General features: G+C 39.8%; 3 protein-coding genes and 1 pseudogene across 4 annotated transcripts; 2 read left to right on the plus strand and 2 right to left on the minus strand.

The window, feature by feature from the left end:
• Positions 1-11,611: 11,611 nt before the first annotated feature.
• On the minus strand, positions 11,612-18,400 carry Oosp3 (oocyte secreted protein family member 3). Its single transcript, XM_059280742.1, has 4 exons — positions 18,328-18,400; positions 15,784-15,962; positions 13,332-13,429; positions 11,612-11,669 (listed from the first exon to the last, which is right to left on the minus strand). Exons 1-4 carry the CDS (start codon positions 18,398-18,400, stop codon positions 11,612-11,614), a joined length of 408 nt encoding a protein of 135 aa, XP_059136725.1.
• Positions 18,401-24,097: 5,697 nt separating this feature from the next.
• Positions 24,098-29,529, plus strand: LOC131897372 (oocyte-secreted protein 1-like). Its single transcript, XM_059248268.1, has 5 exons — positions 24,098-24,194; positions 25,514-25,695; positions 26,749-26,846; positions 28,774-28,893; positions 29,354-29,529. Exons 2-5 carry the CDS (start codon positions 25,585-25,587, stop codon positions 29,475-29,477), a joined length of 453 nt encoding a protein of 150 aa, XP_059104251.1. The 5' UTR covers positions 24,098-24,194; positions 25,514-25,584; the 3' UTR covers positions 29,478-29,529.
• Positions 29,530-48,162: 18,633 nt separating this feature from the next.
• On the minus strand, positions 48,163-48,788 carry LOC131926069 (high mobility group protein B1-like; annotated as a pseudogene).
• A 6,247-nt stretch (positions 48,789-55,035) lies between these two features.
• LOC131897381 (oocyte-secreted protein 4B-like) lies at positions 55,036-67,408 on the plus strand. Of its 2 annotated transcripts, none has more exons than XM_059248278.1 (5): positions 55,036-55,184; positions 58,329-58,510; positions 59,409-59,503; positions 66,304-66,447; positions 67,046-67,408. In XM_059248278.1, the coding sequence occupies exons 1-5, from the start codon at positions 55,109-55,111 to the stop codon at positions 67,059-67,061; spliced, it is 513 nt and encodes a 170-aa protein (XP_059104261.1). In that variant the 5' UTR covers positions 55,036-55,108; the 3' UTR covers positions 67,062-67,408. The 2 variants fall into 2 exon arrangements, with proteins under 2 accessions (XP_059104261.1, XP_059104270.1); XM_059248287.1 differs by lacking the exon at positions 55,036-55,184 and adding an exon at positions 57,908-58,006.
• The last annotated feature ends 4,681 nt before the right edge of the window (positions 67,409-72,089 follow it).

A 72,089-nucleotide genomic window follows, 5' to 3' on the forward strand; every position in this document is an offset into this window, starting at 1 on the left:
CTCTATGTCTCAGAAAACATGGAAGAAGAGTCAGAAGGACTGTGAAATGAATGTGCAGAGAAGAGGAGACCATGGAGTGCTGTGCTCTCAATGGGACACCTACATCCCACCCCTCTCCCGAGAATCAGAGATAAGTGTGGAAGATGGGTGGAAAGATTGTAAGAACTAGAGGTAGTGGATATCTAGCATCGAAACAGTGTTGGTCAAACTGATGGGGCCACTTCCCAAATGGACTCCTAGCAATCATGACTGCATGCACAGGACCAAGCCGGTCCAAATCCCAGCATATAGAAGGGAAGGGCTCATGAAGTCCCATACCTAAGTGAGGACTTATTGAAAAAGGATCATCACTTTTAAGAAGACCAGAGTCTAAAAAGTCTGTATTTATCTTGTCTTGGTATTTCTTAGCTTCCATTTTACATTCATTGACTTTATTGAAAATTAGCCTTTTAAATCCATGCTTCCATCTTTGCCAATTTAATATGCATGTGACCACAGATAAGTCTCTTAACTTCTTTGAGTCTTGGTCTTCTTAACAGTAAAATGTAAAAGTTAACAGTACTTTTAACTCTTGGGGGTTTTATGAAGATTAAATGAGTTCCTACATAGAGGATGCTCAGAATAGTACCTGGTACACAGTAAATAGTAAGAAATTAACAGCCATTTTTTATCTCACTAAGAGCTGCTAACTGTTGTCTTTGCCTGGAGTCTGGTGATTATATTGGTGGACACTGTCTTTTCCTCCTGTAGCCAGCTACCTAATAGTCGCCAGGGTCTCCCTTCTGGAACAGTCTCTTGCTTTACTCCCTTACTAGTTCATCTCAGGTTGACATCACCACAGTTTGCTTCAACACCGACTACTTTGAAATCTGTGTCTGAGCATTTACCGGTGTCCCTCTCTGAGTCATTCTTTACCCTAGCCCTACAGGAGTATTTTAAAACAGGACCATATTGAAATAACATAAATGATCAGGGAACACAGTTTGCACCTACATCCTTTAACTTGTGTAATCTGTGAAAATAAGAATTTTGAATGTTTTGTTCAACTGCACTGTTTAAAATTTTTTTAAAAAATTTTTTGATTTTTATTTTGCAATACAATTCAGTTCTACATATCAGCCACGGATTCCCTTGTTCTCCCCCCTCCGGCCCCCCTCACCTTCCCTCCAGCCCACCCCCCATTCCCACCTCCTCCAGGGAAAAGCCTCCCCCGAGGACTGAGATCAACCTGGTAGACTCAGTCCAGGTAGGTCCAGTCCCCTCCTCCCAAGCAACTCTGCATAGGCCCCAGGTTACAAACAGCCAACTCATGCAATGAGCACAGGACCCGGTCCTACTGCTTGGATGCCTCCCAAACAGATCAAGCCAATCAACTGTCTCACCCATTCAGAGGGCCTGATCCAGTTGGTGACCCCTCAGCCATTGGTTCATAGTTCATGTGTTTCCATTCGTTTGGCTATTTGTCCCTGTGCTTTATCCAACCTTGGTCTCAACAATTCTCGCTCATATAAACCCTCCTCATTCTCGATAATTGGACTCCACCCAGGGCCTAGCCATGGATCTCTGCATCCAGATCCCTCAGTAGTTGGATGGGGTTTCTAGCACGACAATTAGGATGTTTGGCCATCCCATCACCAGATGTACTCACTCATAGGAGGATACTAGATGTGGAACAAGGATGACTGGACTGCTACTCACATCACCAAGGAGGCTACCTGGAAAACAGGACCCCAAGAAAGACATGGGGATAGCCCAGTGATGGAGAAATGGGAGAGATCATGAACAGCTTGGACATGAGTGGGGGTAATGAAGGGCGAGGGTGGAGGGAAAGAGAGCTTGGGGGAGCGGGAGATCCCAGCTGGATCAACAACAGAGAGGGAGAACAAGGAATAGGAGACCATGGTAAATGAAGACCACATGAGAATAGGAAGAAGCAAAGTGCTAGAGAGGCCCACAGAAATCCACAAAGATACCCCCACAACAGACTGCTGGCAATGGTCGAGAGACAGCCCGAACTGACCTACTCTGTTTAAAAAATTTTAAATACCCTCATTCGTGCTCAACTCACTTTGGATAAAAGTCAAGACTTTAAATATGATCTCTAGATGTATTTACCTTCCAGACTCTTTCTGACACTCTACTGGCTGGTACATTGTGCTCAAACCACAGTTTGCAGAGCCCTCCCCTGTTCCAAGTGCCTCCCGTAGGCCTTTGCCCACATGCTCTCAGCTGCCATTGCTTTCTGCTTTGTCAAACGGCCAGCTCACCCAGCTGTGCAAACACCGCTTCTTCGGGGCCACGACGTTCTTTCTCAACTCTAAGACCTGGGTTTTGACCACTCTGTTGACACTCAGTGCTTTCTTCCTTCACAGCACATACGAGAATGGCAATTAAATATTTGCAGAATTGTTTCTTAACTGAGTTTAGCATTTGTCTCCCTGCCAGACTCAAGGCAGGTGTGTCTTTCACGGTCACTACTGTGTTTCTATTACACAATGCAAAAAGTCTGTGATCTAAAAGTTTGCCAAATATTTGCTGAAAAAAACCCGAGACCATTAAGCCAAATGACAATTAGTAACAAAAACTGATAGATAATCTCATTGGAGAAATATTAAAAGTTTTACAGTAATAAGCATGAAAAAATAAATATTTGAAGTGGCTTGGCCTAGGAGAAAGTTGATTTAAGCACAAAGTCTAGTTCAAGTGGCCCAGCATTAAGTATGGTGTGGTCATCCACCTAGCATTTCCATTTCCTTACAATTAAGACAATCCACACTCTTTTTTTTTTTTTTTTTTGGTTTTTCCGAGACAGGGTTTCTCTTCAGCTTAGGAACCTGTCCTAGTACTAGCTCTGTAGACCATGCTGGCCTCGAACTCACAGAGATCTGCCTGTGTCTGTCTCCCTAGTGCTAGGATTAAAGGTGTGTACCACCACCACCCAGTCAATTCACACTCTTTTGTTTCATCTCTCTTCATGCTTCTATGTAAATGTATGGGATTCTGATTTTTGCTTGACTTACTGAAGGTGAGTATTCAGGAGTAATCCAAGCATCAAGATATCTGGTAAAACCCAGTTCCCTAAAGGCTTGGGATCTGGAGCTAAGCTACAATGGAGACATTTATAGGACCTATCTACATAAAAGTTAAAAACTAACTGAAGAAACTGTTAAAGAAAGGGCACACTCTACCCTCCTATTTTGACAAACTAGCTTTGATAATGAGCTAAACAGTAGACTTTAGCTTAGAATTTGAGCTCTTCACCAGGACAGTGCAGGGCAGTGCAGTGAAAATTCACCTCTTCCCTTCCATGCTTATGTTCAATAGACACATCATGCCTTTTAGCCTCCCCCACTTAGAGTGTCATTACAAGGGGCTTCCTGTGCAAATGTTGGAGACTCCAGATAGCACATCTGAGCACCACTGGCCATCATTGAGACCAGGGTCCCATACACATAGATGACTGCCAGTGGGTAGGGCTCAGGATTTGAGTTCAGTGCCATTTGAATAGAGAATTCTAAAACAAAAATGAAGACATCACAAAAAGAAACTATATCCCAATTCACATTATGAATACAAACACATACAAATTTCAGCAGCATATTCTCAAGCCAAACTTAGCAACCCAGAGAAAGGATTAAATGGGAGTGGAGACAATGCTCCTCAGTTAAGAGCTCATGCTGTTCTTTCAGAGGACTAGAGTTTAGTTCCCACCACACAAATTGGGTGGCTCACAACCCCATCATTCCAGCTTCAGGGGAACTAAAAGCTTCTTCTGGCCTCCTCAGACACTCCCAAGCATGCCCACATACACATATATAGGCAACACACACACACACACACACACACACACACACACACACACACACACACACACTAAAAATAAGATACTGGGATCATAAGATCTGATTTAACCTTTTCAGTTGTATTAACTATATATAATCTCTGTAAGCTTGAATGAGAATAACTGCACTGAAAACTAGCTAAAAATAGTAATTTATATGCTTTCTTATTGCAGTTATTTAGATACAAATCTAAATAAACAAAGAAACAAAGCTTAAGAGTTTGGGATGAACATAATAGTATGGGGGATTCAGTATAGATCTGGCTCCACAGACATCAAAAGATCACCAGGTTATTAACTACATCCAACTCCAGCTTCCTGGGTAGAAACAGGTATAAATCTCTGTTGAAGACAAAACCCTACAAATTTAACATTTCTGGCTTCCCTGGTGCTATCTGTAAACTCAAAGACTTCATGCTCTCTACAAAATGGGTCATCCAAAATGCTGATTTTGCTATTGATTTGAACCTATGCTCATGCCAAGGAGACTTAACATGAGTTAGTTATGTGAATCTGAAATGTCTCATGATAACAAGTGTATTAAAGACTTGGTTGCTATTTGTTGAGGCTCCTTGGAAGTAATTGGTTAGCATGGGCTGTGATTTCATCAATAGATTGAGCCATTGATGGAATCCTAATTTGGATGAAGACTAAGGAGGTACAGCTATCAGGGGAGATGTGTCAGTTGGGATCTCTGAAGGACATATCTTTTCCCTCATGCCCTTCTCACTTGGGGTTGGACAACCAATCAGGGTCTTGTCCCTGTAGGAAACTGGTTGTCTACAGCTCTTCATCTAGGGATTGGAGCCTTGTGAGATTTCCCCTACCTGTGTTGACATGTGGTGTGATCATTATGTAGGTTTTATTACACCACTATATTTTTTGGTATTTCATGGGGGTAACATCCCTGTCATGTCTAGAAAGACATGTTTGGCACTGCAAGTTCCTTATCTACTGATCCATTTGTCGAGCCCCTGGGGAAGGATTTCTTTGTTGTTTTTTGTGTTTGTTTTTTGAGACAGGGTTTCTCTGTGTAGCTCTGTGCTGTGGGATGGTCTGTATGTCAAATTGCTCTGATTGGTCAATAAATAAAACACTGATTGGCCAGTGGCCAGGCAGGAAGTATAGGCGGGACTAACAGAGAGGAGAACAGAGAAAACAGGAAGGCGGAGGGAGTCACTGCCAGCCGCCGCCATAAGCAGCATGTGAAGATGCCGGTAAGCCACGAGCCATGTGGCAAGGTATAAATTTATAGAAATGGATTAATTTAATATATAAGAACAGTTAGCAAGAAGCCTGGCACGGCCATACAGTTTGTAAGCAATACAAGTCTCTGTGTTTACTTGGTTGAGTCTGAGCGGCCGTGGGACTGGCAGTTGACAGAGATTTGTCCTGACTGTGAGCCAGGCAGAAAAACTCTAGCTACAGCTCTGGCTGTCCTGGAACTTGCTCTTTAGACCAGGCTGGCCTTGAACTCAAAGATCTGCCTGCCTTTGGGATTAAAAGTGTATACAACCAATGGCTAGCTGTGGGGGAGGATCTTAATAGATGTTCTGTTCACACATCTGAGTTCTCTGATTCTAGTGGGTTTCAGTCTCCATTGACTCTCTTCCAAGCAAGCTCATAGGCCATATTACTGCATAGAATAGGGACTAGTTTTCAATAGTCAAGTATTAAAAAGAAGGTATTGAAAACAAGATTGGCAATTACTTAGCCCTGTTCCCATTTTCCTCCTAATTTATCCTAAAATATAAAAACTCAATTAGCTTGATTTAGAGGCATACCACACACAATAAAATGTTTTATTTGTAGATTGTGGTTACATTAAAGCTTAAAAACACTGATATATTATTTTCAAAGGTATCACAAAGGGTTATCATATATTAAAATAAAATTAAAACATGCAAGTATATAAATATCAAAAGCCATGTCATATTCTTAAACTTAATGTTGCCATGGTGAGTCAACTGTGAAAGGATGGATGAATAGGTCTTTGAAGGGTATAATTCCTCATTCCATAAAAGGGTGTTGACTGTGGAAAAAAAAAGTTCAGCAACTGATATTTACTATATTGAGATACAAAGGCTCAAGAATCTTTCTTTCATTATTAGGTCATTTTTATCTTATTTTTTTATTTTAAATTTTTTTTAAAGATTTATTTATCTATTATATACACAGAAGAGGGTGCCAGATCTCATTACAGATGGTTGTGAGTCACCATGTGGGTGCTGGGAATTGAACTCAGGACCTCTGGAAGAGCAGTTGGTGCTCTTAACCTCCGAGCCACCTCTCCAGCCCAAAAATAGCAATATTGATTCCTCAATATATCTCAATCACTGTTCTAAAAATTCTTTTTTTTTTCTTTTTTTCTTTTTTTTGTTTTTCGAGACAGGGTTTCTCTGTGTAGCTTTGCGCCTTTCCTGGATCTCGCTCTGTAGCTCAGGCTGGCCCCAAACTCACAAACATCTGCCTGGCTCTGTCTCCCGAGTGCTGGGATTAAAGGCGTGCGCCACCACCGCCGGCTCTAAAAATTCTTTACACAACAAACTTATATGTTGGTGATTGTGACCAAAGACTTGGGGGAGGGGGAAATACATGATCAAAATATATTTACATTTAAAAATTGTTTAAAATAATAAAAAACCAAAATATATAAAAATAAAAATTTCAAATGGAGGTAGGCTAACAGCAGATCTTCACATCTCCCTTCTCTCCTCCAAATCCTGTCTCCCAGTCTCACCCCTACCTCTGCAACAGACCTATTGTTGTGGCTTCTCCTCCCTCCCTGCCCCCATCTCCAGTGATTCACACAGATCTCCTCCAGCCTTTCTCCCCACTCATCCCATTATCCCAGCCCTCAACACCATCAGGCATTCCCTGGGAATCTATCAGCCAAGCTTGCCAGATAAGCAAATAGGTCAGCTAAGCAGGTAGGTGAGCTAGAGATCTTTACTCTCCCTCCTCTCCTCCAAGTCCAATCCTCTAGTCTCATCCTCAGCCTGGTAGCAGACCACCTGCTGTGGCCTCTCCTCACTCTCTACCACCATTTCCAGGGGGAAGTAGGCAGATACTAGTGGAGTATTCTGCTTTCATTCCTCCTGTGGACACCCTCAGCCCTCTGCCTCTTCCCATTCCCATTCTAAGTGTCAGCTCCCAGTACTTAGAAATGCATTCTTTTTGGGACACCCAATGGCTGTACCTAGCAGGATCCTAGAATTCCCTACCAAGCAACACACAGCCACCGCAGATGGGGCATTGAGACCATTGATGTTAAGAGTTATCAATGAGCGGTACTTGTTGTTGATTCCTATTATTTTGTTGTTGTGCTATGTGTTTTGGTTTTTTTTTTTTCTGCTCTGGGATTATTTATTCCTTGTTGTTTCTTGGGTGTGGCTAACTGCTTTGAGTTGAAGTTTTCAATGGTAAAAATGGCCATTTTACCAGAAGCAATCTACAGATTTAATGTAATCTGCAATCTCTATCAAAATTCCAACACAACTCTTCCCAGATAAAGAAGCCAGAAATACACATTGGAAAAAATACATTTTAAACAAATGGTGCTGGTCAAACTGGATGTCTGCATGTAGAAGAATGCAAATAGATTCATGCTTATCATTCTGCACAAAACAACCCCAAATAGATCAAAGACCTCAACATAAAACCAGATACACTGAACCTGACAGAAGAGAACATGGGCAAGAGCTTTGTTCTCATAGACACAAGAAAACTTTCTGAACAGAACACTATTAGCACAGGCACTAAGATCAACAATTAATCAATGGGACCTCATGAAACTGAGACACTTCTGCATGGTAAAGGGTACTGGCATTCTGACAAATTGGCAGCCTACAGAATGGCTATAAACTATACATCTGATGGAGGACTAATATCCAAAATATATAAAGAACTCAAAGTAGATATGAAGAAAACTAATAAATCCAATTAAAAATGGGGTACTGATCTAAACAGAGAATTCTCAAGTGAGGAAACTCAAATGGCTGAGAATTTCTTAAAGAAATGTTTAACATCCTTAACCATCAGGGAAATGCAAATAAAATCTAGTTTGAGATTCCATCTTACACCTTTCAGAATGGCTAAGATCAATAAAACAAGCAACAGTTCATGCTAGTGAGAATGTGGAGTAAGGGGAACACTCATCCACTGTTGTTGGGAGTGCAAACTGATATGGCCACTATGGAAATCAGTGTGGTGGTTCCTCAGAAGAGGAGAGTAGATCTACCTCAAGATTCAGCTATACCAAAGGATGCTTCATCTTACCACAGAGTCACTTGCTCAGCTGTGTTCATTGCTGCTGTATTCACAATAGCCAGAAATTGGAAATAGCCAAGATGTCCCTCAACAGAAGAACGAATAAAGAAAACATGATACATTTGCACAGTGGAACATTACTCAGCCATTGAAAAATGAAATCATGAAATTCACAGGTCAGTGAATGGAACTAGAAAAAAAAAATCATATCATCCTGAGTGAGGTACTATGTATTTGCTTGTATGTGGATACTAGCTGTTAATTCAATTGTAAACAAACTACAATCTATAGAATCCACTATGGAGGATAGGTATAAAGTAAGGGACTAGAGGAGCAAAGAGATCTCCTTAGGAAAGGGAAATAGAATAGATATGATGGACAAGGATGAACGACTGGAATGGGAGGATCAAGTGAGGAGCAGGATGAGAGAGGGAACACAGGAAGAGACAGCTAAAATTAAGGGCTGTACAGTAGAAACTTCCTAAAATATGTGTATATGTGAAGGTGATCTAAATGAAATCACCAAATGACAGGGGAGACAGAGCCCTAAATGGACACCTCTTGCACCAAATGAAGCTTCCAGTACTGGGAATGGGTAACAGCTAATTGAGTTGTTGGACAAAAGGGCCTCATGGGAACTCCCAACAATCTAGGTTGTTGCCAAGGCCATTGGTTATTCTCCACACACTGATATCACTGCCCTATTGCTGAAGACAATACTTCTGCAACTCACTGAACACAGAGAAGTTAAGCTGATGCCTACCTAGAGCCTTCACCCTTATGGGATAGTGTCCTTGGTCCTGGAAGGTAGCCTGCACACTACAAAAGAAGAAACATAAACACCAACCTATCTACAATTGTATCCTGTCTGCAAGATATGCTAGTCCAATGTTGGCACAAAGCTTGTGGGAGTCATCTGCCAATATCTGATTTTACTTAAGGCCTCCTCCTACAGATTGAACCCATACCCACCAAAACCATGACCAAAAAACCTGAGAGTAGATAGCCCATGGACCAAGGGTTAAGTCAAATACTACTGTTCTGCTAAAGGAATCTAGCAATAAATGACTCCTAGTAACATTCTGCCATACCCAAAGATCAGTGCCTTGCTCAGCAATTATGAGAGAAGCTTCTCCCTGCATCAGATGGGAACAAATATAGAGACCCACAGACAGTATGCAGAGGGGACACTGATCCTAAAGGAAATGTCGTCATTTAATCCCTCCCTTCAGGGCTCAGAGAGCCCAGAGGAACAGGAGGTGCAAAGAATATAAGAACCAGAGGGTATGCAGGACACCAAGGAAACAAAGCTCTTTAAACACAAGATTGGCATACATATGAATTCATAGAGACTGAGGCAGCATTCACAGGGCCCCTATTAGTCTGCACTTGATGGGGTCTTAGATCTGAAAAGAATTGGACACATGTCCCTATCCTTAACATAGAAGCTAACTCCAACCAATAACCACTTGGAAATGAAAATTTAGTTTTCTCCAATGGAGTCTGGCTGGGGAAACAAATTACTCCTAAGGGTAGGCTGCATGCCCAGAAGTAGATAGGCAACAGAAAATGAACTCAACTGCATCCTTGGAGGTTCCTGACATATAATGTTGTGTCAGGGCACTCTCTTTCTTTTTAAAATTTTATCCTTTTTTATTTTTTAATTTTTATTCCCCTCATCTCTCTTTGTCCTACAGGACCTTTGAGTATATATTATGGCTTCCAGTTTTATGTTCTTATGGGATTCCTGAGTGTGTCAACTAGTTGGTCTCTGTATCTGTTTTTTTGTGCCTTTTCTTGGGCTCTTTTCCTTAAGTTTGTTTTGTCCTATTCTGATGTGTTTGTTTTTTATTTTATTTTATTATTCTTTAGAAGCCTTTTTGTTTTCTAATGGGAGACAGAAAGATGGTGGATCCAGGTGTGAGGGGTGGTGGGGAGGAACTGGGAGGAGTAGAGGGAGGGGAAAACATATCAGGATATACTATGTGAAAAAAAACTTTTAATAAAAAATATTATTCTTTGACAAATATATGCATTTACATAATGTATTTTGTTCTTTTTACTCATTAATCTCTCTCATCCCTTTTTAGTCCTATGGAACCATGCCCTTTTCTGCATGAGTCTCCCTGCTATTTGCATGTCTCTGAAAAAAATTATTGGAATGTTGTATGTTTCTCTCTCTCTCTCTCTCTCTCTCTCTCTGTCTCTATCTGTGTCAGACAAATAGACAGACAGACAGACAGACAGACACACACACACACACACACACACACACACAGAGAGAGAGAGAGAGAGAGAGAGAGAGAGAGAGAGAGAGAGAGAGAGAGAGAGAGAGACAGAGAGAGACAGAGAGAGAGACAGAGAGAGAGACAGAGAGAGAGAGAGAGAGACAGAGAGAGAGACAGAGAGAGAGGTTTAGTTAGGTTTAGTTCACCTGCATGAACACAGGTGGGGGATATTTACTGAAGCATGGGCAACCCACCAGTAGCTTCACCACAGAAGACAATGACTCTCCATCATTAACTGCAAATAGTTCCTCTGGGAGGGGTGGGGCCTCATGACCCTCAAGGCTCCAGAATAGTTTTGAAGTTGAGCACTCTCTGTTCTGGAGCCAGCTAACTTTAGGGCTCTAAAATAGGAGCAGTATGGTACATAATCAATCCATCTTCTACGAGTGGAAGCCACATAGACCTAGTTTTCTAAAGACTTACAGAAAAGGGAAACAGCTCTCAAAGGGACCTTGAATATACTTGACAACAACACAGTGGTAAATCATAAATGTTTTGCTCGTATGTTTTTCTTTTCAGATCCACCTTCAGCTTAAGACATTTGGTCTTTTTATGAAAAGACATGAAGAGAATGTTCCAAATTGGTAAGTTCAGAACTTTTCCATCCCTCCTCCCATTATAGACATTGGTTTTGGATTCAGATGTTCGGTTCCAAATACTGTAAGGTAAAATATTACTGTCAAGGAGAGACACCCAAGGATGAGGAGAGGATGTAAGACTGGAACCTTACTGTAGCCTTTCATCAATTTGTACAGTGACTATGTATGACTCATTTCTACTGAGTACATGGTTGAGAGAAGTATAGGGTCTTTCCCCAGACAAATACTCAATGTAATGGATAACTTTTGCTTTGACCATAAACTGTGAATGTTTGCATATTAAGTTTTGACCCTTGTAGGAGTCCTTACCCAGTTATCTAGTAAGTGGGCATAGCCACAAAAATCGCAGTATCTCAGTTGTAACAGGAACCAGTATTGAGCAGTAGGAAGGAGCATTTCTTGGCTTTTCATGGCACAAGAGCTTCCAAAGGAAAAACAAAACAATAAAAACAGGGATTAGAAAGCAGTGCAGAGGCCCAAAGGTCACTATCCCTGGGGTTTAGTTCCAGCCTCAACACAACAGTTTGTTGAATCGGCAGCCTTGATGTCAAAACCTAGTAGATTTCACAGTCTACTAAAAAGCTATAGCTTTTTATAGCTTTAAGATGGCTGCATTATTCTTGTTCAACAGCGTCAGACCTGCTTAAAATCCTCCATTTAGGGCTAATAAGTCTATGGATACAGAAATTATTCTCAGTTAAGAAAAATCTCTTTCAGAAAATTCTGTGTTTGAGTAATTGCCTGAAGGGAAGATGTTCCTAAAATCTCTCCAAGTTGAACTAACAGGTTACCAGGAGCTAATGAAGTCTGATTACTTTTATTTAAGGATTTTATTTGATTATAAATTATATACATACATACAATATATATATATGTGTGTGTGTGTGTGTGTGTGTGTGTGTGTGTGTGTGTGTGTGTGTTTATGTGTGTACATGAGTACACTACCCATAGAGTTCGTAAGAGGGTGACAGATCCTCCTGGAGCTGGAGCTAAGGATTTGTTGTGAACTGATAGATGTGGGTGCTAAGAACCAAATTCAGGTCTTCTGGAAGAGCAGTCAGTGTTCTTAGCCACTGAGCCATCTCTCCAGCCCCTGACTGCTATCATTTCAGAATATGTCAGTGAGTCATCTTGGAACATGAATTCCACAAACTCACTAACCAGCACAGTGCACTAAAGCATAGTTAAGAAAACAATGTTTTCAGATCATTTTGCCAAATTTAAATCTAGGACTTTCTGACTATATGAATCTGGAAGATCATTTAATGTGTTTGTATCTAATTTTCTGTCACTAAATTGGCATGATATTCGTGCTGTACACACAGAGTTGATGGTGAGGATTCAAGTGCCCCAGGCTCACAAATGCTGTGAGTGGCTCACATCAGAGCTCAGTGGTTATTGTCATTAGCAAGGATAGAGCCATATTCTTACCAAAATGATGATGCCATACACAATCTATGTTTATCAAACTTTCTGATCTTTTTTGACTTATTAAATTCCAAATTACTTCTGGAATTATAAACTTACTGTTTAAACCAGTTGTCTGTTTTTGTTTTTAAAGCTTCATCTTCTGTCATTTGCTACTGATTGTTTCCAAACTTAGAAGGTAGAATTAATTTTTCATTCCACTTTCTGAACTCTAATCTTCTAATAACCTAAAGTTTCAATCTCCTTTCTCTCTCTCTCTCCCTCTGTCCCTCCCTCCCTCCCTCCATCCTTCCACCCCTGTCTTGCAGTACTGGGGATTCATCTCAAAGCCTTTTGATTGCTAGGTAAGTACTCTACCACTGAGCTCTATCCTCAGCCCTCTTTTTGTATTGAGATGGTCTCACCTAGTTTTTATGGCTGGCCTTGAACTCACTGAGTAGTGTTAGGCAGGTCTTGAACCTACAGTCTGTCTTCCTCAGCCTCCTGAGGATTTTATTTGATTATAAATTATATAAGCTGGTTTTACATGACTGCCATTAGACCCAGTTAGGGTCTTAAGGACTGTTCAGAAGGTCAAAGCCAATCTGTGTACTTTAGAAATTTCCATAGGTATTGTGTGCCAGTATTGGTGTGATGCATTTGGCTTGGCAAGATGTCTTTCATCTTGGAGAGTAGATAGGATGAACAGCCAAGACCCATTTATGGCTTTGTAACTGGTGTCACTTTCTTGGCCTAAATTTTCGCCTCTGGTAGGGACTGCGCTAGAGGTTAAGATGGATTGACATACTGTAGACACACAGCTACATAAGAAATCACGAATTTCAAAGTTTGTGGACAAGCAATGGTACATTCTAGCCAAGAGCTGTTGGAATTTAATCAAGGAGCCAATGTGTGTTTTGTACTGACCTGGGAACCACACACTGCAGCTGAAGCTCAGCAGAAAAATATGACTTCTTGGGTTTATAGGTGAGCCAGGTATAAAAGATAGTTCCATCAGCTACTATCTGTTGAGATGAGAGATCTTTGAAGTATACATATGGTTTGTCACAACACATTTTAATATATTCAAATGAGAAATTGAAAGATAAATCATTTGCCACTCTATCATCCCAAGAAATAAAGATATGCAGCTGAATTAATGTGCTTAAAGTTTTCTCTGCAATACAGAAGCACCCAACAAACAGAAAATAATGCAACACATTTGACAAACAATTTCTTTCTTTTTTTTTTTTCTTTTTTTTGGTTTTTCAAGACAGGGTTTCTCTGTGTAGTTTTGGTGCTTGTTCTGGATTTCATTCTGTAGACCAGGCTGGCCTCAAACTCACAGAGATCTGCCTGGCTCTGCCTCCTGAGTGCTGGGATTAAAGATGTGTGCCACCACCGCCCAGCAAATATTTCTTTCTTACTTAGATGGAAACTTGCTCTATGAGGATTTAAAAGATGAATAAACTATTTGAAGGAGTCTGAGATACTCTTTCTGATACTTCTGACTTCAATCTTAGTATTTGGCTTTTACTTTGGATTTCCAAGTTTCTAAAAGCTCATCAGAAGGAAGAGTGTTAACTAGAACAAGATGTATTTGTACTGACCAATTAGATTTCCTGAGCATGAAATGCATTTACATTTCATAAATAAGTTACAAATCCTATGGTTTTACAATACTGGCTTCAAGTTCTATAAAATTTGATCCTCTATTATTTATGCATTTGGGATCATACTAGATATGTAGAGAAGTCCCAAAGTCAGTAACTCATTAAATAAATAGTAGGATTGATGATTCATGTGGTTCCCAAGGTCTGAAAGATTTATTTTATTCAGTTTCAAATCCAGAAGCCAGACAGACAGACACTATTAAAACCATGAAATGGTCTTATGATGATTGGCAGACTTTAGGATGCATCAATGGTAGAGGATCTGCCCAGAGCAAAGGGTAAGGAGAGATGATGGGTGTAGGGATATTCTGACCAGCGTTTCTCAGCTGTGACACTTGCACTTTAGATTAGGTATCTCTCTGTTATGCGTAGAGGGGCCTGTGCCTGCATGTGCTAAACACCTGCTGCTCTTCACCAAATGTCAGTTGTACCCTTCTCTCAGGATGGAGTCATTAACATTGTCTCCTCAAATTGCTCAATGTTCCCTGTTGGAAGGATCTTACCCACTTGATAACTATGATTTTAGACTTCTGTGAAGGGCTCTATATTTGACACTTGCTTTTACCGGCTAAAAATTCCAAAATGCCTTTGGATTTCTTTGGATGGGTGTACGGGAACTAATCTGAGTGTCTGGCATCTTGCTTTGGGTAGGCACAGGCTTGAGAAATAGACTGAGATAGACAATCATTGCATGATACTACAAGGCAGAGAAGATTGAAGGATCTTCATGTCAATCTGTTTAAGTTATTCCATGTCCATGACATGAAGTTTAGGTTTTTAGAAGAACATACTTATGTCGATGACTACAGTAATGCAAATTAAGATAAGATAAATGGAATGTTTTGTATTTACCTTGGATGTGTTCGAAACTTCTTACACTAAAGTGTACTTTCAGGTTTTCTTGTAGATGCTGAAGTACTATTGGTTTCAATGATATATCATATATACACACATATAACACATACATATGTATTAATTAGACATGAACAAATTAAGTCTACTTCTAGTTCAGGACCACTCCAGATCATTCTTGCCTCTTAACTTCCTGGGGGAAAGTTTTAATCAAAAGACTACACCTCTGTGTTTACTCATGGCCTGGGCCCTGAGCACCACGCTAAAAAAGAGGAGCACAGGTTACCTCCAGGAATAAGTTTAGTGATGGAGACAGATCTGTAAGGCAATTACAATAGGATACTTCACTAGGGATATCTTGTGTGGTTTTATTATTATTATTGTTGTTGTTCATTTCAGTGCTCATCCCAGAGTCATCATAGAACTAAAGCAGCAGGCTTAGACTTGGCATCCACAAGCCTTGTCTCTGACCCTTGCTCTGCTATATATGAACTTCAAATGTCTGGTTACATGGCTGGCTTTTATGCCTCAATTCCTCACTCTATATAAGAAGAAGCAGAATTGATCATATCGGATTAGGTGTATAAAATGCCATGTGAAAATAATACGTGTGCCATGTTAATAGAAAATTAATTTTGATAGAAAAGTCTATAGTTTTCTTATTAATGCCAAGTATTTTATACATTGTAACTCTGGTGAATGAGTAGAAATGACAAAATCATTCCTCGTGTTTCTTTTAGGCTAAGGCACTAGGTTGGCAATACTAATGTTACATAGGTATTAAGACAAGAACAGGAAACAACACTTGAAAAGACTTTACAGATGGCACCAGGTAAAACGGTTCCTTCTCTTACCTGTGTAACAATCCCACAGAGATTGATAGGATAATTAAACTCAAGTTCATCTGGTCGCACACGAATCACCACACAGCCTGTCCCTAGGAACAGTTCATCAGGGCCTACACGTTCATCTGGATAAAACAGTGTCCTTTTAGCTATAACACGGAGCTGAAGATAAGAGCATTCCACTGATACTGTTGAAAGAGAAGAAAAGGCAGTCAGCTGCTCCTCCTCAATACATTGGCATGAAAGAAGACCCAAGTTAACCAAAACAAATAGAGCTTAGGGATGTGGGCAAAGATGATTCCTTCATAATATGACTCCACTTCTATTTTCTTCCCATTGACATCCCTCAAATGAATCAACTTGCAAACCCCCCGAAGTTCTGCCTGAGATTAACTGTGGTGGTGATTTGGAATTGAAGCAGAGGTGTGCACTTTTATCAAGGTGCTATATTGGGCACCAAGTTCCCCAATCCTTGGTGTCTCTGTGAAACTTAAACTCTCTCCCTCTCCCTCTCCCCCTCCCCCTCCCCCTCCCCCTCTCCCTCTCTGTGGGTATACTTGCATGCTGGTATATGTACACATGGAGGCCATCAGTAGATGTTGTATCAGCTGCTCCCCCACCCCCCTTATTTTTTGAGACAGGTTTTCCCACTGAACCTGGAGCCTGCCAACTCTGCTAGAGTAGCTGGGCGCAAACCCTGGCACTCTATCTGTCTCTTTCCTCCCCGGCACTGGGATTACAGCTCTTTCCCTGGGTGTTGGAGATCTGAGCTCAGCTCTTCATGCTTGCATGGAAAGCCCTTTACTGACTGAGCCATCTCCATGGCCGCCAGGTTTTAATTTTCAGGCCATGGCGGTGTATCAAATAGTAGCAGACATACAGTTCAGATGGAAAGAAGATGTGAGTCGTTCAAGGTCCCAGAATGAATAAAGAGCTGGGACTGAACATTATGCTCTTTGGATCCACTACACTGCATTACCCTGGAGACCAGAATGTTCCATTAGGCGTCTGCTGGATTCTTCTCCCAAGCTTTAGGATCAGCTCTCCAATTACCCATCAGATATACAGAGGCCATTTGAAGCAGTCCTCCTCACCCATGCACAAGATCTATATGGAACTCACGGTTTTTCCTTCACCTCCATTGGTGTTTCCTAATTGCAGTCAACAGCACCACACCCACCCACCACTGAAGCCCAAAGGCCTTAGGATCTAGTCCCAGTTCCCACTTCCCTTCCTTCCCATAGTCTCCCACGCAGTCTTTTCACTTTGCTTTCAAAACTGATCTCCCATCTACTTCTGCATGGCTGTACCCTGGGCTCCATCACTGTCCCTTCCTTGGGCAACCTCGGCAGCCTCATGGAGGAGCTCATTGCCCCCAGTCTCATGTCTTTCATTGTTCTCAGCTGCCCTTTGTCGATAGAAGGATCCTCTTGCTTACAGTCCTTTCCCACCATCTCAGAAAACTCCACTCCCCTGTCTAACCTTTTAACGTTCAAGTTATATTTTTTCCAATTAAAAAATGTTTCATTTATCTTGGACATAGTTCATCAGCTTGGACTATCGTGTTTGCAATAGGTATTTTGCAGAACTCTCCTTTTGTTTTATCTAAAGGCAAGGAATAGGGAGTGTTTCCTGCTCTCTAACAGCCCACCTTCCTGTAAGCAATGATGATATTATTCCTAAGGTCCCCTGGTAACTATGCTGCCTCCAGGGATTCCCTTTTGTCCTCCAAATACTACACATTATTCTTAGTACCTATATTTACTCACAATCAGCTTTCCTTCTGAGACATTATAACAGTTCGTATGAAAAACTTCTAAGTTAACCTCTGCCTCCTTTCAGCTGAGTCTCTGGTGGTCTGCAGGACTTAAAAGATATTTTAAATGAGTACTGTCCCACTTTGTCTTAGGGAACGTGATACCATGCCAGTGGTGAAACAAGGCTCCTCAGTTGTTTGGGAAACCGTTAGACCTCCTGGGGTCTGAGAGGAGCTTGGAACCAGTCTGTATGGGATGTTGAAGGCTAGTCTTTGTGTCATGAGTTGGCTATCGGGAAACACTGGAATGTTTAAGAAAGTTTTATTCAGAACATCTAAAAAATGATGTAGGGAGGTTAAGAGAGATGATTACGTAAGGGAAGCTAGTTAAGAACGTGTAGTTGAATAATGCAGGTAGGAAACTGAAAAGACAGATAAGGTACAAGCTGAGGAAGAACAGATGGCTCAAGGGTGACCTGGTAGGAAGTTGAAGAGTGTCTATGTGGGAAGAAGTGGGAGGAGGGGGCGGGAATCCAACTCTGAGACCTCAGCCAAAGTAACAACTTGAGTCCAAATACCTTCCCTCACCGGGACAGGGAAGACAAAGTTTGCAACCTGTATGCTGGGACTATAATGTTCTGGTAACCCAGGTAGAGATAACATATAGGGCTGGGAATTATTAAGTTGTTAACTTTTCAGATGGAACAATAAAGCCCTCGAAACCAAGAGCCCCATGACTCATGGTCATTGAGGAATTACCCCTTGAAAACATCACCAGTCAAGGTCCACTCTGATACCTGGCTCTTGCCCAGAACACCTCCACGATGTGAGCAGCAGCAGCAGCAGTCCTGATATAATAAAAGTCTTCATTATGCTAGACCAGGGCTGGGACCTCCTCAGGTATTAGGTAGTGAGAGGAACTGGGAAGCCAGAAGTGTTTTTATGCCTGAGGCCATACTCAGATGTATTCAATGAACCAATTCAGAGAGGAGAAAAAAAACCCTTTAGTACCATCAACTCCAACTGCTGAGTCTTTCTTTATCATATGGGCTAGAGAAATAGAGTGTTGGCTAAGTAAATACAGCCACACATTATGAGGTGCTTTTGAACTGTCTGTGTAGGGCCTCAAAATGCTTGACTATGTGGTCAATTGCTGGCTAGTCTTTGGTATTCTATGAGTTGATTTAGGGATGCCACCGACTCTGACACAATGATGTACTTTGTCATCCGTGGTTGAAGTCATCTGCCCCAAGTTTGTGATACATATTTAGCTTAATTAAATGTTAATTCATTAATTAGTTAATTCCTTGGTGGGATTAGGAGCTGACCTTAGCAGAACTTACCATTAACAACAAGGAAGGAGAGCCTGTCGGAGACCCCAATCTTGACCATTCCTAAACCAACCTTGAGAGAACCCAGCACTCTTCAGTGATTTCCTAGTGCCCTTGCTAGAGGGACATGTCTAAGCCTTTAATTTCTTATTCCCTTGTAACTGAAACTTTCTGGAACACCAGAGGACTGATGTTCCAGGCACCATGGGATGGCCTGGGAGAGTGGCGTGTACTTCCTGCAGAGTCTGTTTAACATGAAGGCTTCAAAAATTCCTACAATCTACATGTCTTACTTTTCTATTGCTGCGATAAAACACCATGACCAAGGCAACTTATGAAATAAAGCATTTATTTAAGGCTTATTGTTTCAGAGGCAAAGAGCCCATGACTATCATGATGGGGAACTTGGTAGCAGGTAGTCAGATATGATGCTGAAGCAGTAGCTTAGAGCTCACATCTTGGGACACAACTATGAGGCAGAGAGAGGGAGAGAGAGAGGGAGAGAGAGAGGGAGAGAGAGAGAGAGAGAGAGAGAGAGAGAGAGAGAGAGAACTCGGAATGGTCTTTTTAAATCTCAGCGCCTGCCCCTAGTGACCATACCTCCTCCAATAAGGCCATACCTCTTAATCCTTCCTAAACAGTTCCACCAACTGGTGACCAAGTATTCAAACATATGAGCTTATGGGGGCCATTCTCATTCAGACCACCAGACCAGGTATGTCAAGAAAGATGTTTGTTAACTTCACCAGTAACATTGCTTTTTTTTTTTTTTTTTTTACACTAGTATTTACTGTACAAGCTCAGGATGCTAGTGTCATATTTTTAATGTAACCAACAATAAAAAGTACATGTGGAAAGTATCCTGGGAAGTCTATTAAGAGAGGTGCTTAGCCGGGCAGTGGTGGCGCATGCCTTTAATCCCAGCACTCGGGAGGCAGAGCCAGGCGGATCTCTGTGAGTTCGAGGCCAGCCTGGGCTACTGAGTTAGTTCCAGGAAAGGCGCAAAGCTACACAGAGAAACCCTGTCTCGAAAAACCAAAAAAAAAAAAAAAAAAAAAAAAAAGAGAGGTGCTTGATGACTTATCTGAAAAACAATTTAATACAATGAAAAGGATACTGTGGTATAAAAGAGAAATTTTGTGTATACCTAGAATAAAACTGTATTTCAAACATGCAACTTCCATCTCAAACCTCCTATACTATGCAGTTCATGCAGTTCAGTTTTTTTTCCACTTCAGATATAGTCTGAAAATATCACTGATTTTTCACAATAACTTAAAAGTTAAACCAGGTATAGCAAACCTAACATCTGAGTGCTAAGTATGTTGAGGCAGAGAGGGCACAGAGTCCTGTTAACCATCTAACTTTAAGAGATCCCATGAGCCAGGTGTAGTGACACATACCTTTAAACCCAGAACTCAGGAAGCAGAAGCAAACTGTGAGTTTGAGGTCAGCCTGATGTACATAATGAGTTCCACCCCAGCCAGACTACATAGTGAGACTACTGTCTCAACCCCTTGACCCCAAACAAAACCAAACCAAAAAGAAAGAAAATCCATAAAATGAAAGAAATTGCAAGTACAAAACTTGTTAAAAACACAAACCTAAGCTGGGCGTGGTGGCGCACACCTTTCACCCCAGCACTCCAGAAGGAAGAGGCAGGCGCATCTCTGAGTTCAAGGCCAACCTGGTCTACAAAGCCAGTTCCATGACAGCCAAGGCTGTTACACAGAGAAACCTTGTTTCAAAAAAAACCCACATAACAAAAAACCATAAACCTAAAGACCTACTTAATATGTTCCTTAGTGATAGATATTGTAATACTTTCTAGAGTTTTCTAGAAGGTATGTATGTGTGTATGAAGTGTCCATGTGTATGTACAGATACATATATGCTGTATAAATATGTACTATGTGTGTCTGCAGAAATACACTGTAGACACAGATTCATTTAGTCAGTTTTATATTATTGGTGTGTCTGTGTGTTCCACTGCATTTTATTAGAGACACCTGCAGAGTATGGGCCTGTAGGTTATTTGTGTGAGGGAGGTACACTATCACGGGCAACATCCCTGAAGATATGGCTTCCCCTCCTCCAGCAACCGTTAATTGCTCCTCAGGAAATGGTGGGACTTGATGAGCTTCTCCTTCATCCATGACGGTAGGTTGGAGGGCCCCGTCTTCAGTTGTACATTTTCCTCTGAGAGTAGACACTCCAACTGTGAGCTCATGGGTACAACAGCCGTGTCATGCCACCCCTCCCTGCCCCCCCAGTCCTTACATTCTTTCAACCCCTCTTATGTGATGTTCCCTGAAAGACTGTACTTACAGGGTTATTTCTAAGGAGATGCTCCTTGAGCCCTGGAGAAGGTGATATTGATGCCCGTTCAGGGCTGAGCTCCCCACAGTCACTTGTTCTCAGCACGTTGATTAGCTGTGACTCTCTGCATTGACCATTGCCTTCTGCAAACAGAGCTTCTCTGCTGAAATCTGGGAGCAGTGCTAAATTATGGGCACAAACATGAACATTTAATGGCAGTTTAACACCATGTACATTTAGTAAAATAAAAATACTCTGATTTTTTTCAAAAGCTACATATATTTTAAAAATACTATTTTATTATTGTGTGTGTATATATATATATATATATATATATATATATATATATATATATATATATATATATATATACTGCATATATGTCTGCATATTATGCTTGTGGCTGGTGTCTGTGGAAGTCACAAGAGAGTGTTGGGTCTCTTGGAGTTAAATATGGTTGAGAGCCACCATGTGGTTGAGAATTGAACACAGGTCCTCTGGAAGAGCAACTAGTGCTCTTAACTATTGAGTCATCTCTCCAGGCCCTCATACCCTAATTTTTAAAAACTAAGAAGTAATATAAATTTAAGCAGAAGGAAAATTAGAGATTGGTTAAATACATCTTTATTGTATTAAGAAATGAAAACAATAGCAGTAATAAGAAAAGGAGAGAAATAGGTCCCAGGGTGCAAACACTCACTTATCTAAGATGATGAAACCTAGATATGTAACATACAGCACGGAGACTGTAGTTGATGGCATTGTATTCCATACTGAACGTTTGTTCACACACACACACACACACACACACACACACACACACGCACACGCACACGCGCACACACACACACGGGCCACTCCCTGTAATTTACAGGAGGAGAGGGATTTGCTCATTAATTTGGCAGCAAGTATCAAAAGCTCTTCAAGTTGAAATATGTGCTGGACTACAAGTAGGGTGAAAATATTTGAGAAGTTATTTTTTTCCAGTGCTGGAGACTGAACCCAAGACCTTGAGATTTCTAGGCAAGTGCTCCACCACTGAGCTAACTCCCCAACCTTAAGGAAAGGGCTGGGGAAAATTAATTAATTAATTTTAAAAAAAGAAATATAAAACTGTACTTTCCCCAGGTTCTTTTTTGTGTAGTGGAAGGGCTATTTGAAGACACTTTTTTGTAATAAAGGAAAAAACCTAAATTAATAAAGAATAATTTAAATTATATAAAAAAGAAATTGTTACATAGTAAGTAAGTAGTTACATTTTTTTCTATTGTTACATCTTAATCTCTCATTTTGCAACAGATTTTCTAAGCCCTGGAGATGAAACTACATGGAATGTAGAGCCTTAAGGAGTTCATAGCATAGTGACCTTGTATTTTAAAAAAAAAATTATTTTGGTGTGTGTATTTTGTTTTGAGATAGCATCTCATGTAGCCCATGCATAATCACTCTTCATTTACGAAGGGCTGAGGTTCAAACTAAGGGTTTTGTGTGTGCTAGGCAGGAGGTCTACCCATTCAGTTACAGCCCCAGCCCTCTATTAGGACAGGTCATTAGTGCAATAATACATTTCAGGGAATACAGTCATGAGCCAGTACATTCCTCTACTCACTTCGCCTTTCAGTAGCTCTGTCTTTCATGCTATATCATCATGGGACGTAGTTCTGAACTCAAGTAACTGATGATCTAGAAAAGCAGGGTGAGCTTGAATCTGGGTTTTTGGGGTGCTGGGAATCCAACTTCTAGGCCCACACAAGGCAGGTAAGTTTCCCACCGTTAAGCTACATTCCCAGCTCTCAATATGCATTTAAGCTGTTTTTTCATAGTGAGATTTTCGACTTCTCATTTTGAAGAAGTGTTGCCTTTTGTTTAGAAGAATTTAAATTCCGTGTAAATTACTTTCAGGCCTTGCTACTCGAAGTGTAGTCATAGAGAATCATTGGCATCACTTGAGAGTTTATCCCAACTGCAGCATCTCTGGGTCTGACCCCCACCTCTGCGGTAGCTTCTGTTTTGTGACAAGGTACTCAGGTGATGTATATATTTAAGTTTGCAAACAAGCCCTTCTCATGAGTATCAAGACAGCGTGCTCTGAAGGCAAATCCTGTGCCCCATCAATTCTGAGGGCATTAGTATCGGTGTCGTTTGGGAACTTAGAAATGTTAGTCTTGCTGAATCAGAAAGAAAGAATGGCTGTAATTCAGTTATCATGTATTAAAGAATACCCTGCAGGTGAATCTGAGGGCCACTGCTCAGAGGTGGATTGGTGGGATGATGTGGAAGTATAGGAGGTCTCAAGGTGTTGAGTCTTTGCACTCTGAGTGACACAGGGCAATCGTATTCTTATACAGTTACTCCTGTAGTGTTCAGATAACGAGACACAGATATTTTGGGATGGCAGGGAGTTTTAACAAAGCATACCTTAGTGTATAAAATCACTCTATACATAATGGTACAGATTCCAATGCAAGTCAGCCTTCTATTTTTTTCTGGACCACCTGCAGAAGTCTCATCTCTCAGCAGCCATGATTGAGAGTAAATTGTAAATAAAGTGTTACATTTTAATGATGAACTGAGGGTGTATTAGTGGCACATGTGTGCTGTAAAAGGCACTAGTTAATTACTCCCAACTGAGGGTCATCTATTCCAGCATATAAGAAGGCCTTTTACTCTCTGTCTCTCAGTTCTTCTGTGGGGTTTGATCTCCAATCTGAGCAATGAAGTCTTTCCTGGGTCTGCGGTGGCTCCTTCTGCTTCTTTTCTTTATGAGAACTTGGGCTGATGATTGGGCAGGTATCACACATAACTTGAAGAATTGGGATGTCTTAACATGTGCTGAGGGGTGGGGCTTTTAGACTGTTTCATAGAGATTGGTCTCTTTCAGATGCATGATCTTAGGATCTCACAATTCTACTGAGACTAGACACTGTCCTAACTTGAGTTCCTTCTTTCTCCAGTTCCCCTTTTCTTTTGACCTTTCCCAGATCACATCACATTCTGGGGATTCGGTGCTTGAGGTGAGTTAGCTCTGAGGAAAGTGGAGTGGCCTGGAAAGCACAGAGGTATTCATGGGCTGTTAAGAACTTGGGACTCACTGGACATGGTGGTGCATGCCTTTATTTCTGAGTTCAAGGCCAGCTTGGTCTACAGACCAAGTTCTAGGACAGCCAGGGCTACATAGAGAAACCCTGTGTTAAAAACCAATAAATACATAAACAAATAAATAAATAAATGATCTCAGGACATCTTGCGGCATGTAGGAAAGGAGCCTTTTCAAGGGTTCAGCATTCTTTCTTGGCCTTATCCTCTACAGAGCCACAGTATCTGAGAGGGAAGGCCAGCTCCTTGTGCTAAGATGACTAACTGATCCAGTTTCCTCAGTTCGAGTGCCAACAAGTCTACTTTAAGCAAACTTGAGTGGTTGGTCACTTAAATATGAGTGCAAACTCTTAGTTTGAAAGTTTAGAATTACAACAAAAAGTTAGGTATTTTTGTCAAATTACTTTCAACAAGATAACCTAGTCTTGACGCTAGGGAAGTTGCAAGACTCTTAGTGTGTTGTTTAATGTATTTTATTTCTTGTTATTAGGAGCTACTTAAAGGAGACTGCTCTAAGCAAGATCCATTCCTCCTCCATTTCCCTTTGGAAAAAAAGAGCAGGCCTTCCAGGGATATCCACCAAACACGGCATAACAAGTTGGTTGTGGTGTTCCTGACTAGTGTTTATTGCTATATCAACTCTCCATGTTTGCTTATATATACCACGAGGCTGTGGATTTAGAAATGAAAACAAGGACTAGTGTGGAGGAGTGTGAGTTGATCACGAGAGCAGCCATGCTTTGCACTTCATGGAGTGTTACACTAGAAATGTGTTCTTGTTTCCCAGCTGGACAAAATGCTGGCTTTGAGACCGGGCATGGTTTTGCACACCTTTATTTTCAGCACTTGGGGGGCAGAGACAGGTGGAGCTCTGTGAGTTCAAGGCCAGCCTGGTCTACATTGAGGGTTCCAGGTCATTCAGAGCTATGTAGTGAGACTTGCCCTAAGAAAAATATTGACTTCTGAGAATGGAATTAAAGGATTAAAAATATTTTAAATTTGTATTGCTTTTCCCCCTGACAGACTTATTAAAAATATCTTTAGTAGATAGGAGTGTATGTGAGTATATTAGGGATGAATTAATAGCAGATGATTATATTTTACAGACTTGCTTCTCTCTACAACATGTTTTATTTTGTTAAGGGATGAACTCTTGCATTAAGTAGTTCTGCTCAAATGTTCTGTGATGATTCCCATACAGCCTGTTAACAGAAATATTCTCTTTTCTACTTCTTAGCCTATCGTCTACAGTGCACCAATCATTGGTTCTATCTCAGGGTTAAGGCCACGCTATTCCCCAATATTTTTATGGAACCTGATGAAGTGTTTTTAGGATTCGGCTGTCCCGTGAACACCGTCTGGCCAAACGATGTCTATGACTTTACCTACCGTACTTATTCCTGCGGCATTGTCAATAAAGTAAGAAGAAATGCTAGTGTCTATGGTCCCTTCCTTGGACCCACAAAATGGAAATCATTGTTTCTATTTGTCATATAGCTGGGTTCATGTCTTTAAAAGTCACATCCAGGAAATATGATGTTAACTTGCTGATGGGAAGAGACCTGTTTTCTGAACATCACAAAGTAGTATCCCAAACTAGTTGGCACATTACAGTCCTTGACATTTGGCTAGCCTCAGGTGAAAGAGAGTAACATTGGCTAAACATCACAAAGGTCCTCGGAGTTCCCTACTGGGAGCATCGACAGGTTAGTTATTCATTGCTGTCTAACATTAAGTGGGATTTTGAGTTGATTAAAAATATAAAAATCAGAAACTTTGCCGTAACATTACTTATTATGAGACATTGCACAACTTTGACAGGTTGAGATGAATGAAAGATCTGGTGACACAGGAATAATATTTTAGATGGAGCTGTGCATGCAGGATACAGGATGTTTATTAAGTGCCCTTGGGAGAATTATTATTGTGTGAAAGGAGCTGGGCTGTGGTGAACTCAGACAGCTGTGGGTGATCCTGTAGGCTGTTTGCAATTCAGCCAGATAACTGATTAGAACTAGAACTTCATCACAGTGGTTTCTTCTTTCTCTCTCAGAGGACAGACTTAGACTATATGAGACCCAGTCTCAAAGCAAGAGTCCAGAGTTAATCATTTAAATGAGTCTCAGAAGTCTGAATTCCAGATGGGTTTCAGCTGATCTGAAAGCTGATGTTCTCCAAAATAAGCACATGTTACCTTCTATTGTGTTTCTGTAAACATGTGATTTTAAAAAATATGAACTGAAGAGCTGATCTCTTTCAATAAACAAGTATTATCTGACTTTTACATCCAAATAATGTACCAGATTGAACCTATCTCTTCATTTAGAAGATGGTTCTTCTCATGAGTAATTGTTTAGGGAAATGGCTGTTTCTTTTGGAGAACTTGAAGTACCTATAAGCTCTTATTCAAATCCCTTGAAGTCTCCTGAGATCTGTGAGATAAACATAGATTTTAAATCTTTGTCTCTGTAGGTTCTTTGTGATGTCACTCTGCTTCAGACTAAACTTACATATATCTCAAAAAACTCTACTACACGAGCTGAGATGCGTTTGTCCTGTGTTATGCACAGGTGAGTATCACAAGTGGGGCACCTGTCCAAGGCCCCAGCTTCACCTCGACCCTCTTGATAAAAGACCCAAGCCCTAAATGTTAAATCATACAACCCAGAGTGTGGGTTGGTGTGGTAGTGGTGGAATCCAACGTCTAAAGGGAATGTAAATCTCTTTATCCTTGGCCCTGAGTCTTCAAAATTACAATTGTCTCCTAGAGCTTTAGAATGCTGGAGAAGAGAAGGATATTAATCCACTTTGCTAATACTAGTGTCAGAATGGCTGAAAACCTCACAGGTCTCACCCAGCTAATCAAGCTAGTCTACTTTAAAAATAAGTTTATATTTAAGTTTACTGAGGACAGAAAAAAAAAAGCCTGAAAGATACAGAAATATATCAGAAAAATCAAGGGCAGCATGCAGCATGGGTGGGTGGGGCTGAAGCCATAAGGAGAGGGGGCAGATTTAAAGCTGACCCTTGGGGTGAGATTAGCTTCCTTTTATATCTTATTAGTTAATCCATTTAAGAAAGTCTAATGTATAGGTCACTAGCAACTCTGATCCAATTTTTGCAAGGTTATGATAAACTTGGCAGGTTTTAGGGGGCAATCTATTAGATTTTTCTGGTTAAAATCGTTTAATGAACATCTTAAAAGGAATTTAAAACGTGTTTGCTTTTAAAATGGTTTTGCACATAAATGTGTCATAAAGTTGGGATATTATGTTTTTAATGGCCGGTCTTTCTCATCATGTTTGAAACCTCACTCCCATCGCCTCACTTTATTATAATCACTTAAAGACATTTTTAGTTAGCCTATATTCATTGCACATAGTCAAGGGGCTCATAAATATATGTAAGTTCAAGTGTCTCATGTACTCTGACCATATTCTCCCCATTAGCCCCATTTCCTCCTTTCTGCTAATGCCATTTCTTTACCCAAATAATACTTCTACACTCATGTCCTATGTGTATGATTCAGGATCCATATATGAGAGAACACATTCATTATTTTTACTTTGAGACCATTTTCCCTTCAAGTAATTATTGAAGCCATCCTTCATGTCCTCCACACAAAGAGTAATATCTGCCATAGCAGCTAATTTTGTTTGTTTGTTTGTTTCTCAAGACAGGGTTCCTCTGTGTAACCACCTTGTCTGTCCTGGAGCCGCTAACCTTTTTAATGCAATATTTAAATTAATTCTTAGATAATTGCATATAATGTATTTGTATAATATCCATCCCCACTTCTACCCTATCTCTTTCCACCTCTCTACCTATTCCCTAACATTATGTTCTTTTTAAAATTAAAAAAAAACACACACACACAAAACTCATTGACTCCAATTTGTGCTGTTCATATACTCATGGGTGTGGGGGTCATCCACTGGAGTATGATTGACCTACCAGGAGTCAAACCATTAAAAAACACCTGATTCTGCCTCCCCCGCCCATGCCATCAACTGTCCATGGCTCCTCTCATGCAGGTCTTGTTAAGTTAACCACAGGTACTGTGAGCTCATGAGTGCAGAGGTCCTGGTATTTTTAGAGACATTCTGTCTGTCAGGTCCTCTCTGACCTTTGGCTCTTACTATCTTCCCACACCCTCTTTCTTTATAGTATTGAGTGTGTGTGTGTGTGTGTGTGTGTATACACGTGTGTAAATGTGTGTATGATGGTGATATAAATGACTTGTTTGTGGCTGAACACTCTACTGATGCTTGTTTTCTGCACTTGACCAGTAGTGAGTTTCTGTGAGCCATTGCCCACTACAACTAAGATTTTAAAATCATATATCATAAGCTAACATTGTTGTAAGTGATTCACTTGAATCAGTGCATCTACTAGTCACTGGGATTTGGCCTTGAGTGCAGCCTTCTAAACTCTAAGGTCTGACTAGATCTTCAGCCCCCCATATGATATTTCTCTTTCTTCTCCCCCTGCCTTTAGTCGATATCCTCTGTTCTGTGAAGCTGAAAGTGAAGGAGATTTCACTGGCAATCCTCCTGCGTGGGAAGTAGATATGACAATGCCCAGAGATGAGCAAGCTGCTCCTGCAGTTCCACCAAAGTAAGGAGACACCAAACTAATATTTTACAGCTTTGTCAGGTAGGACTTAAAATATGCCAAGGAAACAGCCAGGGACCAGTCCCATTTGACTAAAGACACATTGTCCTTAAACAGCTTCTAGATCAGGCCTTCCTGAGTTTGTTAAAACTGTTAGTTTTAAAAACTTGCTAGTCTGTTACTAGTCAGAGATTCTATAGGAATTAGAGGTGTCCTTCTTAAGTCTTGTGATAGTTGGTCTTACTTGAAGACTGGGGTCTAGGAGACATGCCTCTGGGTATTTCTATTAGGGTGTTTCCAGGGAAGATTAACTGAGTGGGATGGGACTCATCCTCAAAGTGGGTGGTACCTATGTTGACACCCACCAAGGAAGAAGTAGCATCACCTGGATGTGCTTCTTCCTGAACACATATTTATAGTTGTCACCATTGTCTTCTTATGACATCCTATTCTATCTCTTCAGCTTTTCAACATCAAATGAAGAGCCCCAGGGCTCTAGAACCAGGAAGCTTCAGCCTGTTGAAGTATCTAGCTTCATGGATCAGAAGTTGTCACTTCTCCAGCTCTCCAGAGTGCACACAGTTTGATGTCTTCTCTCATCCATTTTTTTAAAAAGTGACTAATTTGCAATAAAATGGTGTGCTACCTTCATATATTCTCATTTTTAAAAGCTGTCCCTGCTTTTAGCTTATCAAATCTGATTAATAAATACAAATTCTTCATTAATGCTGTTTGTAATTTTTGAAGGACTAGTGTGCATCATTTTAAGTACAATGCTCATAGTTACTTTTTTCTTGAAAGTTTTTTACTATAATATTTTACTTTTTGAGAATTTCATATATGTATACAATGTATTTTGATCATATTCAGCACCCTATTCTTCTTAACTCCTCCAAGATCCACCCTCCAATTTCCTTGTGGCTTCCCAACTTTGTCCTTAAAAAAACTAGTAAGTCTAATTAGTGCTGCTCATATACTAAGGTATGGCGCCTTCTACTGGAACTTGATTGACATTCCAGATGCCACACCCTTAAAACCTGATGTTTTCTCCCCCAGAAATGATCATTGGTCAATAGTTCCTCAGCTAGGGGTGGAGGTTCCAGAACCCCTCCCGTCTCCATGCTGGAATGCTAACTGATTTGATGTTGTACAGGTTTTATGGAGCTGCTGAGAGTCCATGAGTAAGTACAACACTCCTGTCACGTCCAGAAGACACTGTTTCTGCCTGGTCGTCCCTGACCACTATACACAGAGAAGACACCAGTCAGTGACTGACTGACTGGCCCTGTTAGATCCACATTACTTACATCTTTCCTTTACCTTTGCTTCAGTTAGTTCCATTTGAATTTGACTTAAGTGGTGTAGGAACAGTGACCAGATAGTGAGGATGGAGCAGAATGGTGGTTGGACTCTGTAATATCAACCTCTTAGTAATTCTATATTTTGAAAAGATACTCACACGGTTCAAATGTATATTAGAGTTTAATGTGCAGAGGGTCTAGCCTTCTGCAGGTCAGAGGGACTAAGAATAAAATGCAGAGTTGGCAAGAAAAAACACATAGACTTCTTTTTCTGAGGAATAAAAATTTCTCTTCTGTTTTATTCTTTCTGTTGCTTGTTATACTCTATTATTTTCCTGTTGTTTTTCTACCCTGATGTTTTCCTTCTTGCTCTTTCCTGATGACTTCTTTCTAAGTACTTCCTGATGTCTTCCTTCTACATCTTTCCTGGTGTTTTCCTTCTGACTTCTATATTTTTTCCCTTACAGCTTATATACCCCAGCAGAGTATTTCAAGCAATATAAAAATTACAATGTGGTTACATTCTATTTTTTAAGTGAATGATTACAATTGAATAAAAGTAAAAAAAAACATGTTTTCCATATTCTTTACATGATTAAACATATTACGTATTACAGGTGGAAAACAAATTATCCCCAAGAACCTACACACAGTTACATTTATCTTTTAGACTTCTCATAAATCAGGAGCCTTTAAGCCATAACCATTTACATAGGCAGTAGTTTTCATAATTGCCAGAAAAACAGGTTATTAGTTTTACTTTTCGTATTTAAAGTCCAGTCCAATTAACTAAACATCCAATTCTTTGTTTTTTAGTTACATGAAGTCAATTGTTTAAAGCTTGTTTTAGCTATGATGTACACTGAAACCTGTGAACACATTTTCCAATATCAAAAAGAACTTGAGCTAATTCCTAGGACTTGATTGTTTTCCTTAATCATTAACTTAAGCCATGGTCTGTATGGCTCCTCAAGAGCAACTCCTAAGTCCTAACTTGGAGACACTTCTTTGTTCTTATTTTCTATCCTCTAAAGCCCCTGCTTTATCAGGGGTGTGTGGGGCAACACTATATGCTACCTTTACCTGCATTAATTTTCCCACTAAACTAACCTCTATTATAATCCCTTACTGTATTTGTTAAAAACTCTTAATCATCAAAATTCTATTTAAACTAACACTACTATCATATAAAATGATTACTTTAATTAAACAGTACAATTTAAGAGGAAATCATCTTCACAATAACCCACAGGTAGAAATGCCCAGTAGAATGGGATTATTTCCATGATATAATCACACTATGTTAAAGGCACTGGAGATTCCTCCAAACCCATTCACACCATGCCAGATACCAGAGAAAAATGGCAGCAGCAAATATGTAAAGGCACAGCAGTAGCAAGAGACATTCTGGAGCCGAAGCTCTCGGGGCCTTGCCTATCTGAGATTCATCCATCAGTGCCTTGCATTCTGGCAGACCAATCCCCTGAAGTCAATTGCTGCCTGCTGCTCCTCTGACATGATCAACAAAAATGTAAACTGAAGAATGAATGTTGGGTTTACATTGACCTAAGTGATAAGCCCTAATTTTTCCTTCATAATTATTTTATCTCAATCTCTTTTGTACTAGACTATTTTTTTCATTTTCAGTTAAACATACTGTTCTCTGTGCAAAAGCTGAGATAAAATGTCAGCACAAATCTGCAGTTCCACTCTCCCTGCTGAAGATAATTAAGAGAGGCATTTATATCTGTTTTCCTTTTAAAGTGATAAGCCATTAGTAAGGCACCCTCTACTTCCAGTAAAATCTCATTTACTAAATAAAAAGGTCATCTGACCTTCCCTACACTATGCAGTGTGTTTAGAAACCACGAGAAGACCCAAGTGTGCTGGACTGCTGTCGTCTAGGAATTTCATGGCCATTACGATCTTAAAAATCAGAGCAGTGGTGATCACTCCCTAAAGACCCTCAAAGACTGGCCTGTTGGTATTCCCTCAGGGAAGGAGCGGTGTCAGGGTGCCTGGCTCTCAGATGAGTTCACAGCCATTTACTCCCTCCTGCCCCACCTGCTGCACCTGGGTCTGCCCAACTGCCCCACCTGCTGCACCTGGGCCTGCCCAACTCCATGTGTTTTGGGAGGTGCTAATGTACTTGAGAGGTGGAAAGTTAAAAGGAAGATTCATCTACACAGCTTCTGGGAAATCATCACCTAGGGGTGAGACTTTTCTGTGTTATAATTGTTTGGGGGCTCACTCATGCATCTGTAAGTAACCGTCACCCATGCTCTTGTAAGAAAGTCCTTGATTCATCATTAGAAGTCATTTGGGGCTGGAGAGGTGGTTCAGTGATTAAGAGCACTTGCTACTCTTTCAGAGAACCAGAGTCCAGCTTGATGAATACAAACAAATGCAACACATCTTTGCATAGTTAAACTAATATTCTGCAACAAGTGTGTACATGTTAAATTATTAGCAACATATACACACAGACTCATTTTTACAGTATGGAATGGAAATGTGTCTTTATTATACAGAATATAAAAATGCTTCTATGTACCCATACTGTCCTCTATCAGTCTCATGGAAGAAGAGGTATCAGGTCAAATGGAGGGACTTAAACACTATGCATTCATTTACATAACTTCATCTCACATGTCTTGTCTTAGGGTTTCTATTGCTGTGAAGAGATACCATGACCATGACAACTCTTATAAAGGAATACATTTAATTGAGTTAGCTTATGGTTTTAGAGGTTTAGTCCATTATCATGGTGGAATATGGTGGCATGCAGGCAGACATGGGCTGGAGAAGGAGCTGAGGGTTCTACATCTTGATCTGGAGGCAACAGGAAGTAAACTGAGTGTCACACCAAGCCTGATCAAAGGAGATCTTGGAGCCCACCCCCACAGTGTCATACCTCCTCCATCAAGGCCACACCTCCCAATAGTGCCACTCCCTTTGGGGGCCATTTTCTTTCAAACCACCACAAACACCATATCTTTAAGATGTTAAATGTTGGTGTCTATGGCCTGAGCAGTAGCCAGAAACCACATGGAAATTTATGATCCATGCTGCAGATGACTATAAAGGACAAGGAAGCTTCTTTTTGCAGTGGTGTCAATGACTGCAGACCCACAGTTGAGAACGAGAGACAGAAGGCTGCTATGAAATCTCTCTCCCCACCCCTCAACCCCCCAAAAGACACAGTCTAGATACAAAGCCATTGAAGAGAACTCTTAAAAATTATGATAGGGAGGCTGAAGTGTAGCTCTTCACAATTGGTGGCTTCTGGCAGGGGTGGGGTTGGGGAAGGATTCAGTTTTCTTTAAGGGCCTGGCCACCGGGTGTTTGACCATGCTTCAGGGAGTATATGGGCTGCACAAGTTGGACTTGGTATTTTCTTTTCTTCATTTTCTTTTGTTTTTGGGGATGTCACAAAAAATTGAGGGTAGGCCTGGAAGGACTGGGAAATGAATGTGATTGGGATGCATTATGTGAAATTTCCAGATAATCAATAAAAATAATATGTTAATAAAGATGTTAAATGATATAAAGACAATGTACATGGGAATACTGGCTCAGTTATAGATATGTTGAGTGCTCACTCTAATTTTGACACAGCTTTTTGTTTTCCAATTCTATAATATACATAATTTAATTGTAGCACACCTACTGATTTTTCACTTTCCATGGAATCTAATATTCTGAAGATATATATGTGTGTGTGTGTGTGTGTGTGTGTGTGTGTGTGTGTAAGTAAATGAGGTGTGTCATGACACATGTGTAGAGGTCAGAGGATAAATTGTGAAGGTTGGTTCTCTTCTTTACCATGTTGGTCCCAGAGACTGAACTTGGTGGCAAGTACCTTTACCCATGAAATCATCTTGCTGGCTCTTATTACTAAACATTTTATTTTGCATATAACCTCCAGATGTAATTAAGTAGCTGCTTTTATACTCTTCCCCTCTTTACATGTATCCATGGAATGTGCTCATTGGAAACTCAACATGCATGAACAGGCAAATTCAAATATCAATGGTCATTTGCTAATAGTGAGGGAGGAGGCATGGGCAGAACTTCTGGGCAGGGAGAGTAAGTAGTGAAAGGACCAAGCAGACACCATAATAGGCTGTCAGTCTTCTCTCAGAGATCAGGCCTCAATTTCAGTTTCCTGAGACTTGAGCAAGCAGTTTCTGGGAGGTCCATGAACAAAAGACATAGTCCTTGCAGTAGTTCCTTTTTTACATGTACTTTGACTGCTCAAGGTTCAGCCAATTGTTTACTGTCTGGGACCCCTTGCTGACTTAGAGCTACATGCATGAGTCAAGGACAAAGCCTGGGCCACTGAGTCAGCCCCTACAGTTAGTACATGTTAGGCCAGCCAGCCTCCGTGGCAGCTCGAGGACAAAGCCTAGAACTTGTCCAGGCCTGCCCCAAAATGGAAAACTGTAACCCCCAACTAACCCTAGCCAATTAAAAGTTACTAACATGATTGCCAACTCACATAAACCAATCCTGAGTCTGTTCCTATGTAGTCTGTCGACCCTTGAGCCCCCTTGCTTTAAAAACCCTGCCCCATTGCTACTCGGTGTCTCTCCTGCTCTGCTGCTGTGTCAGATGGATGAAGAGTCCTGAGTTAACTCATAACAATACAAAGAATCCAATCTTGCTTTTGCATTGGATTCGGTCTCTTGGTGGTCTTTGGGGGACTCTGGGTACAACAGTAGGAGGAGGAATTTAGGTTTGAGATAGAAGAAAGAAAAGGAAATGACAGGGAAATGCTTGGGGGCAGCCAGCAAAACATGGAGGAAGCAAGAAAGTAGGACATACAGAATGAAAGAAAGGTAAAAAGCCCTGAGGCAAAATGTATATGAATAGAAACAAGTTAAATTAAGTTAAAAGAGCTAGTGGGACAAGCCTAAGCTAAGGCCAAACATTCATAATTATTAATAAGTCTCTGTTTCTTTATTTGGGAGCTGGTTGGCAGCCCAAAGAAAATTCCAATTACAAATGTCACCCAGTGTGGGGCTTGAGTTTCCACATAGGAACTGAGAAAGCTGGAAAAAAAATTATAGGATATGGCTCCTTTAAGAGGTACTGCTGTGCAGCAGAACACTTAAGCAGCAAGCAAGCTAAGTAGAAGCAGCAAGCTAAGTAAAAATACCTGCTACAGTGTGGGCACCAACTTCCTAGAGCTGGGGTGGTTAAATGCAGCTCCTGGTTAAACATAGCTTCCAGTTAAATGCAGCTCCCAGCCAGGCCCACAGCCTTAAGGTACAGCTCTCATGGACCTGAGGAGGGGGTGGAGTCAACTGCCAAAGCAGCAAGGCTGGGGGCCTAGCTGCTGCTTAGCAGTTTAAGGTTTGGTTTATGAGGTCAGAGAACACTACAGGTACACATAAAACAGGTCCAGACCAAAAAATCCTTTAAACAGTTTACAGTGTGCACAGGTGCTTAAGAAAGAAAAGAAAATGGGTATAGACAGCCATAGGAAAAAATAAATAGCTTAAAAATAATTAAGCAAGATCTTTAAAGAAAGAATAAAGTAATATAAAAATAAGTCACATAAAGATAGGAAATACAAAGGGAGTCTGGAATCTGTATGGTGCTTTATTGACTTTGAATTTTTTTGAATGTCGATGAGCAAATGACAGCTGCTGAGAGACATGTAAAAGGAGTTGCTGAATTAAACCAGTCTAAACACTTTAGGGATGTCTTAACTTTAAAATGGAATTCAGAAAATGTATTGTGTTGGGGGAGAGGTTATGCTTTTGTTTTTACAGGAAATGAAAGGCTGTGGATTTCTTCAAAATTAATAGAGACAAGATTTGATTGGAGGAGATCTCCTGAAAATCTTGGCTACAGACATAAAGAAATAAACCTAGAAAAACTACAAGATGGGTGATGTATATGCTGATCCCTTGACATGAGACTAGCTCTGAGACTGAATGAGACATGATAAATCTTGTTGGTTACAGGGTCGTCATGACTTATTATTACATGCCATCCTTTTATATGGCATGGACAGAGGTTTGGTTATACAGTCCAAACAAACTTATAAAGTTGACAGATGTCTTTTACCTGCTCAAACATACAACAAAGAAAAAATCGTCTTTGGCTGGCTTATGTACAATGCACAGTCCATACTTGTGTTAATGTAGGTATGTATGTTACCTTTGAAAATTTGTGTGTTTTCAGAGCAAGGGGACCAGCCATCAATTAAAATGGGTGGCTTAGGTGATCCAGCCTTTCAGAATACCTCTGTTGCAGTTTCCTCAGAGTTCTGCATTTAGAACAACACCCAGTCTCACAGACTGTTCTATCCAGGACTTCAGATACTATCCTTGTACTTTCCCAGCACACAGAGACTGGACAACAAATTTTATAACTAGTTTTTTTAGGACTTGACCATTGTCTCAATTTTCTCAGAGTCCCTTGGGGATGACATCACCCCCAGACAACAGGAAGCTAAAGAACACAACACCCACATTCCCATGAGGTGGGGTGGGTGGTTTTGGATCATTCAGTGGGTTATGGATGTTTGTCATCATCTAGTGGGTATATAGGAATATAGAATAAAAATACAACTATTCATCTCAAGTGTTTTACATTGGTATTTTTTTTGTATATTGATACAGAATTAAGGTTATTTTGTTATACCATATACATGTTTCTACTCTTTATTAACAAGAGTCCCAAAGAGATCTGTTTGGTTTGGTTTATCTCCTCATTTTTTATCCAACTCCTCTAAATAATATATGCAGAAATCTATGTGCAACGTCTTTCATCTCATTAAGAAAATTTACATTCACTGATGAGGGAAAAGCAAAAGAGAATAACAGCTGTGGAGCCAAGAAAATTAATGGGATAGGAAAAATCAAATTTACATTAAATGGAAAACTCTGAGTATTTTGATTGATTTGTTACCATATACCAGTGGTTCTCAACCTTCCTAATGTTGTGACCCTTTAATACAGTTCCTCATGTTGTGGTGACCCCCAACCATAAAATTATTTTCGTTACTACTTCATAACTGTACCTTTTCTACTGTTATGAATTGTAATGTAAATATCTATGTTCTCCAATGGTCTTAGGTGACTCCTGTGAAAGGGTCATTTGATCCCTAAAGAGGTTGTGACCCATAGGTTGAGATCTGTTCCTATAAATGCTTGCTGATACTTTTATGAAGAAAGGCATTGGTTGGTTCACTAAAGTCATGACATGAACCATACATTATATGTCATGAACCCATGGATCTCAAGCCAGGAGCTCAGGCTTATTGTAGTTATAAATTATAATTTTTTCATTTAGATTTTTTGTTTATTGTTATAAGAATGCAATGAGATATCTATACACTTTTAAAAAATAATCACAAATATTTATTTATTTATTTATCTATTTATTTAATTTATCTGTGGAATTGTATGGGCCATGGGCACATATATGGAGTTTAGAGGATAACTTATGGGAGTTGGTTCTTTCCTTCCACCATGTAGATCACAGGGATTGAACTCAGTTTTTCAGGGTTGGTGGAAAATCTATTTACCTGCTGAGACATTTTGTTAGACCAATTATGAATTCTTATTGTGAAATAGGACATAGTTGACCTAAGTGTTTCTCATCATTCTCCCAGGTACCATATAATTTTGTACCTACCTGAGTCTTAATAGAGATTTTATCAATCTTGCTATCCGGAGAAAAAAATTTGGTGACTGCAACAGGCATGCGGATGAGACTGGGGAGTCCCATAGATGTGGTAATAAAAATGTCAACTCTAACATCAGCTGTGTGTTCTGGCAAGAGAAAGCCATTTTCTATTAAGCTACAAAAATGGTCTCTAGCCTCTGTACTTTGATATTCCTGATGGGACAGACCTTTTATTCTTTCTATGCATCAGTTGATGTTTTAAATGAAAACAAAGATGCAATTGTACCTTTAGATCTATGTAATTTATGTGTGCTGCTTTAGTTATTAAACTTTTCTAATGGTTTTGAGGTTTAAAATTGATGTTCTTCCCTCTCATACTTCTCCCTTATAGAGCTTTGGTGATTCCGCCAACATGATAGTTTCTTAGCAGCACTACTTAATAATCTACTGGATGTTTTATTTTATTTTGCTATAGCAACAGTTTTCTCCCTCATGGGCCATGTGCATTTTACCTTTTATGATTAAACATAGAAATTAAGATATGAATTCTGGGTGGGGATGCAAGTCTACTAACCATGGGACTGTGGCTGCCTGGCAATTTAAAACTGTATTCACCTCTTCGATAATGAAGAAAAAGGGAAAGGTGGTGTCAGATTAAAGCTACTGATTATGGTCCTTATAGATTTAATTTATAAGTCTCTCACTCTAAAATATGTTAACTGACAGAGTCTTGAGAAAATGAATACTATTCATTTTACAGAATAAGCAATGTAATAATATATGTTGTTGCAAGAAACCTTGATGATTTTGATGTTTAAAGATGAAAAACATTCACTTGTTCCTTTTTTTCATCAGTTCATAATCCTAAAGATTTGGTTATATAGTTAAATTTGGCAACATCCACCAAAAGTTGTCCTGCACTTAGAAACAGAGGAAAGCTATGACATGCTATGTCATTTCTAGTGATAAATTATCAAGTTTTACCCTTTGACAAAGAGATTTTCAGAGACTAATGGCTTCCAAAAATTGGAACCAGGTGACATTGATATTTGTGTCAATTATTTTCTTTTAGGATTTTTTTTTTATTATCAGCTTCAATCATTCAAAAATGTCCCTCGAGGATTTACTCTTGACATGCACACATTCATAATGAAATGAATTTGAGGATTTACTCTTGACATGCACACATTCATAATGAAATGAATTTGGCAAGCAGAATTTCCCCAGACTTTCGGATTACAGTTATGTGTTTGTATTCCTGAATCAGAATCTGTTGGAGCTCATTCCAAATATTGGATATACATCTTGGCCCAAGTTTACTGGGTCTGAGTGACCAGTAGGAGATAGAGAGTACCCCAGAGTGAAACACAGTACCCTGTGTCTCTAACCAACTCATAAGTGATTCTCTGACACTGTCCAAGTGCATTTCTCAAATCATCTCACAGAGCCTCTTAATGTTAGCAGAAACGTATCAAATATCACACAAGACTACAATGTCAAATATGCCTACATCTTTGGAGAGGATGCCATTGGAAGGGGTAGAGTCTAGAACCACTTTTCATGTTTTCTTTTCCGATTTTTTAATTTATAGCTTCAGCTGTGATGTGGGGGAAACTCAGCTATGCTGGGATTCCAGCACCTTCTAGGGTGATGAGTCATTGCCTACAGCTGAGGAGACAAGAGGCTTATAGACACCTGCAGAGGCTCATTCACCTTGACATCCTGTTTCCTGTGAGCCCTTGGGTCTTTACAGCCATGGTGAAAATCTCTGGCGTGTTAGGAGGACTCCTTGTGTTTTTCACATCAACTCTTGGCTTTCTTGACAGTAAGGAAAAGATGCAATTCTAGAGGTCATAATTAAAGAAAGGGAGGTGTCATTTCTCTAAGCATGCTAATGACCTTGGGGTTATTTAAAAGTAATCTGCTGATACATTACTAATAATTAATGACTGTAATCAGGTATGTTTTTATGTATCTGTCTTCTCCACTGAATTTTCTCCTAAAAGTAGCTACCACACTGGTTCCAGGATGCTGCCTTTTTCTTGAAAAATATTTTCAGATTAAACCTTTCTCTGTACATTTGCTTATTGATTTGCAATATGTGAAAAATACTTGTCCCGAGAGGAAGTTGCCTAGGATTGCATGTTTTGACCATGTGTTATAAAGTTTAGACTGACAGTATTCAGCTACATTCATTTCTAAGTGATCCCTTTAGGCTGAGCCTCTCAATAGATTTACATAATTTTAATTATGCTCTGCCACACAAAAGCTATGGGATAAGTTTATCTTTTGTAAATATGGGAAAACAATGAATTGAATTACACAGGAGGTAAAAAAAATTGAGATTAAACAATTTGTTTTGAGTCTTAGAAAGTTATCAAAGTAGGCACAGTATTGTTTAGAACTCTTTAGTTTCATCTAGCTAATTGGGTCATATTAATAAGCTCAAATATTTTAACTACGAGTTAAGTTTTAAATGTAAATACATGGTTCATTCTCTTAGTTCGGTGTTCATCTATTCCTTTTTTTTCAGGTCTAGATCTTTTTTATGTTGGAAATATTTTGAAAACGTGCTTATGAGATCTGTTGGTAAAAATTTGAATGACATCTAGGAAAGCAGGGAATCTTTGCCTTAGAGACTCTCAGGAAATAGCTCTTGAATCTTGCATGTTCTCATGAAGGAATTGAATCATAGAGATGAACTGGCCAAACTAGAGGAAGCCGCAACTAGAAATACCCATTCTCATTCTGTATGTGGGAATTCAGCTCAATCAAGACACAGGAAGTTCCTTGAACTATCATTTTGGGACAGAAATGTAATACAATGTTTTCCCTTATTTTCTTTTAACAGTAAATGTATCCTGTGACATATACGGGGTCAAGGTGGAAGTGATATATTTTTATGACGTGGGAGACATGCTACTTCAAGCCCGTGAACTCTCCCTAGGATGTGGCTGTCCTGTCTCCTACATTGATCACTACACTGATCATGAAATATTTGTGTTTGTTTATCTTCTAAAGTCCTGTGGCATCAGGGTTCACGTAAGAGAATTCACTTTAACAAACAACATAGTCTTTGACAAACCAATGGCTAAAAATCAAGCTATTGAAATTTAATTGTCAATTGATTTAGCTTTTAGTCACACATATTATTTTCGTGTGTGTATGTCTTCCCTGCCTCTCTCTCTCTCTCTCTCTCTCTCTCTCTCTCTCTCTCTCTCTCTCTCTCTCTCTCTCTCTCTCTCTCTCTCTGTATGTGTGTAAGACAGAGAACATTTTGCTGGAGTTGATTCTCCATCTATATTGTGGGTCCCAGGGAGCTAACTCAGGTCATTAAGCAAGCACCTTTACCTGCTGAGCCATCTCTCCAGCCCTGCCAGTTGATTTTAAACATCATGTAGTGTTAACTAATCTATTAAGCAAGGTTACTTCTGTGGTAGAAGAGAAAATACAGAATTATAAAAGCCTATGCTATTCTTTATACATTCTGCTATTATGTACTTTTTGTCTTGGTTATAGTGATTTTTATAAATCTTTGTGATTAAAAATCTTACCAGAAATGAATTTCTTTCTCTAACAGCCTTTAAATTCTGAATTCTTTTTCTCATTATTGACTTCAGATTTCAATAGATTCAGGGCATGTAAGGGTATACTACTTAGGAATATGAGAGGGCCCAACCTTTTCTGAAATCAGAAAACTAGTTTTCTTTATATGAACTTGTTCACTGTGATTGGTAGTGATAGCTTGCTATTCCTTCAGAACCACATTTGCCCCAGTCTTAGTACAAACAATTTGGGTGAGCTGGTTTCCACCTAGCTTCAGGTTGTTTGTTGACTTCTGTAACTTTAACACCTAAAGCAATAACCAAATTTTGGCAAATACTCAGCACACAGGTTGCTCAAATGCAATATGCAAATGTTGTTTAGTAAGATGTGAAAATACAAGTACTTAGGAAACAAGAGGCCATGTCAATATTCATTTTAGAAAATTGTGGTAAGTCAAGTGCCAACTTAGTTTTTTCTTTCTGGGATATGTTAAGAAGAGATATTCTCTCTCTCTCTCTCTCTCTCTCTCTCTCTCTCTCTCTCTCTCTCTCTCATTGAGGTCATAATGCAGTAATGTTTAAGCAGGTAGATATTAAAGTTTCCATTTGCCACCCAGGAAAGAGAGAAACTAGAGAAGAGGGAATTCAAAGGCACATAGGGAAACAGGAATTTAATAATGTGACTTGTTTTGTTTTTATTTTTTGAGACAGGGTCTCAGTATGTCATCCTGACTTGTCTGGAACTCTTTTATGTAGACCAGGCTGGTCTAAAACTTACTGTGATCTGCTTGCCTTTGCCTCCTGAGTGCTGGCATTAAAGGTGTGCACCACCATATTTGACTTGATAATGTGATTTAGATTCTGTTATCCATATATTCCTTGAATCACATTATCCCAGGGACTGTTTATGGGAACTCCAATTGGAATGAATTTCTTTCATGTATACTGCATGTTGTCCTGAAAACATATGGCCAATGCTAAAATTTTTTACTATGAACATTTTTTCTTGAGGGTTATCTGTGGGCATTAGCTGAAGTTTAGAACATCACATTGTATAGATGTTAAACAATATGCTTGAAGATGAACTACATGCAAATATTGATCTTAGGTGAATGCATGGAAGAGGTAAAAACAATTCTAGAATAGAAGTACTCTAAACAATAACATATGATTAGATGCATGCTAATTGGCTTTCATTTGCAGTGAAACTTAGTCATCTGATAGTAATTAGTATAGGAATGACTTCAGTTGTTTTTCTTTGGAAATATTTGAGTTGACTGCTCTTATATTGAATGCACGATGTTCTCTATAATGCAATTAATGAAAACAGAGTCTATGAATTTGAAAAAGAGCAAGGAGGAGTTGGAGGGAGGGAAGAGAAGGGGGAACGATGTAATCATATTATAAGCTCAAAATGTAAAAGAAATAATAAATTAATAAACATTACCATTAAAAATAGTAGCTTATTCGGCCTGGGAGGAGGGGACTGGACCTGCCTGGACTGAGTCTACCAGGTTGATCTCAGTCTGTGGGGAAGGCTTTGCCCTGGAGGAGATGGGAATGGAGGGTGGGCTGGGGGGAAGGTGAGGGGGGCGGGAGGGGGGAGAACAAGGGAATCTGTGGCTGATATGTAGAACTGAATTGTATTGCAAAATAAAATTTAAAAAAAAAGTAGCTTATATCAGTGTCTGGCAGCTATGACCAATAGATCACGTTCAGAGAGCTTCTGAGGTTTCCATGTTGTTTTCTTGGAACAAAGTGGCACTCATTTAGCTATTGTGTATGGCAACTTTCACATCCACAGTGTGAGAGTGGATGTAGTGATAGAGACAATATGGCCCATCTTGCAAAACTTTTGCCAATGCATGGTTCATATTATCTTCAGTTTATAAACAGGGGACATACAACTTATGAAGTTGTCAAGTGTTTAGCAAAAATTTGCACCAGAGTAATTTAGATCCTCTTCACTCACACCCTGATACTTAAGTATGATTAGCAAAAATTCTTAAGTATGATCAGCTATGCGAATTCAATTCCAAACACATCAAAGACCCTGATACCATGTCTGATAGGGACAGACATTTTATCAGTCAATTCTTTGTTCCATTTTATATCTTGCATTTGTATCTACTTTATGTTATATCTTCTACTTTATATTATAAAGCTGACTGGCTCATTTTCATATACTACATTTTAAAAATGGAAACAATTTGCAAGAGATTATTTAAGATAACCAAATTTATATTCTTTATATATTTAGGAATTGTCAAAAGGCATACTCATTGAAAGTTCAATCACTTATGCTTCAGTGCAGCTGAGTGTCACTCTTCAAATACCAGTGTCTTGCTTCATTCCAAGGTAAGTGTAACAGTATACTGATGTTTGGGTTATCTGGTACTGTCTTTGGTTATTAGAGAAACTATTGGACAATATGCTGAGATTGAGTACAAGGCTGAGTTGGACCTAAAATGTTCTACTTAATGTAAGTCTAAACACAACTCAGTTGATTAGCTCAATGTGTTTTCAGTGTGAGCAGGTATATGTCAGCTGGTATGTGGCCTAAAATCTACCATTACTAAAGAGATTCTAGCTGGGAATGGGGTGTTATGAAATTTTTTTTCTAGGATGTTCCTTGTCAGTTTTTCTGTGTCACCTCATCTGTGATTATTACAGGGGCTCTTAGAATTTTGTGAGAATGATAGCTATATGCCTGCAGATGAGATAAACCAAAAAGATTCAAAATCAGATGTGTCTCCAATTTGAAAGCTAGGACAGAAATGGTCTTTGATTTTTTTTTTTCCTACGGGACATAATCAAAACTTAGTCTAAAATTCTCTTCTTTTTGAGACCCTCTTCTGAATGAATCCATAAAGTAGAAGACATTGGCATAGGTGACAGAAATCTACTGTACTTTAGTCCTGGGTGGACTGTCGCTGAGGCTTCCTTGAAACTGTTTTCTCTCTACACACAGAGTTTTCATTCCTACCTCCATGTTTAATGCAACATGTATTTAACACTGATTTAAACTGTGCTCTGTGACATCTGTTTAACTTACTAGCATCCTTGAGCTTTTGCACAGTGAACACAGTTAAGGAAGGATCCATAACTTCAGTGTCTATCAAGTCTCATTTCTTCTTCAGGACTTCTAAGTCTAGTCATAAAGGATTTAGATATGGGGACATTTTAGTACAATGGATACGTATATTCCTATTTCCTAAAAATGGCTTTGACTATGATACTTTCATAGAAATTATTTAGCTATGCTGTTGTATATTTTGGGGAATATGCACATCTACTCTGTACCATATTTCTACCCTTAATTCTCTTATGTTCAAAACTTTTGCCTAACAGGTAACTACCCTCAGTGTTTGTGGGATTGTCTTAATGCAGCTTCTAATGAGGAGACTTATAATGACCCCCTTTACCTATCATAACTAGTGACACAAAACTGTACAACTTTAAAAATTAAAATATACATGTGTTGGAACACTTATTTATTTATTTATTTATTTATTTATTTATTTATTTTTAAAAAACCCTGGTAAATATAAAGCAAATAAAACAAAAAAAATTTCTCTCCTAAAACTGGAAGTTGTTGTTTTGGGGAATTTCCAGCTATTTTGTGCTGGGGACAAAAGCAGCTATTACTTAGGTAAATGTGTCTTTTGTTGCTGAAAATTATTTATGTGGCCATTTATCAGTTGTAAATCTTTAATCATGCTCTGTGGACACTTGATCAGATGCAGACAATAGAGCCTATTAAGAATTTCTGAAACCTGACAATTTTAGGACATTAGCTTTGAGTCTTATGAGTAATTTTAAGGGTAATATGTCCCAGCCAGTGGGATCTTCAGCAGAGACCCTAGAAGGGGGAATGGTGAATGAAAGGGACAAGAGACACAAAGAACTGACAGCAAGACAGTATTCTGATCAAGCTGCAAAATTTTATTTTTCTCAGGTGGGTTTTATAGTAAGCAGACCAGGAAACTTTCTTTGGGAAGAGATCAGGGGACTGTTGAGTTGCCAAGCAACCCAACCAAGCAACCTAACCACAAAACGTTGTTACTAATGGTCAGTGTAGAAGAAAGATAAGGAAATGTTAAGTTATTTTCTAATAACTCAGGACTTGTTCAGGCATGTCAAAAGTTTCTGGTTAGTGGCTCAATACTGGACAACAGAGACTTAACTCAGGCAGGCAATATGGCATGGCTCTTAAAATTGTCCTTGGCAGTAATAGAAAGTTAACATTTTCCCCCTGAATTCTGTGTATCAACTGGTTTCCATGTTTGCCTAAGCAGTTGACTTGGTACTTTATGACTTACAGCTCAAAGACATCTGGCTGCTTTTGTCTCTAACCCAACTCCTGCCCTATCCCCGAGAGTTTGATAGAGACACAACATCTACATTCATTTTCTTGTGTTCAGAAGATGTTTAGGCTACTATGTGATAAAGAGAAAGAGGAAATGAGCATGAATTTAGAAAGCTAGAGGGACAGAAGTCTTTACTGTCACCAAAAATTGAATGTTTGGAATACCTAGGTAAAGGAGTGGTTTTGAATTTGTGCCATAAATGTTTACATTGATAAAAAACAGGGAAAGGCCCAATAACTCAATGACATACACCAAATCAAGTGTCCGTATGATTTTCTTCACAATTATCGTAATTATGATTTCCTTTGGCTAGTAGGTATTTCCTCAGTATTTCTCATTATTTCCTTATATAAAAAGATTAATTCTGCAGCTTCACCCCCAGTGTCTGTTTTATAATATAATATGCTTTAGGGAAAAATGTCTTTGGAGTCTATAACATAAATAGGTAATGGGATTGTGTTTATCTTTTATGTAATTAAATTAATAAATATCTTTATTTATCATTATGTGTGTTCCATGGCATATATGTGGAAGCCAGAGGATAACTTTGTGAAGTGAATTTCCTCTTTATGTGTGTTTTAGGGATAGAACTCAGGTTTTTGGGTTTGCAAGTACATTTTACTTAGGGATCCATCTGACCACAGCTCCAATATTGGCTAATTAAAAATTATTTTATTTCATTTTATGTGTATGAGCGTTTGTCTAAATGTATGCATGTGTACCATGTGCATCCTTGTTGCCCACAGAATCCAGAAAAGGACATCAGATTACCTGGAATTGAAGTTACAGATAATTGTGAGCTACTGTGTGGGTTCTGGGAATTGAACCTTAGTCCTCTGGAAGAGCAGCCAATGCTCTTACCTACTGAGCCATCTTTTTAGCCCAATATTGGCTAATTTTTAATAAGCTTTCCTTTTTCATCCTAGAAGAATTTAATGCCTATTAGAGAGGTCATTATTTTTTTTTTCCTTTTTGAGACAATGTCTCATGTAACCCAGGTTAGCCTTGAGCACTGTAGTCAAGGATGACCTTGAACTCCCAATCCTCCTGCCTCCACCTCCTAAGTGCAGAGGTTGCTAGAGTGCACCACCATGCCCAGTTTGAGATGGCTATTCTTAAATGAGTCAAAGAGTTACTTACAAAGTCGATAGTCTTGGAACTTAGTTTACCAAAATGAGTATTATTTTCACATATGAAGGAACCCTCATAATTCCAACTTGAGATATTGCGGTCATATCAAATTTGTTACCTAAACAGGCTCCAGAAAATAATGATCAACAATTTTTTCCAAGCATCTTTTATATATCTTTTATAACAAACAGCATGTTATACATTCTCTTATAAATGTGCTACTTGAATTATTAAAATATTATAGCCAGGTGTGGTGGTGCACACCTTGAATCCCAGGACTTGGAAGGCAGAGACAGGTGGATCTCTGTGAGTTAGAAGCCAGCCTGATGTACAAAGTCCAAGTTCCAGGACTATCAGGGCTGTTATACAGAGAAACCCTGTCTCAAAAAACCAAAAAAAAAATTATAATAGCTTCTGGAAATTGAATAAATGCTTCTCTCATGATTTTGCCTGGTCGGATCTCAGTGCTTCTGGTCTCTGTGTTACACCATAGCTTCTCATTAGTACCAGTACTGCTGTGAGACTGTATATTTTCCTTCTTTTCAGGAACACTTTACCCTTGTTGGATCAGAAACGTCCTCTTTTAGTTCAGTATGGGGATTCAACTGAAGACTTTGAAAGATACTCTAAGTGTAGACACTTCAAATTTGATGGTCTCATGAGGATTCCACAACTTCTTTGGAATACAACTAATAATGTCCATGACCACCATCCTTTACCCTTTTCAGTGGGATATTTTTTTAAGCAAGAAATTTGTCATGCTGTTCACATATAAGAATAGTTTCAGTGGGGTCAAGGGCTCTCCTGGATTTTAAATTTATTACAGAGATACTTTTAAATAAAGTTTAGTGGTTCTTTTTTTAAAATAAAAAATTGTATTTGTTTGGAAGCATTCAGAATGTCAACAAAACAGCTGCAATTCTTTTTCAATTACAGAGTGGTATTCATTTAACAGAACAATTATCTTCACATAAGATGCATCAGAGACAACTGAAGATGAAAAAAAAAAAACAATCCAACCAAACCAAAACAAAAACTACTGTCCCCATATATAACTAATTTGTGCTGTGCACCAACAAGGACCTGCTTTAAATTTTCATGCCGATTTACAACCCCCAGACTGTACCAGTCAAGGTTAGTGGCTATTGAAAACACCACCAGACAGGGCTCTCTGAAGACACATTCAATAGTGTGTTAACTATACAAAAAGAGACACTGTACTGTTTAAAAACAAATCTTACACAGCATTACATTTCAATTTTTCTCTTTAAAAGGAGTGAGTTATGTGTGTACAGGGGGGTTAAATGCTTTATAGAAAAAGTGCGATAGAACTGCGTCTTCCTCCTCTTCCTCATCCTCTTCATCATTTCCTCTTCCTTCTTTTCCTTGCTCTTTTAAGCCTTGACCACCCCCCTTTTCACCACATCGGGTTTTCCTTTAGCTCTGTAGGCAGCAACATCCTTTTCGTATTTTTCCTTCAGCTTGTCACGTGCAGCAATGTTGTTGTTCCACATCTCTCAGTTTCTTTGCAGCAGCACCAATGGATAAGCCAGGGTGTTCTCCCTTGATTTTTTGGCGACACTCAGAACAGAACAAGAGAAGACTGACTGAAGGAGGCCTCTTGGGTGCATTGGGGTCCTTGAACTTCTTTTTGGTCTCCCCTATGGGGAGGGATGTAGGTTTTCATTTCCCTTTCATAACGAGCCTTGCCAGCCTTTGCCATGTCTTCAAATTTCCCCTTTTCTTTAGCAGACATGGTCTTCCACCTTTCTGAGTACTTCTTTGAGAACTCTGAGAAGTTGACAGAAGCATCGGAACTGCTTCTTGGGCTCCTCTGGGCAAGTTTGCTCAAAGAATGCATGTGAGGACATTTTGCCTCTCGGCTCCTTAGGATCTCCTTGGCCCATGTTAAGTTGATTTTTCTCCGCGAGGCACAGAGTCGCCCAGTGCCCGTCCGGCTCTCGCTTCCCCTGGCGCTGTCTCTGTGGAGCTCAATGTACTGCAGTGCCTGTCAAGTTTAGTGGTTCTTAATATTTCCATTTTATTTGGGAGAAACCTGAACACCTGAGTTACAGGGTGTAAAGTGCAAAACAAAATTGCATTTTTCTTACTTAAGGGGCTATGAATTTCCATTTATTTTAGCTTAATCTGCACTGGTTTTCAATTGAATAGTTAGTACTCTGCATGGTCTCTTCAGTCTCTTGGGTGTTGTCTCAGCTTTTGGAGCTTTTTAGTTTGAAGTAATACCATTTATTTATTTTTTAGTTTCCCATTCTTTTGGGGGTTATATAAAAAGTGGTCTATTTCAATAGGGGAAGTGTCTCCCCTACAGAATTTTCTTTCTAACTAGTAGACTAATTTTTTATTTGTATTTTTCTGTATCTTGTTTTGTTCAATCATTCTTTCCCTTTATTTTTCTGTCTTTTCTTAAAATTGTACTAATTTCAAGTCAGTTTGATAACTTAGTTTATCAATCTTAACTCACAAAAGGTCGTCATCTGGACTGGGAATGAACTGCAGTTGTTTTCAATGTAGTTAATGATATTTGCAGACCCAAAATGTATCTTCCTTGTTCATGTGTCTTTATTTTAGAAGTAGTGGATTAACTAGCAGCATTGGAAAAAATCTTGTTAAGTACATATTCTTGGATTGGCCACATGGCTCAATGGGTAAAGGAGCTTGTTATTGAGTTAGCCAACCTGAGTTCTATACCCAGGACCCACACAGTGAAAGGACAGAATTAACTCACACAACTAAGTTGTCTGCTAACCTTCACATGCATGACGTGGCACATGCACACACACACACACACACACACACACACACACACACACACAAATAAAATATACTTTAAAATCCATGTGAATTTAGGGAGTTTTTTGAATCTCTTCACTCCTGATCTCTGAACTAAAGATTAGTAAACAGAAGGTGCAAGGGCTGGGTGGAAAATCATGATAATACATTTATTATTCCTAGTCACACAATTGAAATCAAGAGATTAGTATCCTGAAGGCAGTGGGACCAAGACTTATCCCTGGTGCATGAACTTGCTTTTTGGAGCCCATTCCCTATGGTGGGATACCTTGCTCAGTCCTGATGGTGGGTGGGGGTGGGCGGGGCTTGGTCCTGCCTCAACTTGGTATGCCAGATTTTGTAGACACCCCAGTAGGAGGCCTTACCCCACTCTGAGGAGTGGATGAGGGACAGGGTGGGGAGGAGGGGAGTGAGAAGGGGAGAGAGGGGGAACTGTGGTCGGTATGTAAAATGAAAAAAAATTTAAATAAAAAACTTTCTTTGAATCTGGACTCTTCAATAATTTAGACATAATGTAAAAGTTCAATAATTGAAGAAACCTGCAGCCTGTGAGATTTCAACACCAGATAAAGATAATGAAGTGTGTAGAGTGATTAAGAATAGTTTAGACTGGGCGGTGGTGGTGCACACCTTTGATCCCAGCACTTGGGAGGCAGAGGCAGGTGGATCTCAGTGCTAGCCTGGTCTACAAAGTGAGTTCTAGGACAGCCAGGAATGTTATACAGAGAAACTCAGTCTTGGAAAAACAAAAACCAAAACCAAAAAACCAACCCCCCCCAAACAAACAAAGGAATACAGTTCAGCTGTGGCAGTGGCACATACCTTTAATCCCAGCAGAGGCAGAGGCAGGTGGATCTGAATTGGAGGCCAGCCTGGTCTATAGAGTGAGCTCCAGAACAGATTCCAAAGCTACACAGTGAAACCCTGTCTTTTTTTTTTAAAGAAATTTTTTCATTTTACACACCAATCAAAGATCCCCTCTTCCCACCCCCAGCCTCCTCCTCCTAGCCCCCCTTCTTCCCCCCACAAGAAGGCAAGGCCTCTCATGGGGAGGCACATCCAGTAGAGGCAAGTCCAAGCCCTTCCCCCTGCCTCAAGGCTGCATGAGGTGTCCCATCATAGGTAGTGGGCTCCAAAAAGCCGGTGTACGAGGAATGGATTCTGATCCTACCACCAGGGGGCCCCCCAAGCAGATCAAGCTACACAACTGTCTCGCCATGCAGAGGGCCTAGTCCAGTCCCTTGCAAGCCCCATAGCCATTGATCCAACTTTCATGAGTTCCTACTAGTTTGGTTTGGTCATCTCTGCAGGTTTCCCCATCATGATCCTGATGCACGTGCTCATAGAATCCCTCTTCTCTGTCTTTGACTGGACTCCTGGACCCTCTCGCTTCCCATGCAAGAGTTTTGATAAGCTTAGTGGCTAGCTGTCAGTGCCATTAATATGTATTCATAAGTGGAAACCCTGTCTTGAAAAAATAAAAAGAATACAGTTTAATAGTACTGAAAGGTAGCCACTAAGCTTAGCAAAACTGTTGCATGGGAAGTGAGAGGTGCATCATCACAAGGAGCTTATCATGTCAATACATCTCAAGTGTTAGTTGGTACTGATAACTACATTAACCAACAAAAAAATTAGAATCATTGAAAAAAAAAAACTCCTATAGCCACGAATTATTTTTCAAAACTTCCATTTATGAACTTTCAGGTCCAGCTTGCTTTATTTTATTCTACCACATATTTAAGGACAAAATAAATTGAATAAAAAACAAAAGCTTCAAGAGAATTGAAGGGGGAAAATTTTAATCTCATTTTATAAAGTTAAATTTCTAAAAGTCTCTCTGTGTACGTGCTGTATGTATGTGTATGTATTCATGTGTGAGTGTGGAGGTCAGAGTCTCCTTATTTTTTTTTTAATTTAGATTTATTTATTTATTATGTGTACAGTGTTCTGTCTGCACATATCCCTGCAGGCCAGAAGAGGGCACCAGATCTCATCACAGATGGTTGTGAGCCACCATGTGGTTGCTGGGAATTGAACTCAGGACCTTTGGAAGAGTAAGCAGTGCTCTTAACCTCTGAGCCATCTCTCCAGCCCCGAGTCTCCTTATTTTTAAATATATCTTAAAACATATTATTAGTGTATGTGTGTGCACACACATCAGCCATGTATGTTAAGGAGTGTGTATGGAGGTCAGTGGACACCTATGTGGAGTCAGATCTCTCTACCTTGATGTGGGTACCAGGGATTGAACTTAGGCTGCCAGTGGGTAAAGAGAAGAAAATATATGATTTCCATGGATAAATGTAGTTGTAAAAAGTTTAAAATGTGGGCAACCCATCCGGAAATATATGACCCAAAATAATACCTGATGGTAAATAATTTGATTTGTAATCTAGATAATACATTTAAGACTAAATAATGGGAAAAACTAGATTTTTATCACAGTATCAGATTAATGGATGATAGTCATCTCAGATAGATGCAAGGAGTATATTTGATAAATTAATCAGTCAATGATAATAAACTGGATGAATAATACAAAAAAGTTTCCTCAGTGTGGGAAAGCTTAAAATAGCCTACACCAAACATCATAGACTTCATAGTGAAATGCCGGTCACTTCCTCTGTGAGGTCAAGGTACCTATAACTGCTCCATTGACTCAGTTAGAGGTTGGCTGTTCTAGGCAGAACATGTGGCAGCATTAAGAAAGTAAATATATAAAGCAGTCCTGAGCCTAGATATGAGGAAAACTAATTGTTTATCTTTCAGAAGGGAACATAATTTCCCAATTTTTATATTAACAAAGTACTTATTGAAGAAAATATAAATACTGTGTGTGGCGGCACATGCCTGCCATCCAAGCACTGGAGAGCAGGAGGTAAAAGATTCAGGGGTTCAGTCATCCTCAGTTACATAGTAAGTTCAAGCCCAGACTGGGCTACTTTAAACTCTGCCTTTCCTCCCCAAAAAACCTTAAATAAATAAATAAAGCCATGCTACAGGGTATGCCTGTGCTTTCAGCCTCTACCTGATGTAGAGTGTCAGCCCTAGTTAACTTTGTTCTTTTTTTAATTCAAAATAGATTCATTTCTCATATAATATACCCTGATTACAGTTTCCTCTTCCACTAATCCTCCCAGTTCCTCCCCACTTCCTCTCTCCTCCGGATCCACCCTCTTTCTGTCTCTCATTAGAAAAGAACAGGCCTTTAAGAGATTATGACCAAACATGACAAAACACAACATGATAAAACAAAAACCATCACATTGAGGCTGGATACAGCAAGCTACCAGAAGGAAAAGAGTCCCAGAAGCAGGCACAAGAATCAGGAACCCACTCGTTCATACACTCAGAAGTCCCATAAAAATACTAGCTGAAAGCTATACTATATAGAGAGGACCTGGTGCAGACCCATGCAGTCACACTTTCAAATAAGCAAGCTAGATTATTTAATACCTTGATAGATAGCCATATGGTGTAGTGATTTTTTTAATCAGAAAAATCAGTTTCAAGCAGATTCAAAATCTCAATATGTTAAATAACATTCTAAGGCTTTCAGAGTGAGCACTAGGAAATATTTTATGGACTCCAGGTCTGGAATGCTTATTAAAAGAAAGACAGAGTATTGCGGTTGATATATTGTGCACCCCAATAAACTTATTTGGGGTCAGAGAACAGAACAGCCACTAGATAGACATAGAAGCCAGGCATGGTGGCACACACCTTTAATCCCAGGATTTGAGATCTCATATCTTACTTGGGAAAGACATACACCTTTAATCCCAGGAAGTGATGGCAGGAAGCAGAAAGATATATAAGGCATGAGGACCAGGAACTAGAGGTCTTTTTTAAGCTTTTAGCAGCAATTCAGCTGAGATTCATTTGGATGAGGACACAGTTTTCCAGTTTGAGGAAATAGTATCCAATGAGGAATTGTCGAGGTGAGCTTAGCTGTGACTTGTTCTGCTTCTCTGATCTTTCATCATTCACCCCAATACCTGGCTCCTGAAAGATTAATTAGAACATACTGTAACCAATTCTTCTGTTTACCAAAATTCTCTACTGTATTTTCTAGGTGTGTGTGTGTGTGTGTGTGTGTGTGTGTGTGTGTGTGTTGTACATAGTCATACAAAGCAGTGTGTTGATTCACGCGATTATGGAGTCTCAGGATGCCTACATCTGACATTAGTAAGCTGGCAATCAGGAGAGGTGACAGCAATGTTGTCCTTACCCAAGTCCAAAGTGCAAGAACCAGGAGGCAGTGCAAGTTGCAGGTTCTAGTCCCCATTCAAAGAAGAAGCACGCTGTCACAGCTTGGAGTCAGGCAGGGAGGGGAGGATCAGGAGCAAGTGTCTTATTCATTTATTCATTTAGTGTCACAGAGAGAGAACCTCCAAGCCACACCCAGAACAGCATTTTCTAACGCATCTACAAAAGTGGTAGAAGATATTCCCAACGTGGGCCAGGAAGGTGGTTTAGCAGGTGGGCAGTTACCAAGCCTGCTGACCTGAGTTCAGTCTGTGGGACCCACATGGTGGAAGAGACTCAGGTTCCACAAGTTGTCTTCTGACTGCCACAGACAGACAGACAGACACACACCATGGCACATAATTCTCCCAAAATCTAAAAACAAATGTGATGAAAAATTTAAAAACAATATCGACAAATGTGTGTAAACCAGAAGGACCATGTTTAGATGATATAAAAGACTGTAAAGGATGCACAACTAACTAGAAAACCAGGAAACCATTTCTAGAGTGAGCACCCAAATAGTCAATGAACACAACATTACAGGAAACTACGTGATGAAAAGGTGCTCAACCTCATTAGCAGTTCAGGGAATTTAAAACTAAATCACAATGAGAAAAAAAGCCAATCAGAAACATGTCACCTGTGTCATCCCCCTGACACTTCTTGATTCTTGTTCCTTAGGCTGTAAGTGACAAGAATCATACAGGTGTGTGGAGCGTGGCTAAGGACATTCATATACAGAGAGGTGTTGGGCAGATTTATTGTTTTTATTTGTACTGTAATTTTCAATACTAAGGTAATTTTAAAAAACAAAGTCTAGTGGACTAGGCTAAGTGTGTGCTAAGATAAATGCCTGTCAAATTTAATGTGCGTGTGAATGACCCAGCAATCTTGCTGAAATGGGATTTATGATTGATTCTGTAGATGGGAAGTAGAACCTGGTATTTTGCATTGTAACAGGCTCCCAGGTGAGGCGATGCAGCAGCTCCACGCTCCTGTTCCACATTTTGAGAAGATGTGAAGAGTCTCCGCTCCCCGCGCATCTAAGTAGACAGTAACTGCAGACAGCTGAGTGTAGCCAATGGTTTATAAACCATCAAGGACGTCTATTTCCTTTCAGTTGGTTCTCCGAGGCTGCTGCGCTTTGGAGTTCGACAGAATGAAGGCTACAGCTGTGTCAGGCGGGGTCTTCCTCCTTTGTCTGTTGTTTTGGAATGCTTCTGGACTTGAGCCAGGTATAAATAAGAAATATCTTTGGAAGATGTTGATTTAAAGAGACATTTCCGAGGAACATCTTACCCTTCCCTCGCTGATCATACAACAGTGAGGGTTGATGTTTCCCACTAAGCTTAGTTTAAACATGAAGTTAGCTGTGCTTAAGGTCTTATTTTATTACAATCAATTTGATGGTTCTTCAGATTCAGTTTCAGTTTATATGATTAACGGCCTCTTTTGAAAGGTTCATTTTTTTTTTAAAGTTTATTTTGTGAGTGCAGGTCCATAGAGGCCAGAGAGCAGCTTTCCAGTAGTCCATGCTCCTCCACTTTGGCGGTGAGGACTCTGGTTAGTCTTGCTGCTGAGCTTCTGCTGAATCTTCTGCCTCCACCTCCCTTAATTAATTAATTTATTATTATTACTATTATTTTTTGAGACAGGATGTTGTGAATGCAGCGTGTAGTGGCCTGGCATTCACTAGCCCAGGTGCTGGTCTGAAACACTCAAAAGTCCTCCTGCCTCTTCCTTTCCTTTTCAACAACTAGTCCTATGTTTCTTTTGTAACTTGGATTTATGTAATTTGGGAAAGTCAAAAAAGGCTTCATCAGCCACAGGGATGTGCCTGGATTTATGAACCTGGGAAAGGAGGGTGCTCCACAGAATGAAAATTGCAGGTGGGATATAGTTGCTTCTTTTATACACTGAGGTTCCAGAAATAGATAAACCCCAACTCTGGTACTTAACTGGGTGAACTTCAGCTAGTTACTTGAAGTCCATATGTCTAATTTTGTTCACGAGTGAAAATGTCTTGGGGTGTATTATATCCTAAAATAAGACGATAGTTGGGCTGGTAAGATGGCTCCATGGGTGAGAGCGCCTTCCTGCTAACCCCGACAGCCTGAGTTCAGTCTCCGGGGAACCTACATGGAGGAAGAACAGACTCTTGCAGGCTGTCCTCTGACCTCCGCATGTAAAAGGTGACATGTGAGTGCCCTTCCCCCCATAAATTAAAAAAGTGTAATAAAAGAAGCCAAGAGAGCCAATGACCTGAAAACACCCAAATCTGTCTTAGTATTATGTGCAGGAGATGAGAGAATTTCTCCGGCTTGCACGAACGTGGCAGCCCATTAGCTGTTTCTCATGCTGCCATGAGGTGCTTACCTGTGGGCTTTTCCTGCGTTTGTAGGGGTACCCACCCCCACATCTGTAGGGGCACCCCCCTTTTTCTTGGCACTCTGGCTCTCAGATGGGGAGGTTTTGCTGTCCAGGCAGCTTGGCAGTTTTGCCTGTTTCAATTGGGTTGTGACTGGTACATCTGTGGCTGCTCAGGGATATTACCAACCGTTCTACCATGTACGGCCAACAAGGCCACGCCCAAGCATCCACAGCTGAGCAAGCAGGCAGGCAGGCCCTAGAGCAGTGCTTCTCAACCTTCCTAATGCTGCGACCCTTTAATACAGTTCCTCATGTTGTGGTGACTCCCCAACCATAAATTATTTTCATGCTACTTTATAACTGTAATTTTGCTACTCTTATAAATTGTAATGTAAATATCTGATATACAAATGGTCTTAGGCAACACCTGCGAAAGGATCATTCAATCCCCAAAGAGATCGTTACCCACAGGTTGAACTACTGCCCTAGAGGGTTTTGCTTCTGCTTTGAAGTGCTTTAAAAGCACATGTTTTTGAAATCTCCCTTTCCTTTCAAAACTCTTATTAGAAACTAGCTTAAACCACGGGCATTTTCCACACCGTCTTGGTTTCTGATATCTGAAGGCAGTCATTTTCTCTTTATGGACCTCTCCGTGAGTAACAAGCAATGGCGGGTTGTCTGTAACAAACCTGAGGCACCAACTATTGCCTTTTTTCATGATTGCACTTGGTGTCTGGGGGATGGTGGAGCTGCTGTTGTCCTCATCTTGATGGGTACTCTCAGATCTGCTTGGTTGTTCCTCGTTCTGGGGTTCTCCTGCCCGAAGGCACTTTTCCTTTTGTCATGTGAGTCTAATATTTCTACACAAGTTGTGTGGCTGAGGGCGGGGTTGGAATTAAATATTTTCGAGTCAGATTAGCACTAGAAAACTCATGAAAAAAATAGGTTTAAAACTCCCTGCTCCAATGGTATTACCAATCTATTTTATTTTGTTAAATATCATCATTTTCCTGATCTTTCATGCCTGGTACACACAAAGGTTGCATCGGTCCTTCCTCTAGAAGAGATTAATGTTATAAAAATTAAACGAACGGCTGTGTGCCACGATTGCTCCCATCGTTCTTCATAACTTTTCACTTGCTTCTGTTATTGTTTTTGGCCATCTTGCAGCTCTTGGTACCCATTATATTAAATGTACTAAAATGACGTGTGAGAGAGCTCAGGGTCTTATTAATACGTGTGAAGTGATTAAGCAGGGCAGGAATGCCCAGGTGGTGCTGATGTTCTCCAGCCTCAGATTTGACTTTGGTTAGCAAGGCCTTGAGTAAATTACTAATATCGTTAAAGGGAAATATATTACCTGTGTGAAGAGAAAATGATTTACTTATGGTGTTCTAGTTCTCACCTTTTCACTCTAAGATATGGCCCTTCACTGGAGATACTGAAGTCTCCAGACTTGACAGGCTTTGTGCATTATTTAACATTTTGAGTACCACATTTTCATTTGGGAAAGGAAGAGATTACCTGTCCTGTTCAGAATCTCCTTGTACTCAGTAGCAAGAACATATGATGTGTTGATCTAGCAACAGTAGAACTCTACATCATGTGGGGAGAAAAGCAAACTTGTGGTATGATTTTTTTCCCAAGAATGATAGCTAGCCTGCCCATGAATGGTTTAGTTTCTAAGGTAAATGTATCCATTATTGAGTTACTTAGTTCACAGATCTTGGACTGGATAAAAAGAAAAAATGGACAATTATTATTTCTGCTTGGACCTGGCCATGAGGATTATATTATAATAATAATATTAAGAGGCAAAGGATTATTGGATACATTTCATTCCCACTCCAAAATCTCAATTCTAAAGGTATCAGTACTGTTCTGGCCATCTGTGTCCATCAAATTCTTCATAAGGCAATTGGTGCTATTCATTTTTACAGCAAAGATATGTTTCCCATCAAAGCTAAATAAGGTGTATATTATTATTATTGTCGTTGTTGTTATTTTAGCAGTGACTTCAGTGTGTTCTGATGATTGGCTGATAGTGAGAATGAGAAGGAAGCCATTTGATAATGACACAGAAGTGAGAGCTGATGACGTATACCTGGGGAACAACTGCTCTGTAACCAGGCTACTGAGCTTCAACTATGAGTTTTCCTATCCTGTTGTCTCCTGTGGGATCAATAAATTTGTAAGTGGTACATGATTTTCCTTTACTCTGCATATTTTGTGGGTACATAGCCTCATAATCCCTTCCTTCCCCCACTTTATTCTGCTGAGCATTGAATTCAAGGTCTCGCCATGCTAGGCAAGTGCTCTACCCACTGAACCATCTTGCCAGCATCAGGATGTTTTTTAAATTAAAAACTTTCACCACAATTATAACTCATGTGATTGTTTCTTGAAAAAAGTGTAGTACATGCACACACACACACACACACACACACACACACACACACACACGATGATAAAATTTCTGGTTAGGAGTTTTGTAAAAGTCCACTGTTATAGCTTACATCTTCTCTATTCACCCCATGTCCTGTCAAATTGTATATTTTAGGACACTGTAAATAGAAATATGTAAATAGGGACCTATTTTGGAAAGAGAAAACATACCTTAAAGTGTTCAAAGTTGGGGACTGGAGAGCTGGCTCAGTGGTTAAGAGTCTTCCAGGGGACAAGGGTTTGAATCCAAGCACTCACATAATGGCTCACAATTGTCTGTAACTTTAGTCCCAGGAGGTCTGTCACCCTCTTCTGACCTCCAAGGGCATGGCACAGCCACATAGGCAAAACACCTATATATATCAATATATTATTCATGTGAATAATGTATAATGTGCATAATATGTAGATAATAAAAAATGAAAAGAGTTCCCAGTGTTGTCTTTTGTTTTTCTGTTTGGTTTGTGGAGATAGAAGCAAAAGAGTTTAAGGTCAAACGCACACAAAAAATGGAGAATAAAATGTTTTTCACATATATTTTATTTCTGCAAAATTAATGTAAAATGAAAATCTCCTATTTTTCTAAAACTGACAGATTGTATTCACATTATTAAAACACACGATTCCATGCCTCCTTATTTCAGGTGTTCCAGGGAAAGATTTTCATCTTGTCTGAGATCACGTACAGGCTGGAGTTGGATCTCACCTATCAATTCCAGGTGGTTTGCTCTGTGAAGAGGTAGGTATGGGTAGACAACTGCTCTCCTCCTACGTTTCTAAATTTATCTGTCGATAGGTAGATGTTTGGAGACGGGTATAGCTACTGAAATGCCTTAGAGGATGCCTCTGGTACATCTATGTTTGCTAAAACATCCTCTGTTAGGAAAAATTGCAAGCGTACAGAAGAATTGAAAGGAATTTGTAGGGAACTTCTGTACAACTAGAGTCTATCATTCAAAAAAATTTAAAAATTACATGTTATGTGTGTGCATGTGTGTGTAGATATAGATGTGTCTGGGTGTACTCATACCACAATGTGTGTGTGTGTGTGTGGAGGACAGAGGACAACTTAAAAGAGTCACTTACCTACCATGTTGGTCCCTGGGGTTAAACTGAGGTAGTCAGGTTTGGTGGCAAGCACCTTTACTCACTGAGTCATCTCACTGGCCACACTTTATCATATATATAGTTTAAAAGTATTAAACTTTAATAGGTATATAGTTCCCTACCATTTTAACTTGAAATGAGTACATTCCCCTCTAAGCATTATATGCAAATAATGAATTAGAACACAATTGCAGAAATTTTACATACAGTCAAATATGTAACTACAATTGCTGTGGAATGCAGAAATATGAAGTAGGAATTCAGCTAACTATGGCAAAAGCTATTACCTGGAAGAGATAACTCTTCTAGAGGATAAAGCCAAGTCTTAGAGAGACTTGGTGATATTGGCTTTTGGATATCAGCTGTTTTCTGCTATGAATTTCTCATGTGCTATTATTTTTCCATTCCTAGAACAGTGTGTTTGATCATTCATTGGGCACAATTTCTTCTATACAATTAAAGTATTTGGATAACATCTCCCAACTGTGCTAAAAGCAATCATACAGTCAAGACACCTAATTTCAGGCCTTTCTGTAACTATCATCATTAGCAACATCTGGCCAGGACCTTCTCCAGATGAAAGTATCTTATCTGAGATACTTCCCAGACTTTCTAAAGAACAGACCACAGATAGATAGCATCCAGACTATCTGTTAGAGAAAGCCAGGCAGATGTGCTAATTAAGATTAACCCTCCTCTTTTCCAAATGTTGTCTCTAGCTCCAGATCTCTAACATTAACTCAGAACTAAAGGGCTTTTACTTACCAGGTACGTCAAGCTGTGACTCAGGTTGCCTAGCTACCGAGTGCACTTCCCCTGCCCTGCCAGAAAACAGCACAGCTAAGATAGATTTTGGGCCAAAGGAAAAAAAAAGGCAGTTTTATTTTCACTCATGACTGATAGACTTTTAACATTTTAACTAACCACTTCTAAGAATATAGTTTGAGCACATAATTTTCCCTTCCAACTGAATTTAGCCCTTAGTTGATTCTATTTCCCATTAGTCACTTCCTTTTTGGGTTGTAAATGATAGCTGATAATTACTACTCATTGTGTGGATCTTATTGTAGCATGAATCTTAAAAGTTCTTATCAATAAAAACAGACCTGAAGCCAGGTATTGGGGTGAATGCTGGAAGATCAGAGAAGCAGAACAAGCCACAGCTACCTTACCTCGTCAGTTCCTCAGTTGATCCTGTTTCCTCAGATTAGAAGCCTCTGTGTTCTCATCCGAATGGGTCTCAGCTGAACTGCTGCTAGAAGCCTAAAAGCTTAACCAGCCAAATGCTTCTTCTAGTTTCTGGTCTTCACACCTTATATATCTTTCTGCTTTCTGCCATCACTCCCTGGGATTAAAGGCTCACTTCTTGGGATTAAAGGCATGTGTCTCCATGCCTGGCTGTTTCCAATGTGGCCTTGAACTCACAGAGATTCAGAGGGATTTCTGCCTCTGGAATGCTAAGATTAAAGGCATGTGCTACCATTGCCTATCCTCTGTTTAATATTGTGGCTGTTCTATTCTCTGACCCCAGATAAATTTATTAGCGTGCACAATTATTTCGGGGAACACAATACCACCACATCTTATTTCCTTTTTTGACCTTGAAAGAATTCAAGCCTGTGTGACCTTGCTTTGGCCAGAGAATTGCTGCTTTGTGTGGGTATATAACTGAAATACCTGAGAGATAAGGAGTAGAAGAAGACAGAGACTTGAAAGGACTAGAAGAGATGGAAGATGGGAAAGAACTAGATAATGGGGAAGAGCTAGATGGGAGAATTGAGATAGAACTTAGAACAGCAGAAAAATGCAGAGAGAAATCAGGCAAGAAAAGAGTTAAGAGGAGAATAGAAACTGTGTAGAGAGAGAACTGACTCAGAGGAATAAAATTTATGGACTAAAGAGTTTCATGTATGTGTAGATTCATTTGGGAATCCCTCAGATTAATTAATCCACCACTGGTACTTCTGGAACTCTGGGAAAAGACGATAGAGGAGTTGGACCCCAATAGTCTTTGATATACAATTATATGTATTTATCAAATAAGTTCTATGTTCTTTCTCATTTCAGTTCCATTGATGTACTTGATCTTTGTGTCAGTATCACACTATCTGGACTACTCTTGTTACCTTGTGACACAGCAATGTTATTTTCAGTCATTTGGGATGTTTTCCCACAGGTTGTCACTATAACCTCATGTTTCCTGATGGGTGGAAAAGATCAGACAGGGAAAGTTCTGTGTCCTTCAAACTTTAAGTAACCTGCACATCATCCTGTCCAGCACTGTAACTAGAGTGCCACATGTAGCATTTATCTTTACACAAAACTGAAGTTTAGTTCTTTAGTCAAACAAGACGCCCTCACCCCCAGGTGCTTAGTGACAACATGTCTGCTTGTTTACAGTGCTGATTTAGAATATGTCCTTTGTCATAGAATGTTATACTTAGTGCTGCTTATGCGAATACACTTGATTCAGATGGGTGGTAGCCCATAATTCATCACAAATATTTAGGGTTCTCTTGATGTCTTTGAACTTTTTTTTAAAAAAGTTTTTTTTTTAATTTTACATACTAATCCCAGTACCCCTCCCTCCCCTTCTCTCACAAACCCCACCTCTCCTCATCCCACCCTCCATCCACTCTTCAGAGAGGGTAAGGCCTCAGGGAAAGCACACAGACAGCTGACCCAAGCTGTGAGCTCATGGATTCTGGCCTGTCAGCTGGGGAACATGCATGGAACCAAACTAGGCCCTCTGAATGTAGATGGGTGACAGTTATGTGGCTAGATCTGTTTGTGGAGCCCCTAGCAGTGGGACCAGGACTTATCTTGGGTGCATGAAATAGTTTTTTTGGAACACATTCCCTAGGGTGGAATACCTTGCTCAGGCTTGACACGGGAGAGGGGCTTGGTCCTGCCTTAACTTAGTATGCTTCTGAACTTTTATTTTATTTATTGCACATTACTCTTTTATTATACTGATCTGGAAAGAGATTTAGTATTTATGCCCAAATGAGTTCTGAACCCACATGATAGGGTGAAGCAGCTAGAACATGATTCAGACAGTGAAAGACAAAAACCTGGACATGATCAAGGGACACTTCACCTCTACAAGACTTTTTTTTTTTTTGGGTCTTTTGAGACAGGGTTTCTTTCTGTGTAGTTTTGCGCCTTTCCTGGATCTCGCTCTGTAGATCAGGCTGGCCTCAAACTCACAAAGATCCACCTACCTCTGCCTCCCGAGTGCTGGGATTAAAGGCGTGCGCCACCACCGCCCGGCTGTGCCACCACCGCCTGGCACCACAAGACTTTTAAATGACATTTCTTCAAAGTCCTGTATTTTAAAAAATATTTTTATTTTAATTATGTATATGCATACGTGTCTCAGTGTGTACATTCATATCATGAATACAGATGCTTGTGGGGCCAGAGTGTTGGATTTCTTAGAGCTGGAATTATAGGTTGCTGTGGACCACCTAGTATAGATGCTGGGAATCAAACTTGGCCCCTTTGCAAGAGCAGTATATGACTTTAACCACTGAGTCATTTCTCTAGCTCCCAGTCCTGTATTTTTTTTGATGATATCTGACTTTAAGTTGTGTTCTAATACTAGAGATGAAGACAAATATCAGATGATTTGGAGGATGAGTGATGAGCAAGACATGTGTTATAGGAAGCATGATTGAACATTTCTGATGCTCCAGCTAATGTGGTGACAGCCTTCTTCAATTATCACATTTGATATTAATTCTGTAAAGAATATACTGTAAGCTTTCCTCTCAGTGAAGGCACTGAAGCTGTAGGCATTGTACAGCCCTATAAATGGAAAACCTTAAGACATATTAAAGCCAGGGTCTGATTGTTTCACAGGTGTCAGGTTATATCAGTGCTTCTGCAAATCTTTGACCAAGCTATTCTTTGTGGTCTTCTCTAAATGAAGCATGAAACTGTAATCCCAGAGCTGAGGATAGGGAACCTTTGGCTTTCTGAGGTCATGCAAAAAAAATTTCAAAGTAGTATGACTTCCACATACTCCCTGGAACAGTGTCAGAAATGTGCCTAGTTCCTTTAACTTGAGAATTGTTTTCCCAGCCTCCCCTCAACCCCAGTGGCTGCAGTAATAACTGCCATATTTTTTGTAAGAACCACATGTTTATCTCTCATGTGATTAATCCAGGGCTAGCTCTTGTTTCCAAACTTCAGTTGCAGAGCAGTTATAGGCAATGGGGTATATGAAAAGGCTGCCTTCCTTTCATTTATGTGTAGAGAAAGAAGTAACAACATGGAAGGCACATTGTAACTCCTAAAATGGAGTTTGGTGGATCAGGTTAGCTGGATAGCATTTCTTCTTAATGCTTTGATAGGACAGCTCTCCTCTCTAGCAGGCTGAGTTTGATGGTAGACTTATTTTCTATACGGTGGATGGAAGTCTATTTTCTTTTCTTCTACATTTGTTTTACAGCCTCACTGCAGTTTCCACTCCCTCCTCTATTCCCAGTCCCCCCAACCAACCTCCCTCATCCGTTTCTGTTCAGAAGAGGGGAGGACTCCCATGGATATCAACAAAACAAAGCACACCAAATTGCAGTAAGAATAAGCACCTCCCCTTGTATTAAGTCTGGGCAAGGTGACTCAGTATGAGGACTAAGGTCCCAAATGCCAGCAAAAGAGTTAGAGACAGCCCCTGCTCCCACGCTTAGGAGTCTTATAAGAAGACTAAGCTACACAACTGTCACATATATGCAGAGGGCCTAGGATAGTCCCACACAGGATCCCTGGTTGCCTTTTCAGTCTTTGCGAGCCAAGGTGAGTTGATTCTGTGGGTTTTCTTGTGATGTCCTTGACTCTTCTGGCTCCCACAATCCTCCTTTCCTTTCTTCAGCAGGATTCCCTGAGCTCAGCCTGATATTTGGCTGTGGGTCTCTGTGTCTATTTCTATCCTTTGTTAGATGAAGCCTCTCTGATGACAATTGGACTAGACATCAATCTATAAGTATAGCAGAATATCATTAAGCATCATTACATTGACTTTTTTTTCTCCAGCTGTGTTTGGTTCTATCTTAGGTCTCTGGGCCATCCAGCCTCTAGGCTCTGGAACACCAGGCAGTGTCAAGGGTGGGCTCCCTCTTGTGGCATGGGTCTCAGACTGGTCTCAGTCATTTCTTGGCCACTCCCACAATCTCTGTGCCACCCTTACACATCCCATAGGCAGGACAGAGTGTAGGTCGAAGGCTATGTGGCTGGGTTGGTTTTACAATCCCTCCACTGGAAGTCTTGCCTGGTCACAGATGATGACCAGTTCAGACTACAAATCCCCTATTCCTAGGACTCTTGTCTGGGGTCATCCTTGTAGATTCCTCGGAGTTTCCTTAGCACCAGTTTTCTACCTGACCTCAAAATGTGCCCCTCTTTCCAGTCATCTTTCAGTATTCTCTCCCTGCCCCCCACTCCACCTGATCCCTCATGTTCCCATCCCCACTTGTCCCCAGTCCACCTATGAGATCTCTTATATTTTTCCCTTCCCAGGGAGATCCAAGCATGTCCCCTTTGGGCTCTCCATGTTACTTAGTTTCTCTGAGGCTGTGGATTGCAGCATGATTATCCTTTACTTTACAGCTAATATCCACTTGTAAGTGAGTACATACCATGTTTCTCTTTCTGGGTCTGGGTTACTTCACTCAGGATCGTTTTTCCTAGTTCCATCCATTTGCCTTTAAATCTCCTGTTGTCCCTGTTTTTAACAGCTGAGTAATACGCCATTGTGTAAATGTGCCACATTTTCTTTATCCATTCTTCACTTGAGGGACACAAGTGCTCTTGTGATATGATTGAGCATCCTTTGGGTATGTGCCCAAGAATCTATTCTATTTTCAATGTCAGTCCCCCTACCCCACCCACCATACTAGGTAGCTGCTGCTGCTGCTGTGTGTGTGTGTGTGTGTGTGTGTGTGTGTGTGTGTGTGTGTAGGATAGATGTAACTGATGTGGAATCATAGTCTGTCAGTTCTAGATAGAATATTTGTCATATTAGATAATGTTTGAAACCCTTATTCTGGGATTCTAGGGCCAATTCTAGGTAAATCATCTGTGTAAATATTAACTTTATGATTCTATTAAAAACTTTATATTCATATTCAATAAGTTAACTTCCCTTTCTCTCCAATCATTTTTTTGTTGTTGTTGTTTTCGAGACAAGGTTTCTCTAACAGCCCTGGCTGCCCTGGAACTTGGCTTTGTAGACCAAGTTGGCCTTGAACTCACAGAGATCCGCCTCTCTCTACCTCCCAAGTGCTGCGATTAAAGGTGTGTGCCACTATGCCTGGCTCTCTCCAACCATTTCTAAAGTAGTACACAAAGCACAAAACATCTATATTTTCTCTTAGATTATCTGTACAACTATCAATTCTCTGCTTTTTTTTCTCTTTGCTTTGCTTTTAGGCCTAAATTATTTTCTATGGAGTCTTTTGGATTAAATGGGTATAGTGTGAGTACCTTCGGTAGTGGCACTCAAGTAATCGGACAACAGTCGTCAGTTTCTTTGCAAAGTAAAACATGTGAACCTATTTTAGCAGTTCTCATAAGGTAAGAGAAGTCTATTATTTCCATGGCTAATGGTAATTTGTTAATTAAAACTTCACTGAAGGAACTGTGTAAATTTGAATTCTGTGTGTTCAGCATGCTTGCGTTTTACAATAGATCTTCCAGGCTTGGGCATTTGTTTCTGTCATAGACAGTACCTTGGTTAAATGTCTCTAAACTCGAATAGATTACACCCTGTCGGGCTCCTTACATTTTTATTTTGAGCACTAAATTGTTTTCAAGAGAGTCTGTGATAAGGAGAAATAGCTTTCATAGACAGCCAACACTAGATCTCTGGTTTCTTAACATCTATAGAAAAGCAACTACGATTATACATATATGATTTGGGGATAAAAGATATAGAGAAATGGGTCAGCGAAGCTTAAAAATTTCAAGAATTTGTTACTTCTCAGTGTTTTCCTCAGATAATACCTCCAGATAAATATTTTTGATACACTTGGGTAATGTCATCAATGATATTTCAACAATAGAGATTTGATTCTTCCCATTGCTTCAGGTTGAGCATCTGAGGTTTCTGGAAAAGGTACTGGGTGATCTTTCTATGAAAGTGATTTTTAACTGCTTTCCCCTTAACCCACAGGACCAACTGCCTGTGAACCACTGGATTGATGATCCCTGTGTTAAGACGCCCTTTGCTTCCTGAGATACAGAAGCAAGTGGTGTAATAACTAGCCTGGGACCCAGTTTTGGCCACTCGGTTGTTTTGTTCAAGACCAGTAGTGACATCTGTTAACCTGTTTAAATGCCTTCTGGGATTTAGGAGACTATAGCTCTGTAATGTCATGTTTAAATGTTTTACTGAGTTATTTCTAAAGGCATTTGTCACCAGAACTTTCTGTTTGGAGGTCAAAGTTCTAATAAAGCTGTTACCGTATGAGAGCTTCCTTATAAGTCAGGCCGAATGATGATTCCTTCTCCCACATTAAAATATGAAACACTCAAAGAGCATGTGTCTCTCAGCTTGAATTTGGGCTTTGAAAGGGGTGTTCTAATTCATCTGTGAATTTAAATTATCCAGTATATCTATAAAGGTAATTTCAAAGCAATATGGAAATCTATGCTTCTGAGCACACATTGTTAAGGGTGCTGGGCCAAATTCATTCTCATTGGCCCAAATCACATGAAAATGAGGACAACTAATGAAGTGAAAGAAAGCACACTGACTGTTAGCTTCAAAGCTCAGCCCTGAGCTTGCTCCAGAATCCTACAACACAACAAACAGGTCACTAAGGAAGGGTGTTGTGTCATGGAAGTGTCCTCACTTACATTTTTCCAATAGGAATTTGGAATTTTTATGTTTTTCCATTGTGTCTGGTGCTGCTGCCAAGACTGAGACTCAGCTTCTAGATTTGCCAATATAGAACTCATGAACTGTCTTAGTGAAGGCTTGACTGAAGTGAGTTTAGTATGTGGGATCCCATGTAAGAAAGATGTGAAGTGTAGATGGTGCAGAGTGCAGAATGTTATTCCCCCAAGGTAGCCTTCCAGAAGGAATTGCATAAACTATAATAAGTTGATGGGTGATACTGCTCTCTTCAGGAGATCTTTCCTGACTGAAACTTATCTTCATATTCTGGGGTTAAGGGTGAGTCTCTTAGGTGGCTAATCTTATGTCCCTATATTCCCTCTTGGTGAGCTCATCCATATTAGTTACTCTAATTGGCATCTCTATGCTGGTAGACTTAAGTTGTATTTCAAGCTTAGGCTCTACCTCCTAGCCCCTGTCTTAGAATATACATTTAAATGTGCATTTTCCTGTACAAATCCATCAGGTTATTGAATAGAAGGGTTGGTCAAGTACGTGATACAAGCCAGTGCACACAGCTTGCCATGAGAAGATCTTTATCCATTGATGACTTCTGAGTCTTTTCCCTTTGGCCACTCACAGTGTTGAGAAACTTGCACTTAAGGGCTGATATTTAAATACTTTACTGCTTCAGATCTTGAAACCAGCTTTCTCTGTTTACAGCAAGGACACAGGAATGAAGAATATAAGGATGGCCTAAAACGGTGTGGGATGCTGTCCAGAGGCACTCAGCAGGCAGTGTGTGCAAACTTCCTACATGCATCAACATAAAAGATCATAGTATTCAGTCTGATTCTGTGAGCCCTCAGACTTCCCCGGGCCACATATAGACTTTGCTTGATTAAATAAAGCCAGGCATGGTGGTGTACACCTGTAAACCCAGCCGCAGGGAAGTGGAGACGGGAGAGTCAGGAACTCAAGGCCAGCTTGGGATACATAAGACCCTGTTTCAAAACACCTGAAAAGTGTTGAATAAGGTTCAAGATTCTTACCTCTGCTTCATCTCTGTTCAATTTTCTTTGTAGTTACATTTAGATTTCATCACTAACAGCAAAACTCTATTAAAATTGAATTGTGAAGATGGATTTTGTTTATTCCTTGCCTTTGTGTAATCTTTGGAATATCCCTAAAACTCTACAACCAGCTGAGCCTAAGTTTGAGGAAAATGGTCACATGGTTTACACACACACACACACACACACACACACACACACACACACAAATAGACACAAATATGTATATTGATAATTTTGAACAGAGTGTTTACACTTGCTATGTCTTTTAGTATTCACCACAATTTATGTAGTATTTCTGTTTTCTTTGTACAGACACATGCCTTAAATTTTCTTTATTTTTGAGAATTTCATGAATGAATACAATAAAATATGATTACTCCCCTTTTCCCTTCAACTTCTTTTATGTCCCTCTCAACATGTCCCCTCCCTATTTCATGTCTTTTTAAATTAAGACAAATTTAAAAATTATTCTACATGTATGGGGTGTTTTGCCTGAATGTATGTCTGAGCACCACATGTGTGTCTGGTGACTGAGAAGACCAGAAGAGGGTTTCATATCCCCTGGAACTGGAATTACATATGGCTGTGAGCTGTCATCTGGCTGCTGAGAATTGAACCCAGGACTTCTTGAAGAGCAATCAGTGCTCTTAATCACTCAGCCATCTCTCCAGCCCCCACCCCTATTTCTGATAACTCAGTAGGTTCAGTTAGGGCTGCCCATATGTGCATGGATGTAAGACCATCCACTGGAGTGGGGAAATCTACCAGTGGCCCCACCCTCAAAAAGAAAGTTTCTTCCTCTCTCAGCAGCTGTCACCTGCCAATAGCTCCTCAGTAAGGGGTGGGGCATGGACAGCATCCCTCCCATCAGTACTGGAGTTTCAGCTGAGCCTTAGTTTATTTAAATTTCTAAAATTTACATGACTAGACTGGAAAGGATGGTAAGTCTAGAGGTTAAGCTATTTCCTAGTCGAGGCCTTTTAAAATTACCTTAAATGTTTATACAGGCATGGTTTAAAATGTAAATGGAGCCCAAACAGATGTTAGATTACAGCAGAAATATTAGTAACATTGGTGAAATGTTTAGAAAAGAAAAATATCAGATGGCTTATCCCATCTTCCCCTGGTAGTTGGTGACTGGGCTTTTCAAGCTTTAACTTTTTTATTATGTGTTATGTGCCTGCATTTATGTTGATGTACTATGTGCTTGTAGTGCCCACAGAGGTCAGAAGAGGCTGTCTGATCCTCTGGGACTGGAGTTACACACAGCTGTTGACTGTAATGTGGGTGCTAGGAATCAAGCCCAGGTCTTCTGGAAGAGAAGCCAGTGCTCTAAACAGCTGAACTATCTCTTTGGCTCCCATCCAAGCTTTCATGATACAGAGGGTGGTGTGGAACACAGACTTGGGGATCATGTTGCTTATCTGCTCATGTGATGCTGGAAATGTAAGTTTTTTTGATAACACTCAGAGAAGCATTGTGTTTATGCAGCTGCCCAGACTTTGTGGGGGATTTGCTCCAGGACTCTCCACAGATACCCACATCTCCATATGTTAAAGTCCCTTTTATATTACATAATTTGCCTTTTGTGTATAAACTATACATATTTCCAAATACTTTTAATCATCTCTATATTGCCTTTATTACTGGGTAGAGTGCAAATGCCACAGAGAACATCACACTGTGTTATTGAGGTAACGTCAGGAGTCTGAAGATGTTGGCACAGATACATGTTTTTTTCAAATATTTGCATACAGAATTGGTTGTATCTGCAGATGTGGAACTAACACATATAGGGAATTGACCATACCCTTTGAAACAGACTGAAACCTTGAAACTATAATTAATGTAATTGAGCAATAATAGACATTCAATCCAGACTCCTAATCTTACGTATTGTTACCTGTTGACATCCAACTTAACTTTATACAGTCAGTATTTCTTAGCTTCTTGTCTAGGGTTGGGCTCCTATAAGGTTTCTCTTTTCCATGTTATCATGTATGCTGATGTTGTCCTTGTTCAGGTCATGCAATTCTCTGACGTTTCTGGTCCTCTGCCTCTTATAAGTTTTATGACCCCTCTTCCACGATGTTTTCTGAGCCTTAAGTGCAGGAGTTGTGGGGCTGGGCACCACATGATCCTTTCTGTTTTGCATTTTGATTAGTTGTGGTTTCCTGTAACGGTCTCTGTTGCAAAGAGACCTACAGGTGAATAAGGAATGCTGAGAGCAGGAGAAAAGTCTTCTCAGAGAGGAGTCCCCCAGTTGGTTATCTAAGTGGTCAGCCCTGAAATCGTATACATACAAGTAACATTTTGTAGACTGAGCAGGTCATAGCTACATATTTAGGAATATGTATATTTATATTTTTATATGTAGATATGCATATATATTTATATACACACATATATATGTTTAACAACAAAGAAAAAGAGGGCAGAGGCTGTGAATTTGAGAGAGAAGAAGAGTGGAGTACATAGAAGGGGCTGAAGGGAGTAAAGAGAAAGGGGAAATTAAGTAATTATATTTTAGTCTCAAAAATAAAAAATATAAAGACTACACTCTCGTGTTCATGTCATGACTGACACAATCAGAATATGACGTAGACATACTTGTCCCATACCTATATTGCTTAGTATTGGAATATGAATAAAGTCATGTATTATATATGCATATGAAGTATTTTCTTCTGATAAAATGATAGCAAGGTTTGAAAGGATTGATATAACTAAAACACTACTAGGAGGAGTCAATAGAATTGGATCTGTGGAGTTTAGTTATTCCAAGAAAAACGTTTTTTCCTTTGGGTTCCCGTTGTCTAGGCATTTATATTCCTAATCAATACTTTTTATCATTTTTTTGGTGACTCAGCCATCCAAACTCATGTCAATTAAGAAATAATTGTCTTTTAATTTAACATATATGTGATTTAGAGTATTCGTACATCAGCTCAAAGCTTATGACATCTGAAAAATTATGCAATAAACACTATTTCCAACAATATGGTAGTTACTGTCATATTGTAATTGTGGGTGTCCAGGTGACTTTAACAGTCCATATGCAAACAGTTATCCATTGACACATTTTAAAATATAATATTTTAATTAATTCTTTGAGAATTTCATATAGTATACAGTGCAATTTAATAATATTTACTACTGACTCTTCCCCATAATTTTTCTCAGCTCTACCCCTCTCTTGATGCCCCCCCAACTTCTCGGCCTCTTTTTGTTATATCCCACTGAGTGTAATTTGTGCTGCACAGGTGGGACCATCCACTGGCCCACGATCAATCTACCAGGTG

The sequence above is a fragment of the Peromyscus eremicus genome, chromosome 1 (genome assembly GCF_949786415.1).
Source record: "Peromyscus eremicus chromosome 1, PerEre_H2_v1, whole genome shotgun sequence".
Classification (NCBI taxonomy): Eukaryota; Metazoa; Chordata; class Mammalia; order Rodentia; family Cricetidae; genus Peromyscus; species Peromyscus eremicus.

What these genes read in the sequence shown, in the direction of transcription:
- LOC131897372 (XM_059248268.1), top strand. Translation starts at nt 25,585, where the DNA reads ATGGAACCTGATGAAGTGTTTTTAGGATTCGGCTGTCCCGTGAACACC. An exon ending in CCTGCGGCATTGTCAATAAA is followed by an intron (nt 25,696 to 26,748) that starts GTAAGAAGAAAT and finishes TTGTCTCTGTAG; the next exon opens with GTTCTTTGTGATGTCACTCT. An exon ending in TTGTCCTGTGTTATGCACAG is followed by an intron (nt 26,847 to 28,773) that starts GTGAGTATCACA and finishes CCCTGCCTTTAG; the next exon opens with TCGATATCCTCTGTTCTGTG.
- LOC131897381 (XM_059248278.1), top strand. Translation starts at nt 55,109, where the DNA reads ATGAAGGCTACAGCTGTGTCAGGCGGGGTCTTCCTCCTTTGTCTGTTG. An exon ending in TGCTTCTGGACTTGAGCCAG is followed by an intron (nt 55,185 to 58,328) that starts GTATAAATAAGA and finishes TTGTTATTTTAG; the next exon opens with CAGTGACTTCAGTGTGTTCT. An exon ending in CCTGTGGGATCAATAAATTT is followed by an intron (nt 58,511 to 59,408) that starts GTAAGTGGTACA and finishes TCCTTATTTCAG; the next exon opens with GTGTTCCAGGGAAAGATTTT.
- Oosp3 (XM_059280742.1), bottom strand. Translation starts at nt 18,400, where the DNA reads ATGAAGACTTTTATTATATCAGGACTGCTGCTGCTGCTGCTCACATCG. An exon ending in GTGTTCTGGGCAAGAGCCAG is followed by an intron (nt 15,963 to 18,327) that starts GTATCAGAGTGG and finishes CTCTTTCAACAG; the next exon opens with TATCAGTGGAATGCTCTTAT. An exon ending in CTGCAGTGTGTGGTTCCCAG is followed by an intron (nt 11,670 to 13,331) that starts GTCAGTACAAAA and finishes CTGTATCCATAG; the next exon opens with ACTTATTAGCCCTAAATGGA.